At 29.6% G+C, this 60,510-nt stretch overlaps 5 protein-coding genes across 11 annotated transcripts; 3 read left to right on the plus strand and 2 right to left on the minus strand.

Moving 5' to 3' along the window:
* The first annotated feature begins 2,214 nt into the window (after positions 1–2,214).
* LOC132943154 (uncharacterized) lies at positions 2,215–20,552 on the plus strand. The gene is made up of 4 exons (XM_061011999.1): positions 2,215–2,379; positions 14,079–14,279; positions 17,414–17,506; positions 20,176–20,552. Exons 1-4 carry the CDS (start codon positions 2,283–2,285, stop codon positions 20,550–20,552), a joined length of 768 nt encoding a protein of 255 aa, XP_060867982.1. The 5' UTR covers positions 2,215–2,282.
* LOC132943153 (uncharacterized) lies at positions 5,434–6,673 on the minus strand. The gene is made up of 2 exons (XM_061011997.1): positions 5,743–6,673; positions 5,434–5,684 (listed from the first exon to the last, which is right to left on the minus strand). The coding sequence occupies exons 1-2, from the start codon at positions 6,614–6,616 to the stop codon at positions 5,680–5,682; spliced, it is 879 nt and encodes a 292-aa protein (XP_060867980.1). The 5' UTR covers positions 6,617–6,673; the 3' UTR covers positions 5,434–5,679.
* A 42-nt stretch (positions 20,553–20,594) lies between the features above and the next one.
* Positions 20,595–25,230, minus strand: LOC132943152 (PHD finger protein 14-like). 2 transcript variants are annotated; one of them, XM_061011995.1, is made up of 4 exons: positions 25,076–25,230; positions 23,106–23,211; positions 22,854–23,039; positions 20,595–22,143 (listed from the first exon to the last, which is right to left on the minus strand). In XM_061011995.1, exons 2-4 carry the CDS (start codon positions 23,176–23,178, stop codon positions 20,927–20,929), a joined length of 1,476 nt encoding a protein of 491 aa, XP_060867978.1. In that variant the 5' UTR covers positions 23,179–23,211; positions 25,076–25,230; the 3' UTR covers positions 20,595–20,926. The 2 variants fall into 2 exon arrangements, with proteins under 2 accessions (XP_060867978.1, XP_060867979.1); XM_061011996.1 differs by lacking the exon at positions 25,076–25,230 and adding an exon at positions 24,706–24,728.
* Positions 25,231–26,925: 1,695 nt separating this feature from the next.
* On the plus strand, positions 26,926–35,884 carry LOC132943310 (uncharacterized). Its single transcript, XM_061012247.1, has 5 exons — positions 26,926–27,413; positions 27,582–27,749; positions 27,996–28,088; positions 31,953–32,151; positions 35,142–35,884. The coding sequence occupies exons 1-5, from the start codon at positions 27,302–27,304 to the stop codon at positions 35,401–35,403; spliced, it is 834 nt and encodes a 277-aa protein (XP_060868230.1). The 5' UTR covers positions 26,926–27,301; the 3' UTR covers positions 35,404–35,884.
* A 12,688-nt stretch (positions 35,885–48,572) lies between these two features.
* LOC132943496 (CCR4-NOT transcription complex subunit 4) lies at positions 48,573–58,137 on the plus strand. 6 transcript variants are annotated; one of them, XM_061012514.1, is made up of 15 exons: positions 48,573–48,714; positions 49,083–49,462; positions 51,297–51,383; positions 51,493–51,682; positions 51,744–51,840; positions 51,912–52,042; positions 52,131–52,275; positions 52,353–52,516; positions 54,211–54,321; positions 54,393–54,565; positions 55,630–55,751; positions 55,858–55,997; positions 57,272–57,343; positions 57,422–57,625; positions 57,714–58,137. In XM_061012514.1, the coding sequence occupies exons 1-14, from the start codon at positions 48,693–48,695 to the stop codon at positions 57,562–57,564; spliced, it is 1,977 nt and encodes a 658-aa protein (XP_060868497.1). In that variant the 5' UTR covers positions 48,573–48,692; the 3' UTR covers positions 57,565–57,625; positions 57,714–58,137. The 6 variants fall into 6 exon arrangements, with proteins under 6 accessions (XP_060868497.1, XP_060868499.1, XP_060868500.1 ...); XM_061012516.1 differs by having other exon boundaries at positions 48,592–48,840; positions 49,080–49,462; XM_061012517.1 differs by having other exon boundaries at positions 48,592–48,840.
* The last annotated feature ends 2,373 nt before the right edge of the window (positions 58,138–60,510 follow it).

Below are 60,510 nucleotides of genomic sequence, written 5' to 3' on the forward strand. Positions count from 1 at the left end.
ACTAAAAGTTGGGAGTTATAAGAAGGTCGTTGAAATTTATACTTTCTACTCACTCGCACACGAATACACCAAAGGTACTCGACACCTCTTCAAAAGAATGTAATTATTACACCCTATTAATATACGTGAAAACTATATCAATTATTTATATATTTTGTTTGTAGCTTACAAAGCGTCAAAGCCATATGCGTTATGGAATATATTGAAGAAGGTATAACTTGTTTACGTGCTACAGAAATACTTGCAAATGGATTTTGAGTATAGCAAATTGGCAGATGGATCATCGAACCATACTTAAAAAGGCATATACGTATAACAAGTGTCTCGAAACGTCAATTCTTTTATTCCATTCGACATGGTTTTTTTTTTATCATTTGAAAAAGCTTAGTAAAATTAATGCGTTGGGTAATTATTTATATTTTACATATTACCTATTATAATATAATAGTATTTTATAACCGTTATTGACAAGGCTGAGAAACTGAACTAATTTTTACTTGTCAAGATAAGTTGAGACTTGAATTTAAGGTTAAATAGATTAACAAAGGTGTATTAATTTGGTTACATTTTTTTTAACTGAATATTTATAATCCATGCATCCATACCGAAGAAAATAAGCAAATTTGATAAAAGTAAATAGTAAGTTAGTAAATAAGTAAATTATATTAGACACAAAAACAGTAATATATACGCAGTAAAATAATACATAATATTATAAGAGTAACTGATGGAAAAATAACAGAAAGAGAGGACATAGTACAATGGTAGAACCCTACTAACTGAAGATATGAATTATTTAGATTAATCTTTTGCTAGTTTATTTTTAAGATATTATGGCACAAACGTCTCTTTAAACGTTAAAATTGGTTATCTGGTAGCGTTTTATTATTGTGACATTTTTAATTAATACCTACGTTCGGGTAAATTTTAATGTTCTATTGAAATGCGTATATAGTTTTAATTGTGTACGTTATTTTAATTCCTATTGAAATCCAAAAGTAATGCATTCAACACTTCGGCAGTCTAAAATATTAAACTCGTTATGTAACTTGGTTAAACGTAACTAATAACCATTTTATTCATTAATTTTCAGTCTTGCTGTTTTGATATTTTCGTGGGATATATGTATTATCGTTGGTTATTAACTATTTAACACTAACAAACCTATGAAAACAATTCTCTTTCTAAAAAGTTTTTGTATAAATAACTTCTATTCTGAAAAGATTAAAATGTATACACTAAAAAGTATAATAGATCATTAAACATGCGTATACCTACAGTATTTTTATATCAAATATTTGTCAAGCTATTTGAATAAATAAAAGAGCTTGATTCATTTTTAATAATTTACAAATGTTTGTGATTTTGATGAATTTTGTCAACATTTGAACTTTAAACACGTATAAAAGAAAAATTATGAGTGTATTTTTGAAATATTTTGACTGAGGTAAAAGCTACTTTTAAGGAGCCTTATCGTGTTACATTTTTCAACATTTTTCCTCACGAACAAAAATGCATCACATTTTATGGTATCTTATATTCTTATTAGTCATCTAAGTAATAAAATTAGTTGGTTACACTAACATGGCTACCTATTTCTAGTAGATAACCGTGATTGGTTAAAAATAATAATATTGTAGACACAGATATTTTTAAAAATACATCCAGTATTCCAAGAAACTGCATTATTTCAAAAAGTATGGACATTGATCTTCCAATATACTCCATAATAAAGCACTGATTGAACATAATATAAGTGCAAAATATTGATTTTCTCTGTCAACAATAAAACGTTGAATATAGTTTATATCTAAGCCAACGCTTAGACACTGAATATGGTTTGTACATTAAGATTTCATAATCCTAATCAAAAAAGTAATGACGTTTAAATGAGGTAGCCCTGCATAATTAATGCACATAAACAATTTGTCAATGTATATAGAATATGACTTATTACGATGTATTTTATGACCATGTGTAATAAATTATAAAAAATAATAAATAGCAATCAGATGAGACTCTGAGCTACGTGTAACTAACACACGATTCATTGAGCACAGTGTATAATGTAGTGTATAGCATATATTCATAGTTTTAAGGACGTTAAATGTAAATGTAGTGATAAAACCCGCATCTGGACAAACAGGGCCTTAAGAGAGGTATACCTATTCGCATTGTATAATATTATTAAGCGCATTGTTATTGTAGGACATCAGACGGATCGAAAAGAAAAAAAGAAAATTCATCAATACTATTCCTACCTACTGCACAAAACATTTTAAATGGATATTTTACGCGATTTCGTTGTTTTTGCTTTACTTTTGTCGTACATTGTTGTGAAACATAGTTATACGTATACACATACTTGGAATTCGAGAGGTAAGTTTATTTTACCCATTTTATTGAAACTAAAACGTGACTCAAAATCGTAATTAAAATACGAGTTGTATAAAAATCGAGTTACCTATTCCTACGGTTCGGAAGTAGGTCTTCCAATAGGGTTGTTTTGTAGTAGAAATAATTGTGTTGGTTCTTCTAGATTTTTTTATTTAATATGCAAACATTAAGTGCAATATAAATTAGTCAGTACATTTTCATAGTTATTTAATAATACAAAACATTTAATTTTATTGCGTATCTGAATATATTTATGAATCTTATATTTTTCCTAGGATATTGATAAGAAAATGTTCATGTGCACTCTATAATAAAGCTCGCCAAAAAATCGATATTTTATGAAATGTAATATTCACAAAATACAAACTATTTTTTAAAATGTGTATAAAAATTGTTTAAAAATGTTTTAATTGGAAATTATGAGTGGAGCGTAGGAACTATGTATTTGTTTTTCAAATATTAACTATATTTTTTCAACACGTTCTTGACTTTATGCCACATTAAATTTTTGCGGCACTATAAAAAAAACTTTTCAAGTTCCATACGACAACTATCTTAATTGAAAATAAACTGCAAACAATAATTTATTAACATAATATTTAGATTTAAAATTTTCTGAATTATGCAAAATGTAATCACTAGTTTATATACAGTAATTAACTGAACTATGTTTGAAGTGTTATTGTAATTTTTAGTATACATTGATTCATAATTTATTTAAAATTAATCTGTTTTAAAATGTTTGAATCATACAAAGTCAAAAAGAAAAAAATTAATTATATGATAGTTTAAGACATATTTTTAATACTTACTTACTTAGGTAGTACTTAATAATATTATAGAATTTGCTAAATAAAATAAATTCGATAAATACAATTATAAGTGAATAATATGTTATGATCACATAAAGCATCTTGTTAAATTTATAAATAATATATATATATATTATATTAATATGAGTACATTTATACTAAAGAGATACATTTATTGTTATTTTACATTTATAATATTTTAAACTCCAATTCTTCACATATTTTTAAGTAGATTCAACTATAATCCTAGATCCATAATATGTATTCTACTATGTGTAGAGTTAATAAATAATAAAGTTTAACTAACTATCATAAAAAATGTATGGTGAAAAATAGCTAATAGTCGTAAAAGTTTTTAAAATTTTAATTTATAATTATAGAGCATTATGATTAAGCCATTATATCATACATAAACTTAAAATTTATAAAATTCACATTTATTTAGTAATATACATTATACAAAAAACAATCGTGAAAAATACTACTACAAGTTAATAGTATTTATAATGATTATTTACTACACTTCCTACACTTAGTTTTCTTGTAATTTAAAAAACAGATTAAAATCTTCTAATTAATAAGACAGAAAACTATTTAAAATGATTACCACCATTACTTTGTAACTGAATACAGTGAAATGTGTCAGATATATATAAGTGCTATTAAAAATTTAACACATTCATTTGTTACAAACATCAAAGAACATCACATTTTACAGAATTAAAATGGAACTTGGGACTTAGCCAAAAAAAACAAACAGTTTTTTAGTTGTGTGGGATCGAAGCCCCCGCTCACATTGATATTTAAAATGGTAGCCCCCTGAAATTTTTAACGGATTTCAATTATTGACCTGACCTTACCTAATTTATAAGTATCCGAATCAGTCGTATTTTTACTTGTAAGTCTTATCTCGTAATAAATATACATAAAAACATTATATGTACCTGCACTGCAGTCTGCAGCTATCATTTCACACCCATTTCAATGGACTATCGATGTCTATTTGTTTTAGTGCATGATTATAATGTCCACTGTCTATGGCCGGCTCGGGCGAAAATAGTAAATTAGGTAAAATACAATTTCTCTGTACCTAAAATGATAATATTATCACTTTTTTTTAAAATGCTGCCCCTTACTAAATTGACGCTCCTCTAGGCATAGGCAGGTGCCTAGCTCGCCTATATACCTTGAGTCAGCCCTGACAATGTCTACGTTAAACACTGTTATAGGTATTCAAATTAAACAATATCCATGAAGCCCTATAATAGCTAAGATACTAAAACATTAAACAGACAGTACATTTTAAAATGGTTTTCTCATAATAATATAATGACTCTGCACGCGCTACGGAAAAGCGCTCAACCGGCAAAATCACGAAAAATATCTGTGTTTATCTAAGTGCTTGAGTAGTATAATAAATTAATCCAACAGACAACAGCTGTTTATGCTTTGAATTCGGATAATAATATCACGATATGAGGACCTCGTTAAAATCGCGATTAAACGGTACTCTACGAGTCAGTGTAACAAATTAATAAAGGAACCGCACATAGTTGTATAGACTCTTCTGTTCTCTATGACGATACCTATTCATTATAACCGTTATTTACGGTCCGGTTGTAACGAAAATGCATTATTTCTCGTGCGCTATTGTACGGGTCGCGTGAAATACGTTTTCCAATTGGTATGGTTATACACACAGTGCGTATAACGGGTCAGCCGTTAAAATTATTTTCCGTAAGAAATGTTATTTACGCTACAGACGATAATATATAGTAGGTAATCAAATAATATTATGTTAAACGGATTAAAGTAGAGATTAGAAATTCGACCTAATTATATGGTAAATTTTATATATATATAAATTGAGTCTGAGTGTATGCGCAGCGGTAAATTCCTTGATAGGGTGGAGAATTATATAGGTATATTATGCTCTAAAATGTAAAAGCCAACTTAATGTACGGATAATGCTGATATATGTATACCCTACGATTTACCGAAATATGCTTTTAAAAACATTACTTAATTCTCATGTAATATAATAATGTGATTTTAAAGCCAAAGTTTAATGGTCTATTTATACCTAAAATATCCATTAAAAACGTGATCTTCAAAATATAAAATAGTGAAACAAAAATGTTTAATGTACCTATACTACACCTAAACGGCTATACTATATCTAATTATATAGTTATATAATGACTAGGGCAGAGAAGTTATAGGAGGTGAAATTGGAAAAATATGCATGCAAATATGCACATCAAAAATTGAAAATATGCATTCAAATTCATTAAATATGCAACATAATATGCACAAAAAAAATTGAATTATATTATATTAAAATAAAAAAATTAGATATAAAAGAAATATAAAAATCATTGTATTGCACAATTAATTTTGTTTTAAATATTTTCTACGTCGAATAATCGCCGATTGTTAGTATGGTTTTCTTCAATCTCGAATTTTTGATTTATCCTTAAAATAAATATTAAATATATTAATACAAAAATAGTTTTAAGAACATTTTTCTCACCTGATAAATTATTGCATTGCACAACTAATGTTTTTTTAATATTTTCCACGTCGAATGATCGCCGATTGTCGGCCAGTATGGTTTTATACCGAGAAAAACTTCTTTCGACGTCTGTTGATGTTACTGGTGCATATTTATAAAATGTTAAATCATTTCCCGTTAGGTCTTCTGGTAAACCATCCATCGATGAACTTTTTTCTCCATTCAAAATTTTTAAAATTTTTAATATTATTGCAAACCCAGAGTTTTTTTCTAAAACTTGGTTAAATTTTGTTTTTACTTTCATTCCAACGTCACCCGCTACTTCGTCCAATTTATTTTTTGTGAACATTACTGTTGTTACTGAATCAGTTAGTGATACACCTTGTGATTCTAATTTAGTTATGGTTGATGGTAAAAACCCATAATTTGAATCTATAAAAGTCAAATTTGGTTCCATTGAAATTTCATTTAGAAGGGCTTGAGATTCTTTTATAGATACAGCATCGTTAGAATCAAAATGTTGCATAACATCTCGTACTTGCTTAAAATATTGGCAGTAATAAGAAGTAGCTTCAATCCAAGAACCCCAACGTGTAAGTACAGGTTCGGGAGGAAGAGGGACTCCGGGAGCTTCTGTCTTAAAAAATAAAACACGTGAAGGTGCTTTTAAAAATACTTGCTTTCCTTTTGCCACTAATTTATCAACTCTAGGAAAATGACTCCGAATATTTTCTGCCACTCTATGTAATCCGTGTGCTATACAAGTAATATGGATCATCTTGGAGTACAAAGCCTTGATAGTTGTACCTGCTTTCTTCATGTATGGCGCAGCATCGCTTAAAAATAGGAGGACGTCATCATGACGAACACCGTCGGGCCACAGGAGAAACATTGAGCTGTCAAAAAGTTTGGTTATTGTAGAAAAATTGGCTTTTTCTAAAACTTCAGTATTTAGTAAATATATTTTTCCGGGTCTATCCTTCAGTAGAGTTCCGATTATGACGTTTGCAATATATCTCCCTTGCACATCTGTCGTTTCATCTATAGAAACCCATATTTTATTCCCTACAACGTCTTTTCTAATTTGATCAATAGCTTCTAAATAGCAATCGTTTGTATAAGTTTTCCTCAACGTTGATACACTAGGGATGTCATTTAGAGTATATTTTTCAAGAAACGATCGGAATTGAACATTAGAAATTTTATGTAAAGGAATGTTTGCACACATCATAGCCTTGCATAAATCATGTGAAAAAACAGATTTTTTGTTTGGCGGCTGTGATATAAATTGTTGTTTATTTTCTGAAGGTTTATTTCGACGAGCTAATAATCGTTCGTGTTTATTTGTTTTTATATGTTGAGTTACTGTAAATTTTTTCTCAGCACTTACTTTAACTTCGCAAATCTTACAATAAAGCATAGTACCATCGGTAGCAAATGTATCTTCACCAAACTCTTTCACATACTTGTTAAATATATTTGCATTTAATTTTGGCATTGTGCAAAATGTTAGCAGAAATGTTAAAAGAAAAATGTAAGCATGGAAAACACAACAAACGGCACGCACTTTCGTATCGATCGACACTTAACACCATACTAACGTAATATTACTGACGGACACTGGACACATAATAATGTTGATATAAAATTTAATATAGATACTTAAATGCCAATTACTTCGACATGAAACTAATAAAATATAATAATAAAGATAAGTTATCTTCTATACTACATAGTCTACACGGGCATCGGGTGGTGTACAATGTATATACCTACTATATTATAGTACAGAGGTGGGCAACTTGCGGCCCGCATCCGGCCCGAGAACCTTTTTTTATCTTACTATAGAATGACGGTTTAGAATTTTTTTGCTCTCTATGGCCCGCTAGATTTTAATTTTCTAAGTTTTTATGTAGAATATGCATAAAATATGCACAAAATAACGAAATATGCAACTTTCTTTTAAATCTTTAAAATATGCAAAAATATGCAAAAAAAAATTTTAGATTTCAACTGGGGGGCCTATGATTTATATTTATATCTTGGTTTGCTATAAAATAGAGGCCCAGAATAAAACATGCAAATCCTATAACTTCTCTGCCTTAATAATGACTGTTGAAAAAAAGAAAAGTTGTTTAAAATGTTTACTATTGGATAGCGAGTTTTACTTTTCTTCAATCTGAACAACTATATTTCTTCCTTTTTTTTTGTTTATTGATCTCGAAAAAGAAAAAGAAAATAACACGGCATCTAAGGTCATTAGTTACGGTCATTACAATGTTATTCAGGTGTGTTTATAAGGATGATACATTTGAGTTGTAGTTCTAATAATTACAGTATTTACAATATTTACACGTGTACTAGGTACAAGTCTACAAGTTCTTTCACTAACTACCTATCTAATAATAAAACAAAATTCTAAAAACAACGTAGGTACTTACATTAAAAACGGACAAAATCCTAAGGCACGCCATAAAATGCGCTTGATATCATCGTACACGTACGGGATCATTAGACGATTTCGGTGTAGTTAAGCTATAGGTAATTTTTTGACCGACCAATGAAGAGGCGCAAAAGCATATAAATATCTGCCCTAGTTATGTCTAACGGAGTGTGCACGACTTATATACCGTTCCGCGAGAACGTCCCAAATACATAAAATGTTTATTATGAACGGAATGATACAATAATAATAATAATAATAATGCACTCCGACGGTATTCGTACCCGTTGAGATTTGCTCACAGGTTTATATATTTTTTCCTCGAAATTATCGCTAGAATATTATTAGCTATCCCGGACGGTAGATCTAGGTAGGTAGGTAAAAAATACGTGTAACGTGTGTCGCACTTATAACGAAACCGGAACGGTTTGTACGCGGTATAATATTATATACCTACACACCAGGCGCGCATCATTGCAGTTAGACCCACATAATATTTTTATGTTTTACCGTCGTTGGAGAATATGATTTTATACCGTGGTCGTATCGAATCTCTAGACTCCAGTAATGACGGTCATCATGGGTAGGTACTGCTATCGTGCTAGTGAGCAACGCTCCTCGCTAAAATAAGAAACGTGCCCTGTAGTAATGTCTTGTTTTTAAAATCCACCGTTTATTTTATATTTAATTCGTATTTATCGTACAATTATTATTATATTATGTCCATAATTTTGAGATTCCACTTTGATACGCATACCTATTGATGCGTCGTATTATACGTAAATTAATCAATGAAAATACGGATTTCAAATTGTATTATAATTATTAGCTGTTTGACAATAAATAATTAAAATCAATATAATCGTAAAAAAAATATCAATATTGATGTAATTTAATTTCAGGCTTGATTTTCCGAATTCTCGATTAACTTTTCTTTGTTCTAAATTTTAAATTTAATTAAGTTAAGTATGAAAGAGTTCATTATGTTCTAAAAAGCTGTAAGGAAAATCTGCGATGCTTATTAGTTATTATCATCATAACATAAATTACAAAATAGGTTTTACTTTGTAGTTTGTACAATAAAATGTTCATCAATTTAGGTACTTTGTTTGGTGACAGTAACATACGAACAAGTATAATATACTATAGATACAATATAGGTATAATGTGTACATATTAAAATACTGTATATAATTTAATCTTATTCTATACTTCTAAGGGTATTATATATAATTAAGTTCGTTTATTTATCCATCATATTTTTAAAATACATAACTAACGTTAAAACTACGTTTTAATATAGCGATATAGTATATTAGAATCTAATAATTAGATAATAAAATATAACTTGCATTAATAAAATACATATTAAAACAAACAAATAAGAGGTCTGGTATGTTTAATAAATATGTATAGTTTGTTGAGAATTATTTTATTGTAATAGTAGTCAGTACAAGTCATAAATCAATAAAATAAATATTGTGTAAGTGCGTATACTAAATAACCAGTGTACGGTTCCAGTTGACAATTACGTCCTAAACACCAGGTAATTAATTTATAATATTAATTAAATTTTACTTTAATTTATGGCTTTAATCATTGAGAAATTAATTTTTAATTATGTAATCAAATAATTAACAATGCAGTTTGCAATATGTAATACTATGAAACGGCCACCCAATATCAAACCTTATTTGAACAATACTTAGAACAATGTTTATTTAAAATATTAAAAATCAAAAAATCAAATTGCAAAACTAATCATTATAACTATTACTTGAAGATTCATTTATTATTTAAAATTATACTACTTATTATAATGTTATATTAACCAAACCATGAAAATAATAGGTGGGACGAAGTGGTCGAGCGGTTCGATGCCGGCCGCGGGTGGCATTTTTCTTCGGGCAAGTCACGGTGTCCAGAGAGAAGTGCCACCATCCCCCCCCCCCCCCCCCCGGGCATGGCAGATACCTACTAGTGCCCACTAAAAAATCTGCCAAGCCAAAACACACGTGTTTAAACTTACAGTACCCTCCCCCACAGTAAAAACCACCCAATGGCCTAAGTTGCCGCGGGTTAATTAATAAAAAAAAAAAATATATGGCTGTAAGTTTTAAATCTCATTAGTTACTTTACTATTCTTATTTTATTTTTATTTAACTTTTTAGACGATAGATTGATCGTAGATCGTAGGTATTCAATAGATTTTTATTATTTTTAATTATAATTGTTTTCATTTCAATACAACAATATAGTAATATGTATTACTAATTATACATTATCGACATTAGTTAATAAACACAATATTTTTCTGTTGATCTTTGTATAGTTTAGACCCCGGCTGTCTAGAAACAGTTTAAAACCGTTTTTGTGTAACGTTAGGTACCTAATAAATGAATATAATTTATTAGGCACCTACTAACCTATTATTATAATTAATAGTTAATACTTCTTGAATAATAAAACAAATTACGTGAGAAACATTTAAAACAATGCGAACGATTAATATATAAAAAAAAAAATAATGACATTTTATGTGTTTAACTTGCTCTGTAAAAACGATTAAAAAATTAATATTTTAATAAAACAGTCAGATTAGAAAACTTAAAACTTTCTAGAACAAATATCAAATAAGTATGTATTGAATATTATTAGTTATATACCTTTCCAGTTTTAGTTTAACAGGTCAGCAACTTCAGACGTTTGGCTGTACATAAATTATTATTTACTGGCCACGGAAATTATGTGTGACAAGTTCACAAATTACATTTTGATGCCTTAAAGGGGCAATGAGGACGTTTTCAAACGATTATGGTTGTAACTCACTAACGTAAACTGATGTGGCAATGTGGTATATTCCAAATTAAAGGGTTAAACGAGTAAAGCCACGAATTAGTTTAGAGTTCAAGTGTTTCTTGCAAGAAAATGTCATTTTCAGTAATAAGATTAAGAGCGAGTCAATAGGGTGGGGGAGTAATCTCAGTTCTAAACTAAAAGTTATCGCTAGTGGTTGATAAATGGGCTACATTTTATCTACCTGCTTCGAATACAATATTTTTTTAAATCTTATTACCCAGTTTTGGGCCACGAATACCTGTAATTGGAAGTTGGGCAACATCAACGAAATATTATATTATTATAATATTATTATTTTTATATAATTCGAATATAACACAATTTTCTCCAAAAATAAATATCAAAATATATGAAAGTTAATTTATAATATACTATATTATAGTCACATAGTTATTAATTAATAATTATTAGTCAAAAATAACTATTTTTTGATGGAGATTTTTCTCCTTCGTCGTATTTCTTTATTCATATATTATAATAGGATATAAAATGTGATATAATTAAATAGAATATAATTCCTTCAAACTAAAAAAGTGCTGATGTTAGGACACATGTAAGAAATTAAGAATGAGAATGTAAAGACTCAATGACATTTGTAGTTTTAGTTTTAGAATTTAAAACCCGTATAATATTTGGGAGAAACATCATAATAAATACCTATAAGTGTCAAAAATAAAATCGTAAATTTATAATAATATATCAGTGGCCGGTCTGAATACCAGATTCAATAATAAAAATCGTTAAATTCCGGGTCGACCTTTTATAAATGTAAATTTGTAGTTGTTTATTTACCGTATCCTATTTGAAAGTAGCCCTTTTTGAACGGGCGCATGTTATTCTACTTGACAATAAAATGGAAATAAAAAATATTTTCAATAACGAAATATGTGATATAGCCGTATAGGTAGTTATTATAAATTTTAAAAGAAAATTATAGTTCTCACTCCCCACTTGGATCGGATTGTATACACAATATTCATCATAATTCAAAAAAATATGTTGAATATTTTATTTAGACATTTACCTTTTACATATTATAATAATCATAACCCATAGATTGTGTTGGTGAAAGGGAGTGCTCAAAACGTTATTCAAATAACTGAGTGGTCAACAATTTAAGTATTAGCAACGTTTAGAGTGGTTTAAGTGTTTAACAACGACACACCGCGCCGTGTCACTGTGACTCATGGGCCGGATGGACAGGCGCGGGGAACAAGTACACTATACAGTATACATAGTATGAAAGTGGAAATTCGAACTAAAATTAATTAAACAAGATTGCACTAAATTGTAAAGACGTGACATGATTAAATTATACCTAAATATGATTCATCAGTATAAAAAGTTTAATGTTCATTGACAGCAGTCGTTCCGCCCTGCACTATAGAAAGTGTACCAATATTATAACTATTATACCTATACAGTATAAGTTGTATTTACATGACATTATATCGCATTTTATACTTTTTAGTCATTACTGCGATACTCGGCAAATGTTGGAGCCGGATTAATTAATTTTAAAGTTTAGATCTTGTGGGGTTTCTTATATGAATGTAAACTAGATTCCCAGCTATCTATCCGAGCAACATGTTGTAGGTCTTGCTGCACTCTTTCTATCTATAATACCATCACTTACGGGTAAAAACAAATGCATACAGAGGCCCTGTGCCCGAATCTTGGTCAAAATACCCAAGAACAAAATATCCACGGACTAAATAACCAAATTCAAAAGTTTGGAAAATCGCTTTTATAAACAAACACTGACATTTTGAAACAACGTTGCACTTAAACAATATAAAATAAAATATTTAAGCTAAATACTTAAATATAGGTAAAATAGTAAAATTAGCTCAAATATAAAATTATAAAATTGTAAGCATAGAAAATTAATGTTTAGAAAAAAAAAGATATAGGTACATAGATTTTGTATTTCGATTTTGTTTATGTAATACCTATGGAAAAGTAAACTATAATCTTTTAGTCAGTATCGGTCTGATTCATGATTGGGCCCCCGGCGGCCAACATATTAATTTTTTATCTGCCCGACGCTTGATACAAAAATTTGTTAAGTTAATATAATAATAGTACATGTATTTAATTGGTAAATTGGTAAGTGGGCCGTACCAGCCGTTTGTACTTACCGTTTGTATTCTTACGGGCCGAAATTTCTCTCCAATCCGCTCCTGCAAAGTTGAGCTTTTAACTTTTTGTTGAAACCTAATAAAAAAATAGCAATAATTGACAATTATACCTATATTTATAATATTATTATCATAGCTTACGACGCGGTCATAGTCATAGTCGACGTGGTGTATAGTGTATACAAACATGCACCTACGACCTAAATATATTTTTTGAGCATAATGACGTTCCAAAATGTTTATTTTTATATTTTATAAAAACATTTTTCTAAATTTGTAAATTTAGAGCATAAAAATAGAGCCCACCGTACGTAGATTTGGTTATTACGGAGATTATATTGCCCTTGTCAGGATTACTAGAGAACGTTTGACGTTTAATTTGTGAATATTTGAAATCAGTAAGGAAATATAAGAACATAGAAACCAACGTCCAGGGCAGAAGACACTGTACACTATAAACATAATGATCCATTATCCATTATTAGTTATTATTTAGGTATTACTTATTACATATAATCAATTAAAGTTCTTGGAAGTCGTAAATATGTGCACTATAAAAATAACAGTTGAGAATAATTAAAAGGAAAAATATTAATTCACAAAAACAAAACGACCATTATGAACATAACAATTAAAACAATGGCCATATAGTTATGTCTTGTTGTAATAATTGAGATAAATAAATTGCTTCCTCTGAATAGATAGAATAGAAACTTGTTTTTAAAATTGTCCGATTATGCTTACCTAAAAGCTACATTTAAAATGTTAAGAATTTATCAAATATTTTTCGGTAGCTTATGATTAATTACTTAAATTTTTAAGCTTGTTTTATTATACCTCCTCAATGACCATATTATCCTATTGAAATCAAAACAATTAAAACAATTAATTAACTTTCAAACATTTTCTAGTTAAAGGCACAGATCATAAGTGGTACAATATATATTATGATGCGATAACAAGTAAAAAGATACCGATGCTTCAACGGTTTGGGGATCGACAAGATGAACCAAGTACTGCACGATTTGGAATTATACCATGCTCATGTCAAGATTTGACGTGCGGTTGTTGTGCCCAGTTCAACGTACGATTTTTCGATTACAATAAAAAAGGTTAATTTTAATGATTAATTAACACATTTATTTTTATTTTATCTGCAATGAATACGAAGCGAGGTGTGGTAAACCGCCCCGACGAAAATACTTATTATCATAAGAAATAAGAAATTAATTTTCGAGGGCATCATATGGGAATGTTCTGCTTGTTTCCAAATACGATGATGGTATTGTATTATACCATGTACCAGGTACCTGTAGTAGTATATGTACCGTGTTTAAAAGTGAAAACTTTTCTGCATTTTCCAGCTAGGTACTGTAATTCAAAAACTATACAATATGCACCTACTCGTGTACAATCATCAATCAGTGTAATAATATGAAAAATGTAATTAAAATAATTCTAGCTTGTTATAAACGTGTACAAAGCACTAAGCAGGTAGGTTCACGCAGAAAATTATATTTTTATATGTTCTGCGTATTACACTGTTAAATTTTTTTTTTTTTTTATAATGGGCAACACAAGTTATGAAATTAAAACTAAAATAAATAAGTACAAACATTAAACAAGTCATTGCAAAAACACACACTATTGAAGTAGGTACAAATTCATATACAATATAATTTAATATTCTCATATTCATACTGCTGAGGCCTGAGAACTTCCATAAATTGTTCAGAACCATCTGACATTTTAACTGTATGTGTGTTATACTTGCAGCTGTATTTATGACTTATTTAATACGACCAAGTATTTCACTTCACTAAAATATAAATAATGATACTACATTTTATCTTTTATTTCCCATGACAACAAAAAAACATTGAGGCTTTTCATTTTAGTGGTTTTATAATATTATAACCACTATAATTATTATTTATTACCAAACATTTATCATTTAAATTATAATATACTTAGATAGGTATGTCTTATTATTTTATAGTCGGCCAGTCTTATATCATGATATAAAATTATATTAAATTAATACGATTCCTTTTTTTTTTTTGGCTGCACTAATTATGATATAAGTCAACTTTTTAGTTTTACTACCCAATATAAAATATTTACGTACCAGCAAAAAAAAATAATACTTAAATCAAGAATAAATATGTATTCAACCAATAAGTAAATCAAATATGAATAATGTAAAATTGCTATCAACGTTTATAATATGATCAAGCTACGTTCCAAAACAATCAACGATCAAAAGTATTAATGCAATTAAAACCCGATAATATAGCCCCAAATGATTTACGAGTATATACAAACAGTAGTATAGCACTTAGATATTGTATTATGTTGTTCAATAATATGTCCCATAAGACAAATCAAAAATACAAGCAAAACACTGTAATTCATTGTGTGCTGCCAACGCGAAACAATAACATTCAATTTAAAACACAATGCGTAGCTTGAACTTTGAAGTATTGACACCGTTTATAATACACTTTACAGAACAAGTACATTATAAAAGTCGTATTTGAAAATAAATATAATTATTATGACGTCAATATTAATCAGTTCACATCCACAATCAAACCGAATACATTTATTTAATTGAGCGTGGTGGAACGTTTAAAGTGTACGTGACATGATTGTCGATAATTATTGCCGGTCATTGACGGTTGACCAAGTTTGACAACATAGAAGAATGGAGAAAGTTTGGTCAACTGTTTCGAAGAAAATTATATGGCCGACAAGTACACATGGTTTTGTTTTCTTACATTCTGAAGAATTCCATTTTATTTGTATATATTTTTTCTTAAATTTAGTCCCACAGTATAAATTAATCATCTAATAATTTTTATAAACAATATACATCATTTTTTTATATTTTAAATTAATGTTAAATAAATAAGGTACTACAGAATAGTAAATTAGGTAATAATAAAAAAAAAGTTATTTATTTCTATTATATTACAATAACATAATTTATTCAATTTTAACAATATGATCATTATTATAATAATATAATAATATGATAATATTTTTTTTATTAAATTAAAATGTATGACATTAATGCCACAATTGCACAGTAGGTACCTATAATATTACATTGATATACTTCATTTACAATGTACATATACATTATAAGTTGGTGATCAGAGTTATGTTATGTGTAATAGGTTATAACATAAAAATAACTTTGCTAGATATGTGTAGTGTATAGGTATTATAACATTTTTTATTTTATTTTATCATTTAAAACATAAAATATGTTGAATAAATCTAATTTTTTATTCATATCATTATATATGATAATAAATAGATTCTAGACCTAATTTTGTCAATAAAATCAACATAAATTTCTCTCTCTCTTTCTCTCAGATACAAATAATTAAGCATATAATAAGAATTACTCTCGCAAAGAAAACTTAAACTTCAAGACGAGCATAAAATCTTGTTATCAAAAAATAAAAATAAAAATTGTTCTTAAATAAAGGAATATAGCCACAATTAACGTTCATTCATAAATCTAATTTTATATAAGTATCTTTTTCATTTTTTCTTACACTTGGCAAAACTAAAATTTTAAATTTAATTATAGGTTATTAAAAAAAAATATCACATTTTGATATTTGTTAGGTTTTGTATTTTGTACTAACAATATTTTGGTGTTTTTTTGGGTAATAATATAATATTTCAAAAGTCCTAAACTTTTTAAAAAATTTAATTAAAATCGTGTTAAATTTAGAAATGACATTGTAATCTGGTGAAGTCAATGGACAATGAGTAATGACGGGATTTCTCGAAACTCATTACACGTCTCTTGTCGGCAATGGAAGAATAAATGTTAGTTTTTCTTTTACAATGTTATAACTATTATGAGAGTGAAATATGTATATATAATATATCCTGCAGCAGGGTTTTTGGTAAGATCGTAATTTAAAAAAAATAAATAAATAAAGGCCAACCAACTGCCGTAGCTGCTCGCAGGCAAACAAGGATACTAATTGAATGTGACAGCGGGATGAAGAAATATCGTCCTTGTAATCTCAGTTTTATTAACTTCGTACATGGTCCCGTACTTAACGTGTAGTAAACCATGGTAAATTTTATGTTTTGCTCCCCAAGATACACGCAAAGCCTGGAATTAATATAACCTAGCGCCGAGTAAATTAGAGACGCCAAAAATCAGATCAATATCAAATACTGTAATACCAACGCACTGGTTTGTTTTTATGAGCAGGATGTATGAATTTCACTTACGATCCTTATGACTTTGCAATCACGGGAAACATGTTTATGGACGACGAGTCAATGTACGAGTACAAGGTATCCGGTAAGTATTATTTACCAAAATATGTTAATATTGCATACTTTTAATATAGTTATTACTCAAAGACCCGAGTCCCCAATAGTCCGAGAACACCTTAATATAATCAATATAATATGCTCAAAATGCTTTTTGTCATGATTATTGTACCTTTCAACAACGGTTCCAATAACTTGTATTAAAATCCAAAGATTCCGATTGTCAAATTTAATACTGAACACGGACATACAGGAGGAGTGAAAATTAATATAACTTCGACTAGGAACAAACAAACATTCGAGCAGCAGCTTGAAAACTGAATTGACGTACATATTCGTTAAACTTCAACAATATAAACATTCAAACAACTTGAACTCAAACTAAACTGCATTGTACATTTAGAACAAAGTATTCTACCTACACAATCGATTCCATATTGTTTACGTATATTAAAAGGAATAAACCAATAAAATTTGAATATTTTTTACCTACCATAATAATATAACATTATAAATATTTGTATCTTATTTTCTTCTTTTTGGTCTAATATAAGTTAAGTTGCTAAGATGTACCAAACATGAGTGTTAACTGTAGTATGAATACTATTGAATGTGGAGCCGTTTTAATGGTGCCGGCCGCCGGGAGAGAGGGGGTGATCAAAGACCGTGGTTGCCCCAGAGTACCACATTTTTAGGGTAAATTTATTTATTTATACTTCTTCAAGTTTTAATTTGTAATAGCGGTAATAAAGTGACTATTATTAGATGATTTTATTTGAGATAGGCAAGTGACTATAAAAATATAAAGTTATAAAGGTCGACTTTGTAAAATTGTCCCCCAGGGGTCAAATTTTTTAACATGGCACTAACTAGCAATTTAGTGAAAGTCAAAATTAAATTATTGATGGGTATTTGTAGAATAATAATAGTTTTATTAGTTTTCTGAAAATATTCTCAAATATATAATTATATATTGATATCACACAAATCTACATTTATTTACTAATAATTTAAATGAACAAGTCGATAAAAAAATTTCTATTTCTCTTACGACTTAATTTATTAAGGTCATTTATGTATACATATATATGTTTGTTGATCCTAATAATTACGATAATATTTCTGTTTAATATTTTAGTTGCATAAAAACACGTTGTACGGTGTTTACGAAGTAATTTATTGTCCTGATATAAAGCGGTAAGGTATTACAATCTCTACCACACGTCCACTTCTATAACTACAGTGCTCGAATCGGTGGCGATTCAGGGGGACTGGATAGGTACCTCAATTAATTTTACAGATGTTGGCGTACCCCTAATGTATTTTTTTTCAAGTGGAACACAGTACGATTCGTTCTTCTTTTTGAACTTTTTGTCTGTCGTAAAATGCACGAGATACCAAGTATCGCGGTATCTTATGAACTGTTATATTATTATTTCGTTAGTAATTATAGTGATTTATAAAAAAAAACTATGCGCTCGACCAGCCGATATGCCTTAATGAATAATGATACTAATAATTGAGGTTGTGATGTTAGTTCTATAATTTTGGTGGTAGGTGTAATATTAGGTAGGTGACTATTAAGGTAGTAGTAAAATAGTAATATCTCAATTAATTATTTGTGTATAAATAGATAATTATAGTGAAAGTATGTATAGGCACTCCTCGAACTATGTATTCGGGAACTTTATTAAATTTTATATTCAAATTAAATTACATAAATTAAAATCAATAAAGATATAATTTTAAAAATATGTTGAATGTAAAGTTAGGTAGCCCCTGCGGTTCGGCGAGATAAAAAAAAGTGACGGAGATCTTTTTTTTAAGCAAACAGAGTCCCCTACTTTTATTTTCCTATTCTACTAGGCGAAATATGAGTCACGCCTAATGATTCACACGGACACGGTGTATCATACGTATTATTATTATTTATCTATACGTGTGTACAATATACAAGATATTTATAGTAAAAACTTAATAACTTGAATATTTAATAATTCAATAATAAATTGTAACCGTATTAACTGCAGCATTAAAATAAACTTTTATTATCGTTATCGTGAATGGGCCATTATATTATATTATTATAATTACCTACTTAAAATTAATTGTATAATATTTGTGTCGAACGTATTTATACGGTATGTGTTTATACGTCTATATAAATTCGTACAATCCGACATAATTTACCGTTTCACCGTTGATTGTGTATGTATCGAAATTGCATAATACCTATCATAGTATCATTAATAGTTTTGGGTAATTGGTAAAACAATCTATTTAGTAAGTCTATTCCAACTATATTATATTAGAATACAATCATCGCCATCCAACAACATGTACAAATGTTTAATTCCAATTTCGTTGAAACGTGTAGGTATTATAGGTGGGTTAGGTTAACTTCACATAACCTAACCTAAGCGAACCACGGGTCCTGATCTTCACTATAACTGTATATCTGGTCAGGTTCTTTATACTTACACGTCTTCACTAACTCATAATATTCGTTTTCCCTGTATAGGTAAATATCCACCGCCGGCATGTCTACGAGTTTTTTCTTACCGTCGATGGACATGTCGTGCACAATACCTAACCCAACCTATAACTTAACCAACGCGAATGGGCCCTGATCTTCACTATAACTGCAGGTACACTTTACACGTATTCACTAACTCATAACATTCGTTTTCCTTGTAGCTAAAAATCCACCGCCGGCATGTCTACGAGTTCCTGTGCCGTACTTACCCTCGATGGACATGTGCATGAAAATGTTCGACATCTACACGCCCGGCAGAAACTTGCACGCGTGCGTCAATTTCGTCACGCGAATCGAACACGCCGAAGTGCTCGTGTTGGAATTCGATTGTTTCGTGATCGGCCGGGACGGCGTGAACATGCACAAGTACAACACGACCTCGTCCACGACCGCCACTGACGCCGCCACTGCCACCGCTGACGATGAAACTACTACTTCTACTACTACCACTATGTCTTCTGCTGCAACGACAGTGCAGACATACGACACGACGGCACCCGACCTGGACATCACTGTCGCGGAGGTGATCGCGCACTGACCGCGGTTAGCATACAGACGGACAAAAACATCACGACAATAATTATTGTATATTTTTTTGCAATTTATTTGGTTTCATTAGTCATACTCATAACATCGAAAACGCAATGCGATATCACGAGTTACAGGAAATAATAATCCAAAAAAAAAAAAAAAGCACAAATATAATATTATGTATAATACCGACGTACAACACTCGGAACGCAAATAAACATATAAATTATGTTATATATTATATTTTTTTCACGAAATGATTTCATCGAATAATAAATTAATAAATTAAATAATAAGTTATGTAGTATATATTATAATATTATGTACAACTTAACGGGAAATGAAACGTGTGAAATTCACGCCATTCGTGAGCAGCGGTCTCTACACTTTCTTCATGAAATGTATCGTCGACTCGTCGTCGTCCGACGAGGACAGCCTCATCCTCCTATGGGTCCTGCCCCGCCTGTCGTTGGGCACGATGGCCACGGGCATGTGCATGTGCTGCTTGAAACGCCTGCTGTAGCTGTCTTCGTCGTCGTCATCGTCGTCGTCGTCGTCGTAGTCCTTTGCCGCCGGCACGCTGCCGACCGTCGTGGCCGCGGCCGCCGACACTGCAGCCACCTCGGTGGTCGCTAGTCTGTCGGTGGATTTCGTCGTGGCCACCGTCGAGTTCTTGTCGGAATCCGACATGCCCACGGCGCTCGCGGCCGTCTCGATGATGTCCGACACGATGTCACCGTCGTCCTCGTCCTCGTCCTCGTCGTCGTCGTCCTCGTAGTCCTTGTTCTTGTTCGTCACCGGCGAGGGTACGGTCTCTACGCGGTCGGTCGGATTGTCGTCAAGCTGCGTGACGGCAGTCGGTCTCGCTTCAGCGACGACTTCGGAAGACGACGACACCGGTTCTTGGACGACGCTCACCGTGTACGAGGTGGACGTCACCGATTCGGCGCTCGTTTGTTTCTCGCTTGTCACCTGTTGGCTTGTCAGCTGTTGCGGTGTGGTTATTTTTGATTTTACCGCAACCGCGACGGGTTTCGCCGTCGGCTTGACGCTGGTCTCCGCTTCGTCTTCCTCGGCGCCACCGCCACCGAACAGGCTGTCCAGGAAATCGGTGCTCAGCGCACTGAAACCAGTGTAATCGCCGGTCGATTCCACGTCGTTTTCCGCGTCCTCGTCCACCGCGTCGTCGTCTTCCTCTTCCTCGTCATCGCCACCTCCAAGACCGTAATCGTCGTCGTCGTCGTCGTCATCGTCGTCCTCATCGTCTTCGTCCTCCCCTTGTAATGTCTGCGACGCTGGCAGTGGTTGGGCTGGTTCCACTTTCATTCCTTGTGGCCCAAATCGGAAACACGACACCCTCAATGCGGCTTCGACGTCGTCCAGAGCTCTAAGCTCAAGCCCCAAACACGCTTTGAACTGATCCCCGTCCCTCGAGATACCATACACTCGACCGCAGAATTTTGATATACCACCGGGGAGAGACATACACACGGGTTTTGGTTTCTTCCCGGATATGGTCGTGTTGCGTAAGACCTTGTCCCCAAAGCTCATCGTCACCATCATCTGATCACCTTTCAAATATTTCAACGATGCGCAACCTATTACGTAAACATAGAATGACGCATTTAGTTTAGAATACAATACGTATTTTTTCATACAGTATGATATTATGGTTTTCGTAGAGTTTATCTTCAATTTGGATTTATATTGAAATATGAAAGAATAAAATAAACATTTATATGATACATTTTATGTGTGATTAATATAATATTTACTTATCACAATTTCCAAATGTGTGCTCATCATATTTTATTTGTGATTATCCGATTTATAATTTTCTATTAAATATATGAACAGTTTAAAATCATATTTCGTAACATTTTAGTTTTGTTAACATTTGATAACGCGCGTGGGGTAAATATTTACCCCGTGCTATAAACTATTATATGAATTTTCCACGCTCAATTTGGTCATGCTATCTTTTAGTCAATATGATACAATCACAAAAATGTCAAAATATAATATTTTTGTGTTTTATTTGAATTCCAAAACAATAAAAAAGTATTTAACTCGTATGTAAAAATTAATATGTTTTAATAGTGGCGTAAAAAAAAGTTAATTTATAGTATAATAAATAACACTTAGTATTGGTATTAATAAAATGTAATCAAATAAATTATTCTTATTCAAACAAAAAAAAATTAAGACGCGCTCAGGACCGTGTTGTCTGATACTAAGTAACTATTCCATAGTTTTGATATGACACTAAGGTTAACTGTCTGAATTACTTATTTTTAAATCTCTTTACCTGGTCCTTTAATGGGAACTACTGGCAATGAAAAATCTCTGCAACAATTACACATAAGATTGGAACAAGCGCAGTATCGGTTGGGAGGAGCTGCTTGAGGAGTAGCTTGTCTAGCTCGACCCATTGCTCTCAAATGATCTTTAACGTTATTCAGTCCAGTATTCCACACATCTTTATTTTCCGGAACTAAAAAATAAATAAACAAATTCATAATACGTTATAAAGAATAAATTTATGATGTCCGAAACTTACCTACTCTACCGTAGGCCGCGAAAGCTATGATCAAAAAGATCAACAGCAATTCGAATACGACTGATAGTCGCATTTTTATATAAATCGCTGACCAATTTAAAAAAAACTGTAACAAAACAAAAAAGGTTAGTATATCGTGTAACGCATAGGTGTAAAATCCAAATGTCTAACTTTCTTTTGACTAAATAATAACAGTCGGTTAGAAAATGGTGAAAGGTTCACGTGTATCATCAGAATTCCGAACTGACCTTGTCCTTAAAAAGAGAAATTCTCTTTCCGTCACCCAGAACGAGTTTTTCACCTCAGTATTAAACCGTAAAAATACATTTTAATAATAGTCATTATTATCAATAATCATTTAACTATGCGTGTAATTTCAATACCATTGTATATAGATTAGTTTTACACTCAACGGAGAAATTTGCATAGAACAATATTTTAGAAAATATGTATTTTGTAGAGGAAAATTAATTAGTTATGGATTTACATTTTATACTAAATTGAATTTAAAAATATATGTCATTCAAAAAACAGATAACATTTATTCTTATATAAAAAAACGGAAATTGTATAATTTCATAATTAATGATATAATAAAGCATGCATTTTATTGAATTCGATTTTTCCAACTGTACATTAAAATAAGAATCATTTTTCTGTTATTTTATAACTTCTCAGATAACTTTATCATTCGCTGGTAATGATCGAAAAACCCTTTATGATTTTGTTCACGGTCTTAGATTTTGTTAGTGCCATAACTAGTTAATAGGTCTATGATTTGTGACCACCATTTATAAAACAACTTTTTTTTCAATACTATAATGAATATTAAATAATAACCATTTAAGTTTTAAATTATTATCAATAGGTACAAAAAGATACAAAATTATTTTATTTATGTCCGTTTATCCTATAAATTGAATAAAAACAATAAACTATTAATAAGCGAGGCTTACTGTTTGTTTAATAAATACAAATAGATATTAAAATGTCTGTGTTAAATTAAAAAGTTAAAAATACAACCAAACTTTATAGATAATAGTTTTTTAGTTATATAGAATGTAATATTAAAAAATATGGAAATCCTATTTATAGTTCTAAAAGGTATTAATAAGTGTTGATATATTTAAAGCTAAATAGATAAATTAAGTCAAGAATAAAATTGAAACTTAAAACTTTTAAACAAAGCATAATTATTTGCATTCGTCAATATCTATACTAGAGATATATCTTTATTTGTTCTTTATATTGTTAAGTAAGTGTTATCTTTTATAGATTTAAGACAGTAGTAAACAAATATTTTAACTTCAATATTATTGCATAGATACTTACTAAGAATGTATTAGATATTAAGTTAGTTCAGTATCCAATACATTCGAACAGAATCCGCTCTATAAGATTTAAAAATCAAATTAAATACACGATCTGTTACCTATAGCTACTATATATTGGTGCGTTAGAATATGATGCATTATTTCAAAATGTAAAAGTGTTATTTTCTTTTAAACTAACATAGTCGTCCTGTCTTCTTGAAAGCATTGACTGATTACTTTATCTAACGTTATTTTATTTAAAATGTGTATAATGTCAAAAAACTTACAATAACTCTATTCAGTAACTTTACATCGTTCTCTGTCACGTCAATAGACGTTCAGTGTTCACAAACATAAAATATCTAAAATATATCGAGACCCTCGGTTTTCTTTTCAAAAAAAAATAAACACAAAAAAGAAACCCAAGATTATTTAAAAGGCACTCCCGTAAAATTATGAATCACGTTGAACTTTCTAAAGCCCACTCTCGCCGGTGGTCGCTCACTCTCTTTTTGAGAAAACCCGCTGGTTTCCTGGAGGCGTAAAGCCCGAAGTTACTCGCGAAGTCAAAATATAAATAAAAAATAAATAAATATTCTAATAGTAATAATAATAAATAATAATAATAATAAAAAGAATAAAAAAAAAAACACGTACCTTTGGTACTGTATTCCGGCGAAGAAACACGTCTAGTAAGGTACACGCTGGATGAAAAACCGCCTTGAACTCGTCTCTCGTGGTAGGAACTAAACTGTGACGGGTCCGGTGGAATTACCACGGCCGCCGTTCTTGTTCCGGGCTAACAACCGGGTCAGGTATGTGTGTCAGCGCTGAGACGAGATAGTGTTCCCCACTAAAAAACCCACTCTCGTTCCGGGACGATTTTCCTTTCGCGCGCGTATCACACACTGCCTATACAAGCGACCTCAACGGCGGCACCGCGGTGACCGTTTTACGTGACGCCGGCAAGCTCATGGCGGCTCGACCCTTTCGGGATGATGATATAAACGAAAGAAAAAAATTCCGCGATGCCCAAAACACGGCAAATACTGTTTTACGGACAACCGGTAGCCGATATATATTTCTATCTATTTCCTACGCCGACTATTCGTCGCCTCCCGTCCATCTTACCACATGACGACACGCGCGCACGAAATATTATCCATAGAGTAACCGACATACCACATAATATAATAATAAAGGGATAGACGCGGACGCATCGTCTTTATTTGCGATCTAATTAAATAAAAAACTGAGCGACCGAGTTATCACGGCGTGGCAATGAGCCGCTACACAAGCGTTCAAGTCTATACCGTGCCAGTGGTATCGTAATGTGTAAATAACGTTTGTACCGTAGCGTTTAGGTTATCGTGCTACATGGATGGATTTTAGATTGAATTTTAAGAGGGGTGGGGGATAAAATCTTCGTACTCAAAATTACCCAATTAAAAACATAATTATTGTTATTTTAATTTTGAGAACTCTGTATATTTTTGGAGTGCTGAGTCCTCCACCCACCCGCCACACGAGTATTATTACTTATAAACATATTATACGTATAAGCGGTGTAAACGCAATGTCATAAAAATTAATTGATAACTTAGTTGATTACTATTATCATAGTCGTACTATGAGGGCTATGGGTAGACATTTTTTTTAAGATGACATATATGACGAAATTCCCAAAATTAAAACTTTTAGAAAAATAAGAAGTATGTAGGAACGATTGATATTTACGTCTTAATTATGTGACAAAAATCATGAAATTATACATATCCTTTTCAATAAACACGCTTAGTCTTAATAAAATATTGTTTTTATTTCTCAAAATGTTGAAAACCAAATGTTTTCTAATAAGGAACAGTACAATAATAAAAAAAATAATAATTAATAACAATATAACATGGTAATCGTATATATTTTTGAAGCAAATGTGTATGAGAATTTATATTTATGGTAATTTATATTTTTGGGGAATACAATGAGTTATCAGCTGCAGCATAGTATTACCGTAGCTGCTACCAAAGTATGTGCACACGTATGCAGTTCGAACCCCCCCCCTCCCCACCTGGTATTATGATACTATGTGTATATTATAGTCATATAGACTCATAAAAATAAATACAATTTTAAAAATGTTTTGATACATATATACATAATACATATACGTATGATTTTTTTTATATAACCCCTCCCATTGAAATGTGTACCCCACTGCGCCTGTGGCTGTAATATATTATTATAGATACCTAACGTCATTGTAACAGGCGTATACTACAGATCTTGTCATGGCTATATAATATGTAAATATACCTATACATAATACATATATTATAATGTTAATAAACCATTCAAGTACACGGGGAAAGTCGAGGTGGTGTACACTGCGAGTATTATACCTCTGGCCCGGGTACGTAGAAAGCGAGGCGGGCGTAGCCGCGCGGGCGTCCGCGAGAAAGCGAAATTTTTGGTCGATGCACTCGCTCCGGACGAGTGTAATACTGCGTACGTCCATTGTTGTTATCGTCGCCGCCGCCGCTGCAACCGCCGCGTCGCGTGCACGGAAGACCTGTCGCCGCCGTCGCGGTCGTCTCATACCTACCTGAAAAGAAAGTGGTAAACCGGTGGGGGGAAGAAATAGTGGGTGACCCGTTGACCCGCTGCGGGTATAGTATCGTTTAGCGACCGCCGCCGCAGACAGAACGGGATCGACTGCGTGTTGGACGTGTTTTTTTTGTATCGTTGTTGTTGTTATTATTATTGTTGTTGTTGTTGTTATTGTTGTGCTCGTTGTTGGTGTATTCACATCATATAATCGTCACCGTACCGTCGTCGTGTGCATATAACGTAGTCATACCAAACGTCGTATACGCACGAGTCGTGATGGAACACCGTCGTCGTCCAGCTAGTACGTGGTGGTGCGCTTTGGCCGCGATGGCGTGCACCGTCGCAGCGTGTTCGGGCGCCAACGTACCGCCGTCGTCTACCGTTACGGGTGAGTGAGCGCGAGGCGAAAACAAAATGTCGCGCGTTTATGCGACGAGACTTTGTGCAGACAGAGAGAGAGAGAGAGAGAGAGAGAATCGCACCACGAATAATAATATTAAATATGTCGTCTTCGGTGGTTTTTGTTTTCGTTTTGTTTTTGGGCTACCCATTCCAGACCTGCTGTGGACCGGACTGGAAGGCGTCATCCAGCAGAGGAGCGGGCTAAAAGCCGAGGCGAAACAAGTGCCGGAAAAACGGTGCGAGTGCCAAAGCCCGGAGCTCAAGTCGTGCGTGTGCTGCCTGAGGATGAGTCTGCCGTTCCTGGACTTGACCACGTCTCCGGGTGAGTAACAACGATGCAGTTTGCTGATATTTTTATCGCGTCGACAATCATTATAATATTATTATATAGTGCACTGCATAATGTTGTGCACCGTGCATAATGCTATGACTGCATTATATAATTATTATAATATAACGACACTATATCGTCGACGACGTCTTTCACGCGACCACAGTTTATCCGATTTATTATCATTGTTTTTAAGACCACGGTCGTTGTGTGCGTTTCTTTTTTTTCTCTGCACAGGCTGTGTCAAGTTCAAGTACGTGCCGGACATCGAGTCGATAGCCGTGAACGTGACTTACGGAAAAGGCAACGTCCAGAACGGTGTCATCAAGGGTAAGCCTATAATATCATGTCCATCTAATATAATAATATATTATCATAAAATCGTCGATGTACAATCGCATCACGTCCTTCCGTTACGTATTGTTATAATATTATTATAACCTCCTAACCGGTAGCGTGACCCGTCGTACAAAAAAATCGTATATAATCATTATTTCCATCGTTCGATTGTATCCCGACGATTTCCCGGACACGCGCCGCCGCGCGTTGGATTCGGCAACAATCCGACGAGCGACAAAAAATTACTGTGTTTTATGACAATGTTATGCGTATTATTGTGCCTTGTGTTAGGCGTGACGATGACGTACAGTCACTTTTCCCGCGTAGGCTGCATGTCAGAAATCATACGTAGGAGGTGCGTACCGTTTACTATCACAGAAGAGATGTGTAGACTACGACATTATTATAATATACTATAGTTGAAATCCCTATACACACCGTCGTGACATTGACAATGGCATAACGTGAAATCGAAATCGACGACGGTTGTATTTGTACAATGAGAATTACAACGACTACGGTTATTTAAATTACTTTTTAATCCAACGGTAAATAAACAGAAATCGGATTTTTTTCATCTATATTACGTAAGAAACTATTGACTGATAGTAGTATTCATAGATACGTCTTTACGCGGTACATAATCGACATCAAAAACTCCTTAGATTATTAATCTTACCTGTGATTACGTTTTACAATAATTATCATTTATGTTTAGAATAGTTATTAAAAGAGCACAATTTACATTTCATCAATACAATATGATTTTTTTTAAAGAGAGAGAGTTGGAAATGTTCGTGCACCTATAATAATCGAAAAAGTTCATTATTCCTAGTACACTTAGTAAATCGGCTTTTAATAAGCACAAATCACAGTGGGTGGTTAACACCCCCCCCCCCCCCCCCGATACTTGTGGTTAACCCTCTCGGGTTTTTATTGTATCTTTGAGCGGAAAAAATATTTTTAAGACTTGGGTCTACTAAATAAAACAAAAATAATTATGACCAAAAATAAATGTGTTCGATGACCATCAGTGAATATGAAGTAGGTACATCATATTTTATTGACTATTTTAAGGTGATATAATTTTCAATGAAGATGTATGTAATACAATATGCTTGTATAAATAATTCATTTCTTACATAGTCCATGAATTATTATTATTAATAAATGAAAATGCATTGTGCAATAAAATGTTGGCAGTTAAAAATTGTGCACAAGTTATATTTTAAATAGTGAATATCCAAATCGTTATATTTTATTTAAAGTTGCTATAACATTATCACCAATATCCTGCGAAAAAATTTACTCTGTCATGCACAGAAAAAAAAATAGGACGAGTGATTTATAATGAAATTTTATTATTTTAAATACATTTGCAGAAAAAAAAAACATACGGACAAAGTTATTAAGATGTGTTTTTTAAAGTATAAAGAAACAATTTTATTCTGTAAATAATTTATTAGATTACAAGTTCACGCATGCGTTAAGTAAAAATATTTAAGTTGAAGATGAAAATAACAATACATGTTCTTAACAATATTAACTTCTGCAACTAAATATATTTTTAAAATTATTACTAAACATTATTATTTATACTAATGTGGACAAACTAAAATGAATTTACTCTTGTATAAACTTGCAAACCATCGCAATACTCTAGTTAGTTACCTTATATTATAAATTATAATTGATATTTTAAACATTTATATTGTGATATACAAATTTACACAATGTTTTCTAATATTTACGTGCTATAAATCTTACAATATTGTTATTAATAATTAGTATGTTACAAGCTATAACTTAGTTATATCCAACAAACAATTGACATTCTTGCACACATATCGACTAACAAAAAAAAATATAATTTCTCGACTACAGATTTGAAACTAAACTTATTAATTACTTAAGTATCTAAATATTAAGTATTGTATAGGTGTACTACATTATAGGTGCATCGTGTAAAATACTACAATATGATTTTCGTTTCAATCGGATAACAATAATATAGTTTTTAATTTTAATTTTGGAAAATGTTACTTTAATGAAATAGAGGTAATATTAATGCACCATGAAAATAGTTTTTAATAGGTACGTTCTTTACTAGGTATATCTAATAGTTGATTAATATTTATGACTTTTTTTTATTTACGTGTTTTTTAAAATATGTCAATTTTCACGAAATAATATCCGGTTAGATTAGATTTGCAACGATTTATAAGATACTCGTATATAATAAAATCAGGAAATAGCGGTAAGTACTTTAGTAACGGTCCGTTATAATTTAAAGAAAACAGTTTGGTATCAATATTTTTACACTTTCAAATGCAATTTGTATGCATTTAAGCCATTTATTTTGTATTTGTTGGATGGATATTATTGCCAGTTGAACATCTAATAATAATTATAAAATTAATTCATCATTTAAAATACATAAAATAAGGAGTTATGATCCCTTAAAAATTAGAGTTATTCTCCCCCTCACCATACGCAGGTGGTAGTTGTTTAAGTACTTGTACAATTTGCTTAGAAATTTGAAATATATAATTGTAACGAATGAAGTATATTTTATTATTTAATATGATCCTAAGTTGTTTTCCAATCTGCGTTAGGTATCTATAAATAAAATAGATAACCAATTGAATTTGTAGTTTTAACATTTTACTCATAAACTTAACCTAACCACCTCCCCTCCTACCAGCCGAAATAATTATTTTTTCAAACTCTAAACCCTTCCCCACTGCCACCATTTAAGGGACATTAGCTTATATTATATACAAATTAATATTTGCACTAGCATGATGGCACCTATACCAATTATTTTAGTTTACTAGTAAATAGTAGGTACATTTCGAATTCGCGTAATATTCATGATTATATATATAATGCATGCGTTTAAGATTCAATTAATTTTCTTGATGATTTTCTTGTTTAATAAAATATTACCATATAGACATATAGTATAATATAAGTACCTACCTTTACTCTGTATATTATATACATAAATAATTTTAAAACATCAACAACGTTCAAAGCTTACGAGTTACTAATTAAATTTTTAATTAAAAATAAAATCAACCAGCTGTAGGTATTTGTAGTTTGTACAATACTTAAACTGATTTTATCATTTAAAATTTTAATGCAAAATATTAATCTTTGAATTCTTAAGATTAAGTGCTTTATTATAGATATAAAAATTAAATCTTGGTTTATCAATACAATTCAATGGGTTGTTTTAATAATTGTATGATGATTAAATTATTGATGTATGAAAAGTCATAATCATTGATATATAATATGCACAGTAAATGTATTTATTATATTAGAATACAATTTATAACATGAAAAAAGTAGTGCTAGGTATCTAAAGTATTTAAGATATATTTTCTCCAAGACTAATCAACCGTGAAAATGAACATATTTCATGCCAACAATAGAAATGTAATTGACCGAAACCTTATAGGTGCTTCTGAAGAAATTGTTCGATCTAGTTCCTAGTACACTATCAACTTTCATTTTTATTTAAGTTATTTTATACCTTTGTTTTTATTCATCAGTTGCCATTCATTCATTAATTAAAGCCAGTCTTGTTTTTGTATTGTGGTGATGGTAGTTTTTTTAAAATCACGCATTTTCGCGGCATTTTTCGACCATCATAGTACACACAAACTCACAAAAACAATTTTCAAAAAAAGTTATTTTTATAATACGTTTAACATGTTATGATATATAAATATAATACAATTTTTTTCGACATCCGATTATTTCAACAAACATCAATGGCCTATGTACTAATTGATCGCATATGTATACCCACCTTCAGAACGTTACATCTCGATTTGTATGTCACAGGAAATAACCCAGAACCCGTGTGCATGGACGTGCTGGTCGGATTCGGTCAACTGTGCGCTCGATTCGTGGGCAACTCGTCTACACCAAAAGACTTTGACGGTTGTCTAAAGTTAGAAGCTACCTTATTAAATGAAGTGCAGAACTCCATTCCCATGGGATGCTTTAAAATGGACCAAAATCGATTAATCTTCAACTCTACGTAAGTATATATTATATTATGCCAATAAAACTTCAACACGTCATAAGTTCATTTTTTTTTCTCAATTTATAAAAAATGCGAAAGTGAATTAAAATTGTTTGGTCAAAGATATTATATCGATCAAATAAGTTTTGAGTTTAAAAATAGGTATACAATATACATTTTTGATCACGGCTGTTAAAAATCAGTTATAACTTATTATAATTTTTTTTTTAGTACAACTCACATTAAAAATAATTGAGATGCCTACTTATAATTGCATAGTTTTTGAAATTAAATAAATAATATTCGACACAAATACCTAAAATACCTAAAATACCTAAAATACTAAAATACCTACTAATGCAATTATAAGAAATATTAGTATAACTGTATACCTATTACCTAAGTATGAATACTCTCACAATAATTACTTTTGATTTATTTTATGAACCTATAAAATGAGTTCCTTGAATTAATAATAATTACCATAGGTACCCACTTAACATATTTTTCGAATAATTTATTGTAAATAAATAAAAACTTATACATCATATTTACCTTATTCAAAAATTACAACTTTTAACTTATAATATACAGTTTTAAATAAAGTACAATTTAAATACACCTAACTAATATATTTTTCTGTCACAACCGCAGGCTTTTAAATTTTTATTTTCATATGACATATTTAAAGTATATTATGTTAAGAACAATACCTTTATATTATAAAAGTAAAACTTTTTATGGAAGGAGCTACCCATCAGTGATAATATCTACCTATAAATAGTAATACTGTTTTAAAAAAACGTACAAATATATAATTATGTTATAAATTAATATTCCTATACCTACTTAGCTATAAAATAAAAAAAAATATATTTATATTATTTACTATGAATAAGATACTGACGATTAATGCTTAAGAGTTATTTTCAAATAATTAATAAACTGCCCTTTACTCACTGCTACGTGTTTAATATAAATTAATTTTTAATGACAATTCACGACTTTTTGCTGTCGTCGCTCGATGTAACAAACACTTGACACATGGAATATTGTCAGTGACAAAATAAAAAGATTTTTATTCTTTTAAAAAAAAGTAATTATAATTAATATAAAACGTTAATTCTAGTATAATATAACTGGGAATGGACACAGATAAGTGGCGATATGATTGTTGGACCACGAGTAACATAATAATATGCCGAGTGCATATGCGCTCGATCTGGGAGAATAGACATCTAATTCTGTCATACCGTAGGCAAGAACTGGTATTTATATTAAATGTGTCAAACGCCACGTGCCTGCTGAAGATTGAAAGTCTACAGGAACGTGACTAGAAGATGGGTTGTACGAGAAAAGGATGTGTTAATAGAATGATACGAGACATGTAGTTAAATAGGTAGGTAGGTACGTGATTAGTATCGATTCGATGTATCATATCGATATCACTATGACACTATAGAACACTATAGAACAAAGTAATAGTTCCTATTACATATAGCCACCGTAGATTTACTACCATTCAACGAGGTAGGACGTTATTTTTTGGATTCTTTTAATCAAGTGATTGAAATCATACATTGGAATTGTCCTTAAAATGCACTTAAAATACCGTATATTTATTACCATTACAATTTATACATCATATAATAAAGTAACCATAAATCAACTCATATTTTGTTACTGAGGTTTAGGTACTCACTGTTTTGTGCACAGACTTTCTCTGAACAAAATTATCAGTAGGTATAGGTATAAAATATGAAATCATTAGGTATTGTAATTGAAGAGTTGTTCAGTGAATATTTATAATAATTACCTAATACCTATATAATAGGATGTCTCATATTGTTTGTATACTCACACACAACCGACCAGTATATAATTTAATATTTTTAACTAAAATTATTCTTTTATATTTGATTGATTATTAATTATTTATGTAACACGTATACGTATATCCAGTTCAATATTAACAGAATGTTAATCTTTATCATAAAATTGTAATATATGGGAAATGTATTCTCCTAGTTTAAGATTTGATAGCATTTAATTAAAACCGTTATAATATCAAAACAATTTCTACGATAACGATTAGGTTTATGTAGACCTCTTAAAAGGATGACAGCGCACTATTTGTTTTCTCTCTCTGGCCCACGCGCAACATAGACAAAATGCATTTTTGCAGAATCGTTTTTTCTATGTTTTTAAGTAATCTTAGAGTAAAATCACCCATTACAAAAAAGATAGAAAATAATATTTTTGAGGGAATGACATATCAATTTCTCTAAATATTGTTTCAAAACAATTTAAACATCATTTAAATTTACAACATTTTTTGTTTATTTTGAAAGTCAAATAACGATAAAATATCAAATCGATATGTCATTCTCTCTAAAATATTATTCTCTATCTTTTTAGTAATGGGTATTTTACTCTAAAATTACTTAAAAACATAGAAAAAACGATTCTGCGCAAATGCGTTTTGTCTATGTTGCGCGTGGGTCAAAGAGCGAAAACCAATAGTGCGCTGACATCCTCCTCTTAATGAAATATTTTTATACAAATTCGTTGAGTAATATTAGCTTTCAGTTAAACAATTTATTTTTAGTTAATTACCTCTCAGTAATCTTCAAGCCGTTATAATATTAGTATAACCCACGATAATTCCTCAATGACGCTACAACAAATTATAACGTTTTTTAAAATGTAATTCATACCCGTCCAAAAATTAAATTTTAAGTCCACCAGTTATAACAATATTCTCGGGTGCCTAAAACGATTATGGTCGTCTTTTGTTGCCCGAGATTGCAATAACCAGATAGGGTTTTATTTATAAAATACCTTGAAATGCTGCTCGTGAAATAATACTGTGACGTCTCCGTTTCATGGTATTTATTTACTTGAGCCACGTACTTGCAAAGTGTCTGCAAAATTTAACAATCAACGTAGTGTTTGGTTTTTTCCATATTTTTCACGGTTTTTCCCGTTTTGTTTGTACCATATAGAGTAGTCGATGTACCGGAAGAGCAGTCCAGCAACAGTACGGAATCGGGTGAAGAAGAAGAAGAGGGCGAGGAAGAGGGTGAAGAAGGTGTAGACCCCAGCGAAGAGGCGTTCATACAGGCGTTTGGACAGACGGCCGTGCAGGGCGTCACTTGGCTGGTGCACGCCATGGGACTGAACTTGAACCAGTCAACAAACGCTGGAACCACCGCTGCCTCGAACGCACCGACTGGCCAACAACAACCCGCGCCCGCGAACGTTTAATTATAAAATATGACACCAAACTGACATATTATTATTGTTTATCATTTTGCTTTTAGGGGTCGTGCCTACGAGACCTCGTCATCCCAACGCCCACAAACCTATATTTATTTGTATTATTATTATTATTATTATTTTTATTATTACTATATATTTGGTAGTTTTTGCGCGTCCCACATCATTGCTTTCAATCGTATAATAATGGTAATATATGCTATCTCGGGATTATATTATATTAACATAATAATATTATTTGAGTGCATATACAAATGGGGACGAACAAATATCACATTTCGCAACAACGGTTTCCTATAAGCTTTAATTTTACGTTTTTAGCTGTACTATTAAATTATTTGTTTACGGTATATAATATTTATATTATATTATGATGCTAATTTATTACAATATTATGTTTTACTTGAAATGATTATTTTTCAGTAAACGGTATTATAAGGTTATAAATAAACGATTAAAATGTAATCAATATGCGTATCCGGTATCCACAATGTGTTTTTTTACTACCCACTCTTGACCACACTCAACATACTCCATTAATGAATTATACTTGGTATCTATAGAAGTATGAGTATATTACAAAGCTTAACTGTACATATCATACGGTTCTAGGAAATCATAGTGGATCGCATTATAATTAAGGTGAAAGAGGGTTATTTATATTTTGAAATCTGAAGAAAAATATTACTGCTGGTTAAAATCAATACCTACGTGACTACTTAGTATTATTCCTAATAACACAATCCGCACATAATAAAAGGTCCCGTGCATTTTTAGATCCATTATATCTTTCTATACAAAATTTGAATAAGAATAAACACCACGAAAGTCAGATTTTAACATCAGATATTAGAAGTAAATATTTAGTAGGACTGAAAGAAATTCAAAACTAAAAACTAAATAACGAATTAATTTCCAGCAATAAATAACCCAAATCATATAATTTGACTGTATTTGTCAGCGATAGTACTGCAGTAAAAGAAGGCATCCTGTTGTAACGTGAAACTAAAGGAAATTTAGAAATAGTTAGCATATAGACAATATAGTTATAATTTAGAATAGTTTCCATTTTCTACTCCCGCTTCCCCCAAAATGTATCACCTCCAGCACTTCTAAAAAATAGTCTTTGTTTCGTTATAAGGATTAACTATAACTATATAAGTAATTTACTATTTTGATATAAAAAAAACAATGGCCTATAATTTTACCCCACGTATGTGAATGTGGTATCAATAACCACGCGAATGGTGACGAGTTAAAACCCCAAGTACGCACCACATAGGTACAAGGTACCTATACAACAGAACGGGTCTAAGATACGTGATGGTATACGTTTCTAGTCGACTGAAAAATGTTTCAATATTATGTTAATCATGATAAAAAAATGTAAAAGAATAAGATTAACGAGCATTCATATGTTTATTATTATTTTGCGAAGTAGTAAAACTTATCAATATTTTCAGCCATGACAAAAACGAAATTAATAAAAAAAATTACTATCTATATTATTGGTAGGTATAATGTTATCTATATAGGTACTTTTCTAAACTAAACTATTTTTTTCATTCTATACTGAGACTCATATATTTATAAAAAAATTCTTATTTGGTTAGATTTTGAATAGGTACCTATAAAACATATACAAAAAAACACCCATGTAATTTCTGCTGGGTAAACACGATTTAAAAATGTTGAACATATCACTCAAAAGATCCGTTCACATATTCTCCACATACCTACATATACTGATAAACAAACTTCATACTTTTATTTTTTACTCAATATATATTTTGAATACGTCATGACTGTCGCATACTACATTATACATACTTATAGATAAACTCTCAGAAGACCTAGGCACAAAACTTACTACACACGTCATATTGGAATCCTAGTGGAGTTGGGGAGCATTTAACATTTTATCTTTTTAGAAAGTATTTTTGTTTTTATCTTGATATACTTTTACAAAATTTAAATGTACCAAGTACCTATGTTATGAGGATTTAAGACGTTCTTGCTCGTTATTAGTATGTGTTATAAGTTATAACATTATTATAAATTAACACATTTTCAAAATAAACATAAATTCATACAGATAACGAGCTAAATATTCCCGTAAAAATGTTTACGAATATCCCTGGTAAGGGTGAGCAGACAACATTAATGTTATTAATTGGCTTACTATTATCTACATTGTAACACTTTTGAATGTTATAACTTACAATTAATTATAAACTATCATAGTTGCTTATAATAGTCATTCTAAATAATGCACAATCTTTAGGTAAAGTTAAACATTTTTGAAATTCAAAAATATTTTCAAACTTGCATCAATCTTATACAAAATTAACTATTTTTTTCAACCACAATCTGTTTGTTGGGAAAATAAATATTCGAATACTGAAAAAAAAAACAAGTTTACGATCGTTTATTTTTTTATTGACATTCATATTACCAGTTTACCGTTATCTAAAGCCAGTCAGTACTGTTGACTTCAACTACCTTCGTATACTAGGGGTTAATAATATAGTACGCGAAACAGAATTTTAATAACAATGTTATCAACTAACGGAACAGAAACAGCTGACAAACTAGGCAATATTATTATTTTCCAAATAATATATTATAATAATGTATATAAAATATAAATAGACACATCAGTTCTTTTTCTCCTCCTCGATATTGATTCACACAGATATTATATCAGTTGTATTAAGATAATTATTTATTTATATTCAACTATAGAGTATAGGATGTACAATACGTACTAATAATTAAAATAGTGATTGATCTCGATTATATACTAATAAATAGTAATATTAACTAATAATGCACCGATTGGCTGTAATAGAAAACGAGTATGTGACCTTCACGACGAGAATCATTAAAACAGAAACACTAAAACGTAAACTCAACTCAATGATAATATGCATATTATTATTATTCTGAATTCCGTAGTGTATGTTTTACGTCTATACATTAAGGGGCCGCAACGCACCAACATATTATTTTGTTTCCTCTGTCTATCTCGGGCGTAATATTCTAACAAATGTACTATTATTCCGTTAAAATTCCACAATTACGATTCTCTGGCACCGTTTAGGATACAGGAACATATTTTACGAAGAAAAGTATGTTTTCTGTACTTTGGCCGCCAGTTAGTACCTAATATTTTCATTTTTTTTTTATCGAGACAAGCGTGTTTTAGTGCCTACTGAATTTCTCTTATTTTTAACCATTAAAATAACTTCTTTTAAGAGGATATCAGCGTACTATTTGTTTTCTCAGTGGGCTATAGCCCACGCAAGCAACACAAACAAAACGCATTCACGCAAAATCATTTTTTTTTTTTTTTTATTAATTTCAGAGTAAAATTACTCATTACAAAAATTATAGATATACATTTTTTTGATAATATCGATTTTTTTGTAATAGGTAATTTAATTTTAAGACTACTTAAAAATCATAAAAATAATTTTATATTTTTATGTGACCGCATTTTGTCCATGTTGCACATGGGTCTGAGAGAGAAAACAAATATTGGATTAGGTGCACCTTTGTTGCTATATTACGTGTTAGACAGGCAGATAAATCAAATGTTGATGTGGTGGCCACTTAAACTTCATAGTGTGAGTGTACATTTAAGTGGGTATCTACGCATTACGATAAAATAACGTTACATTTAAATTTCAATATTATGTTACACAACAAATCGTTTTCACATCATTGTGTTATACAATATAATACCTAGTATGTAGATTGTAGAGTAGCACTAGGTACTTATAGTTTTTAAGCAAAGAAAATATTGATACTGCTGTGATATATCCGCGATTTGTGTCAGTCGGACAACATGATTTCGTGTATTCGACTATCATGGTATTTGCAGAGAATCATAAATGCACTTTACGCATTAACCATACGTAATTAATAAAACATGCAGCATCGTCTTAACCAATCAATTCATTATCGATAATTACTATTCCGCAAGCGATTAGGAGGTTCCTATTATACTGGCGATATATAGTGTACCCTATACTTAGCGTCTTGACCTCACATACCTACTCGTGAAGTCAAACATGTAAACAATATTATCTGTCGTGTATCATGTTTATGCATAATATGTATTATATACGTACAAAATCATGTAAATTATTATTAACAATAACGAAAAATACATATGTAGGTACCTCCAAATATTATTTTTGTAAAGTTCTGTTCCCTCGTTTTTTATAAAATATTGTACAATGATAAATTCATAGTAAGTATACGATTTTTCACCACTATTACATGTAATATTAATATAATACATTTTTTTTCTCAAATCTAATTGAGTATATAATAAGGACTCGATTGTTTAACATATTATTTTTTTGTAGCATACTAATATATAATAGATAGGTATATACCTAGATATCAATTATTTTGAAAGTAAATAAAAAATAAAAATATTATTTAGATATTTTATGACAATATTTATATAGCCATTGAGCTTACCAATAATTAAGTTGCAGCATGTGTACTAGCAAATTAATCATTATTCGATTATTTTTATTATTGCGTACCATTCATAATATATACACATATTCAACCTCTAAAGATATAAGAAAATATAGAAACAAAATAAGTATTTAAGATTATAATGTAAACGCCAAGTGTAATAACATAAGAGGCAATGAGTCCATTGCTACTATACTTTATAATAATTATAGACTATAGTTTTAGTTAATTATTTCAGATTTCATATTGATTAATAGGCTACCTATACTACCTGATATTACATTGTTCAGCTTTTTAACTAAACGTCTGAATCGACTTATTTTGACTTATTTTATTACTGAATTATTTTGTACTTATACCAAGTTAAAATTTAATGTAAAACAGGGTTATTCATATTGTAACCTAACAATTTTAAAAATACATACATCAACACAATTTTTTTTTTATAAATTTAATTTCAAATTTTGACGAAATTATTTAATTTAATAAAGAATGACGATTTTAGTTTTTTTGTTGTAATTTAAAAATATTATTCGTTGCTAGGTACCTACTTGAAACTTTTAAAGTTAATTATTATATTTTATTCACACAATGACATTTACAAACTAAATGTTTGCGTACCAATTAATTCAACTTACTTTAACACTAATAGTAAAATAAATTACTTTAATAGCAACTATATCATAAAATAAACTTAGTCCATAGTTTAATAATAAACTATATGGACGATCTGTCTTCGTTCAGAATCGTTTTTCGCACCTATAACCTATACAATTATTTTATATCATTGAATTCAAATTTAACACATCCATTACAGTGACGTACTCGACACCTATAATACATCAGAGTAATAGCAATTACCAACCTTTTTTTCGGTGCTATGTACCTAGTTCGTACGATTTACCAATAACTACTCTATTTTATTAGGTAAGTATACTTTTAGTAAGTACGGTACCTATATTGTTACTTAATTGGTCAAACAACTACTAAGTTGATTGTTGATTAATGCTTGTCCTAGATTTTTAATTTAAACAATTAATAGGTAAGTATTTCTATAGGTAGAAAACATACCACTGAACTGAAGGCAAGGAACGCATATTAAACATGAAGATAGTACCGATGAGAAATCTTCCATTTTATTTCATAAATAAATCGTTTTTTTTTTTTTCAAGAGTGGAGACGTGAAGTACTTATCTACTGGAGTGAAGAGGACGTAACACAGACATTTGTTGTCTCCGTCTTACAAGTGCGTAAGATAACAAATTTACGCTCAGCAGAACACGTTTAGCATCGTTAGTTTAAAATTAGAGTGCATCGATCTATTATGATACTCCGTAGTATGTTGACCGTGATTTTGAAGGGCAGTTGCCCGATAATTTTAGAAGGGCGGGTGGGTGCCGAATGAGTGATTACTGGATTTATTGAGAAATTGTAGTACAAGTCTAACTTCATCTGAATATTATGATATTTAATAAGAATAATAACTTTACCTATATTAATAACTAATAAGTATTATAATGTATAATATTAAGTAATCAAGGGGTGATGGGACATTTAAAAAATGAATTACCCAATAAAATATTTTACTTCGCCGTTCGCCAAGCCACTGATGCTTAACATTATCTGTGTTTGGTTTTTTTTTTACAATAGTTCAATTTTTTAGCAAGTTTTACACTTTTGCGTATATAGTAGATATAGCATAAATTAAAAATGCTCATAGCACACTTAAAAATTAAATTGTCGTAAAAACCCACTTACAAAAACAGATAATGTTCTTACCATCAAGTTTCATAATATATTTATTATTATTAACCTAACCTATAGGTTGATTCACTCTAATTTTTAAACTAACAAAGTTAAACATGATCTTCTGATAAATTTCTTATGTTACTCGTAAAACGGAGACAACAAAATATGCCAGTGTTACGTCCTCTTGAGTAGTTTATTTAGATCTTGGAGACTTAGACTAATTATATATTTGAATTATTGTGGTTGTACTGTTGTAGACTTGAAACGCATGGTTAAATAATTGTTAACTTAGTATTAAATTTTCAGGTTTAAGCGATATACTTCTATAAATTTTTAATTCAATCAATTTGGGTCTGCAGAAAAGGAGTTTAGTTACACGGATTCAAGTTTAACATCAGTATGGAGAATATCAATAGACACGCAGTGTCGTAATGAAGAGCATTAGAAATTCAAACGCAAAGCTGTGTTCTGGAAATTTAATTTATTTAGATTTGATTTTATACCACTACCCCGAGTTGGATACGTCATCATAACCTAACCCATGTAAGTATTATTTCATTGGTATCCGATCTAGTATTTTTCACAAAGATAATTCCATATTATATATAGATAATATAAATATGAGTTACCTAAGTAATAAGCATATACAGTTATCGAGTTTTTAAGTCTTAGGTATTTACCACGTACCTATCACATTATCACCTATGTAAAATGTAAATATATAGTTATAATTAAAGCACTAAAAAAATATAGTTTTGATAATGACAGTACCTATGTTTGAAATAATGTTTATTATTATCTTCATGCCAACCTATTGCCAAAAAAATATAACGAGAATATTTTTCTATCGTTTATAGTTATATATATACCTATATAACTTTCTAAGTATAATAATATGTATAAATATGACCTAGTCAAATAAAAATAAATTATATTTATTTACGGTACATATTCACTAACGCTATCTAGTAACAAAATTAGTTACCAATACGCAAAATCCATATTGATGAAAAGTACATAGTACCTACTAAATTTTTATTTTAAATTCATGAGAATTGCACAAGTCGTTTAGATAAGTGCATCATTTATACTCATTTTACGAAATGGGAAATAAAATAAGTTAACATATAAATTGATATTCTATTAGTGAATACCTCATACATTTGTAATAATATTATATTATTTATGTATAGGATTGGTATAGATAAAGATGTATAGTAGATACTAGATACATATAAAATTATAGGTGATTGGTATTCTAACAATGTGTGACCTACCCAGTTACCCATATCCAAAGGAAGCCCATAAGGAAATAAGTGTAACTTACTGGATATTTTGTATAACAATTTACAAGTAAATAGGTATTTCAAAAAATAAATGTTGCATTTTATTTCTTATATCTAGATATATAGATAGGTATATCATATATGTAATGTAAAATTATAAACCATATCCATATGAAACGCATATTAACGTTTTCGGTAATTCACCTTGCACTTCAGAACAAAATTAATTTTTAAAATACATTGTAGACTTGATAATATCAATCTATAAAAATACTATGTACATAAAACTAATAAACACTAATAATTATACAAAAAAAAAAAAAATTAACAATATTATTGCTAATAAAAATAATAATAATATAATTGTTGCTGGGACATATTTTTTGATAAGTACCTACTATAAAATACGTAGACCTTTATTTAATCATAGGTTTTTATAATTGTGTGTGTGTGTTAATTTAGTATGGTAGTGGGTATCATATCGTTGTAGCTGTATTTTATTAAAAAAATTCAAAGAAAATGTTGAGTTTAAACTTTTAAAGATTAATATTATTGAATTTGTTTCGCCTTTCAAAAATATTTTTATCGGTTTTTATTAGCCTATACGATTATGAATACAAACTGTTGAAATAACTAATTAGATGACAACATTGTGCCAAGTTGCACTCAAATTTGTTAAATTTATTGAACCAATAACAAGGTACAGGTACTGAGGTACCTAGTCAGTAGTAACTTATTAATGGTTAGGTACGTACCACTTACGTATACTTAATTATTTGTTATTATAATGAACATTTTTGAAAACCTACAATTTTAATATTAAGAGGATCTACTATACGTACAGTATTATTAATATTGTATGTATTATAATATTATACTATAGTAATTATTGGTAACATTAAATATGTTCCCATTAAATTGTTTCTAGTTAAATGTACGTAAAAATCGATGAATGTTATTGAATAATAAAACGATGCACCTATATGAGCTATGACTGATGTTGTTTGATGTATTTGATATTTTCGTTTATTATATGACATGTGTGGTGTGCACTTTAAAATAATTTATAATGAAAATACATAGGCATAATATCGTATAGTATAATAGTATATTATATCCAAAGGAATTCTCTGCATACGTTTTTCAAACATTCTATAAAAGTATGCAACTTAAGTAAATGAAATGAAAACATTGAATATTTTTTGGCTAAGGAACAGACATAACATTGGCAAAAATATATTTAGGTTAAGGTCAAACCTTTGAATAGTTCTATGGTAAAAAAAAAATTGGTAAACGCGCAAGTTGAACACTTGTCAATTTATTATATTTCCACACTATATATGGTCATATTATCATAGGTAGATGTGTCTTATGAATTAGTAGGTACCTACATCATATTATTATGCATTTAAACTTCTTGAATCTACCCATTGACCATCACGACTTTAGTTACCATAATTACTAATACTATTGTAAGTTTTAATTGTATTATTTGTATTAAATAATAATACCTATGTAATAAGACTTATTGACGGTATAAATAAAACGGTATTTTTGGCCTATGCCCTGTAGTTGTGGTAGTGTCAACTGATAGTAGCTATACACTATAGACACAGAATAGATTAAATCTATTCTGTGCTATAGGTATATAATTAGTAATTTTATTTTGTAAGTATAGCCTTATAGGTTAGGTTAGGTTAGGTTAGGTTAGTTATTATTACTAAGATATTTTAGTCCGTGGTTATCATTACATTATATTTATACACATAATTTGTATTAGGAAATAAAATATTATTAGGTTGGCACATGGCACCTGAAGATATAATTTAATTTTAGGTTCATACATTAGGAAAGGATAACTATAAAGTTAGCATGCCTACGAGTAAAGTATGGTTTTCTGTTTCTACTATTTGCTTACACTCAGATAAATCAGACACATGCAGCAGTGTAAATAATAATATGTGTAGTGAATAAAGTGACGTAGATTAAACTATACGACCTATCTACCTATACAAATATTTTGTAAGGTTGATACATAAATATTCCGTTTGTGTACCTATATTGTTTAGTAGGTACCTACTTAAAATAATTTTAATTTTAATAATTTTGTACTACGTACTTACCTATACCATATTAGTATCTGTTTGGTGTAATATTATAATATTATATATTTAATATTTTTTTATTTAGACTAAGTTTTGTTTTATGTTGGACTCAAATACTCAACACTCAAATAACATCAATGTAAAATTGTATGGCAGATGCGCTTATAATGTGATCGATCAAACATTAATCACTATATTATGTATAACTACTACAGAATAATATCCTGTGTACCTAACTTGTAGTAACTATACTAACCGATATATTAATCGATTATCAGCTGTTATCATTTATTAATTTAATCCATTAGAAGTATCTTAGTAGGTATCTACAACCTACTCTAGTACTCTACCTATCAAATATTGACTCAATATATTTTGGTATGATAATATTTTTCATAAAATTAGACATTTGGCCGATGGCATCGAGTGAAGGATTGTCGATTAGCATTTAGCAGAAACAAAATAGAATAATAAACCACGAAAAGATATAGACACATTAGTATGAACGTTGAACATCGAAAAATGATGATGTATTACAACGTAGTCACGTAAAGCTGGGTGATAGTCAATACTCATTAGTCATTAGTCACTCGTTTCACATTGCAGTTTACTCTGCACTTCTGCAGTTTACACCACGGCCAACCAATTGTATATTTTATCAATATATAGTGTATACGGGCTAACCCCGTTTAATACACGAGTACGATGTAAAATTTAAGTTTACAATATAAATATTACATAATATATAATTTAACTTAAATTAATTAAATTAATTACATTTACAAATTAAAAGTAAGGTCCACATAAGCTTTCAACATCACCCGCTTTAGAGATGCATCACGAATTATCCATATAATTGGTGGTGACTGGTGACACGTGAAACATAAAAATGAGTAGTGTACCGAAATGAATACTGAGGTACCTTAAAATATATTATCAGCAATACAAGGACAGATGACTCAATTTTATCATTCAACATCATGCGTCAAATACCCGCAGTCTGCCTTTGCTCGGCTCGGCCAAAGAAGATAAACCGTCAAGCATACTAGCAATTGGGGCAAAATCATGTGGCGTGCAAGGAATTTCAATTTTGAATAAATAACTGACAAGTCACAAAAACTTTCGCTGAACTCTTTCAAGGTCCAAGCTGCTTCGAATTACTGGAAATATGGGAATATTAATATTATATAGAACAAGAGCACAAAAAACTCTTTAACGAACATATATCTACTTAGCAGCACTGAGGATTAAGGATAAATATCAAGAATTTATTAATACAGAGCATCTTAATAGTATATTGTGTGGCAAGGGTGGGAAGTGAGCTATTTCAGTCGCAAGTGATGTGTGCGGGGGCACGAGCCGCAGGCGAGGGCCGCATTTCGCCCAAGACTGAAATTGCCTTCCCGCACAAGCCACACATACTATTTTTTGTCACGCCTCTGCGTTCATCGAACGCGCCATCACGGCAAAGGTAATTCAGGCTAGGATCTATGCAACAACCAGACTATTCTACGGAAACGATATATCATGAATTAAACGATTTGTTTTTATTTATTTTAAGCGTCGTGGAGGTTATAATATGAATATAAGATGTAACCAAAAGTTTATGTTTTATGAGTATAGATTTTAGTGTCTGTTTGTTCATAGGATACGCGTGATATCTGAGCTCAGTACTCTTGAGGATTTCCACTTTACCACCCGCTGGACGGAAAAACGTCGTTTTCCAACGCTTCAACCGTCATCGAAAACTAAACTTTCGGTGCAGGCGTGACAAAAAATCATTAACGTTCAAACTATGGTCAAAATATGATGTAAACAAAAAGATATTCTCATAATTGGCTTTTCGTAACAAAACGGGAGTGTTTATTACTTAATCCTGATGATATTGGCCAATAGGTAGAACTACCAACTAGACACTAGTTAACGACAATTTTCAACGTATTATTAATTATTATGTTTAATTTTGTCATTTAAAGACAACTCTCTACGCCGATTTGATTTAATATTTATATATACTATACATTTTATAAGACTGTATTTAAAATTAGAGATGGCTATTGTATTAAATTTCCAATAATTGCAAACTAAAATGAAATACCTACCATGTTTAAATAAAAACAAAAACATTTTGTAATTTTCACAAACATAACATAACGTAACAACTAACAAACAACAATATCTAAATAATTGACTAATTATAAATCAATATAAAGTCCGTTACGTAGTATACCTACTAATATAATCACTTATACAATGCCTACGGCCAGTGGCGCCCACAGGTTTTCCATATAAACCAGTGCAGCTATACATTTAGCCCCCCTCCCCCCCAAATTAACCATAGATGTTTGATACTGACAAGTGACAACCATGATCTTTCATCAAATTTTAAATTCTCAATATTAACTTAATCTAAACAATTTAATATAATGATCCTCAGTCCTCACGTTTCTCTTACATAAATTTAAAAATATAGCAAAATAGATGTATAGGGATAATTTTTGTTTTGGTAGGGGTTTGAAGTTCAAACAAAAAAAATATATAGTTACCAACCATCCTTTTTTACTCAGAATTGTTTTGTCGAATATCAATTATGATTTCAAAGTTATTATTTAATGTTAATATCACATATCATAATATTATCTTGTGTCGATGGAAGTTTCGGTAAACTGTCTGATCGTTTTTAAAAATTAATTTTACAATATATCAGGATCTATGTCATTTCAGAATAACAGCAATCGATAATATTTTTAAAAACAAAAACGGATTTCACGGCGAGCGGGTATACTCCATATTCACAGCTCTAGTGTACTAGAGCAACGATAACAATTATTAGTTATTATGAATTATAATTATTATAAATATACATAATTCAATTTTCAGTTGTAATTCTAAATAATATCGGATATCAATATCATAACACATCTATATTTTAACTACAAAAATGCCATAGAAAAGTATGCATGAAAGTACCCAAATAATTAAAATACAATAATGTAATGAGTTGTGCATTTGTAGTGTTTGAAATATAGTGTTTAACGTGTATTACCACTATGCCAATGACCAGACATGCTACATAGTTGCTATAAGTCTTTAAATTAACTCAAAACAAACTTTCGAAAAATGATCTCAGAGGGGTGGGTAGATTTTTTCGTTAGAAACTTTCCGACAAAAATACTTTCTGTGATAAGCCTATTTACTGAACCAATGGGTCTGTGTGACGACGGCCGATGTGGCGATGTGTGATGAGTTGTGCCTTTTTTGTCTCTATTTATTATTATATCTATAATAAATTTTAATTCTTCCCTCCCTCAATTTTCTGAGCTTTTTACTGTGCAGAACGGTAAAAATAATAATATATTATCTTAAAATAGTGTTCATCGCCAATATTTCAAATTTCGCGGGCTCCGACGCCGAACGCATCCAAAGACATTCATGTTTAAATTATCAATAACGTTTACACTGCTCCGCCCCCCGCCCACCGTCCAATAAACAGCTGCCTGCGCAACAATACACAAAAAATTTTCCGAGTGATTGTCGAATGTTGATTTGTGTGCGTAATAGCTTGAAAACCTGTGTCGATTGTCGAAAGTTTCAATAGTTCTACTCTACTTGGGTTGTCAAAATTTTCGGATTACATTGTATGATACCTTTTTATCTATACGGTGAGGATTATCGATAGACTTACGTGTGTTGGGAAAGCGAAACAAATAAATACATATTATTACTCGCACATAATATAATATATTATACAACATATACGTATATAATATAACAATTAAATTTCTGAGGTAAGTACCGCAACAAAAGGTTATCATATTAAATTATTATTTGGAGGACATGAACGCCAGTCCTTCCTGTTCAGAATCCGTTTTATTAAGGTATTCAATTCTTCCGAAAAAACCATAATTTATAATATTACATATTACGTTTTGCATTTTGATAATCTATTTATGTCGATCAGCTTCACTAACCTACTTTAATGCAAAACTCAGTAGACGTTGGGCTTTATCATTTTTTTTTCATCCAGCAGGTTTTGCCATGTCTGTTCTGAATCATATGTGTGATGATCAGCCCGAGTGTCCATTGTGCATGGAAGCGTTTGAGGTGGATGACTTGAACTTCTTTCCGTGTACATGTGGCTACCAGATATGCCGCTTTTGCTGGCATCGTATTCGTACCGATGAGAATGGCTTGTGTCCAGCATGCCGCAAACCTTACCCTGAGGATCCAGCTGATTTCAAACCGCTCAGTCGAGAGGAAGTAGCTAAATTAAAGGCAGAGAAACGACAAAAACATCAACAAAAAAAGAACAAGATCACTGAGGATAGAAAAGTGTTAAATAACATGCGAGTACTGCAAAAAAACTTAGTGTTCGTAGTTGGTCTGCCTAATCGGATATCAGAAGCTGAAGTAAATATCCAAGCATTTATTTGTGCCCTATATGTTCCTACAACTTATTAAAATTACTATTACTTTTAAATATTAATACTTATCATCTTTTATCATAAATATTAAATTAATAAGAATGCATGTATTTAACTATTATTTCTTAAAACACAAAAACAAAAATTAACCTCATTGTGTAACAATAATCTCTGGAATCAAAGTAAATAATAATATAAATCTAAGCATTTAAAATTAACACATACATGTATGATAACATTGTTTTGTTGATTATTATTATCAAGGTCTTGAATTCAAAACCATTTAAACATAATATACATAAATACACATTTAAAAATGTAATATAATATACGTTAAAACCCAAAAACTAAGCAATTCATTTTACTGACATAGATAAGTAACTTAATGTACCTATTACTCATATTAGTGTCTAAAAAAATAATGATAAAAATTAAAAACATTTATGTACAATGTACCTACATTTATGATAATACAAAAATTCATATAAAAAAGTTAGTACAGTACAGTACTGTTGTAGTAATAAACATTTTTTGAGTATCGACGAATAACAATAAAATTAATCAATTTTCTCAATTGTATATGCCAACAATTTTCAATATTTTATTCTGGATTCAAGGTTGCATATTTTAAAAATTACGTGTAACCTTTTTTTCATTGCTTTTTACTTTAAAGTTATAGAGATTTATTTTACACTTCAGATTTTGAAAAATATGTTATAATGATATCAAGTGCAAAAGATGCATGTGCATTTGGCTCCAAACATTTAGGTACCCCACATTTTATATATTTCCTTACAACAAATTAATATTTAGGTATATTAATTGTTTTTTCTAATCAGCTGTGTTGATGTTTATAATCAATGCTTAATAAACCAATAGGTAATTATGGTTATTTTATCACCTATGTTTATACAATCTGTAAATGTACAGCAACAAACCATATATTATACAAAGTAAAGTATTGTTAAACTTATTAAAAATAATTTTTTACATTAGTTTAAATTTAAGAAAATTTGGACGTGCTTTGATAGATATACTAACATTTAGGTATATGAACTAGGGCCACAATTTGGTTCATGCAGTTGGCCCCAATTTATTTTAAACAAGCCCTATATTAGGTAGAAGTTACACATGGTGTAACAGAATTATCCGACAAATTAAATAACTTGTTATAATCAATATTTAAAAAAAATTGTATATATATATAATTGTAATTGAGGCATTTATCAAATATCAAATTAAATATTGGTTTCTCCATTGAAATTAGTAGACAGAAAATTACATTTTATGTTCTATTAAAGTCGACATTATTTCCAATTAACTGGTCTAGTACAAAATGATGCATAATATTTCTTTCAAAACAATAATCATTTACTATACATTTTTTAACATTTTCTTTTTAAATATTGAATTATATTTATATAAAAAGATTAATTATATATTTTAGTAGAACAAAATAATTAAATAAAAGTAACATCATATAATTTTTTATTATTACTTTGTTAAAATGTATTGGTAGTTATTATTTTTAATTATTTATAGAAGTATTTTAAATGTTCAAAAGAATAATTTGTATGCTATTGCAACTAGACATCTTATTATTAAGATATTTAAAAAATTATATTAATAATAAAGATAAAGTTATGTATACAAATCTAATAATGACATTGCATGCATTTTAATTTACGATTCATAATAAAAAATAGTGATTTCTTTTAACAAAATAATAAACATTAAAATACCAAAATAAGTTCAACTTGATCAAAGTGTAGTTTGTGTATACAAATTTGACTATATTTGGAAATATTGTAAATCTTTAGACGCTCAAGAAACATGAATATTTTGGAAAATTTGGGAAAATATTAAAAGTTGTTATAAATCAAAGTACTTCGTATATTGGCACACAGGTAAAATATAATTATAGCTATATCAATTGTCTTAATTTTTTTTCATAATATGAAAAAAAAAAATTATAAATAAATATAATTATGATCTCTCTGTATTTTTAATTCTTAGGGTCCAAGTGCAAGTGCTTATGTAACATACTCAAGATGCGAAGATGCGCTTAGGGCTATACTTGCTGTCAACAATGTCATTATAGATAATAGAGTATTAAAAGCATCTTTGGGTACAACAAAATATTGTTCAAATTTTATGAAAAATCAACCTTGTCCGAAAACTGATTGCATGTATTTACATGAAATGGGTAAATTGGTAATTATTAAATTATTAATTTTATTTATAAATTGGAAAATATATGTTAACAGGAGAACCAGAAGCAAGTTTTACAAAAGATGAAATGCAGCAGGGTAAACACCAAGAATATGAAAAGAAATTGTATGAGCAATACAATGTTGTGCTAAGGTATATCATCATTATTATTATTATTCAAAATTAGTACTTAATTTTTTTATTTTTTTTTTTTTACTTCATAGTAGAAGACCAGAAAATTCTCCTCCAATTCAAATTTCTTCAGGTAATAATGGTGTAATCGAAAATTTGTCACAAAATAATAAGGAATCTTGGCCTTCTCTTAATAATGGTACATCACGCAATGATTCTCCAGGTAAAATATCTATTACCTAACGTTTATTATTATACCACAACTTTAAATACAGCTTGTATACTTATATATCAAATTTAATTGTATTTAGTTGAAGATGATAGATTATATGAAGTTGAATTTAATTTAACAAATCACAATTCACACTCTGATAAAACTATAGAAAAAGGGGAATCTCAAAATGTTAAAATCAATGGTCATAAAAACAAAAAGAAATCTAGTTCACCAGAAAATAGGTTTGTAGTTAATTAACTTTTCTATGATTTTAATATAATATTAACTTTACTAATAAATACAATGATGTATTTTTCAGGAAAGGTAAGGTCAAAACTCCAAGTTCTATACCTTCAGCTGAAGAAGAACAATTAAGTACATTAGATGGTGAATGTACTGAAAATAAAAGAAATTTGATTAAAGAAATTTGGAATAATGAACCATCTCTTAGCAATAACCAATTAGAAAATGATACCCAAAGCGGTATGTACATTTGAATTTATTACACTTGTCTCTTAATATTAAGTTGATATAACTTAGATCAGTTAAAAAAAAATATCTAGAAAACCATTTTATTTATTTTTATTATTATATCATAAGCACTGTGTAGACAGGTACTCGCTCACCCATTGAAATTATTTTGGGGTGCTCAGCATCCCATACAAATTGGGGTCAAGTTTTGTTATTAATTAATGATTTTCTTAAAAAAAAATTTAAATAACGAATAAACTAATAAACTTGTGGATTATATTATGGGTGAAACAACACATAATATTTGCATGTATAGCACAAGTATTATTATGATTTTGTATTGTCAATGATACTTTAGATGTATCCAAACTATTTTTAGGGTTTTTTTGATACAGGATTAACTAATATTATCTGACTTTTTTACCTTGATTACTGATGTTCTAACTTAGTTTAAACTACCAATAATAGATTACTGTGTTAGGTTTTATATTAGTAGTATACAGTAGCGCACACTAGATGATTCAAGGATAGCAGCTGCCACCCCCTGATTTTTTTGTTAGTGGTTGGACCTAGTAGCACCAAAATATTTACATCCTTAAAATTCTTCTACGTTTACAAATATTAAAAAAAAACTATTGAATAATTATAGGCTATAGCCATTACCTTATTAGCCAATAAAGAGGTAACCTATTCAATATACTACCCCTATTTATTTTTGAGTGTTCGCCACTGGTAGTATAGTACTGCAAATGTAAGCAGCCATATTACTATTATTAAAGATGGATGGTTAAAGATATTGCCATTAAATTTATATCGCCCCATTTGACAAAAAATCTTACTTTATTTACACTCCAATCAAAGAAAGGATATAATATTATGATTTTTTTTTTATGATCACTCTTTTAGTAGTTATGCATAGGCAATTTTTTTATTTTTCACTTGTCTTTATAGTATGCACTTACAAAAGATACCAGTTAGAATTATTAATAATGCATAATATAAGTGTAAAGCTAAATGTATGCAATTTTTATCCTTGTCTCATCTTACACTCTACACTCATGAGAAATAGCCAATAGCCAATAGCATAACCATTTTTACCCAATTGTTTTTAACTTGGTGTAATTTGATTTGCTTTTGGATATAAATGGTATGCCCAATACAGTAAAATACAACTAACACATTCGTTATCTTAACCATCAGTTTGAATTTATATTACATCATTCTATGTTATAAGTCTAGCCGTAGAAAGACTAGACTATTTTTACCCAAAAATAAATCTTTTCACCTAGAGCTCTCAATGTGTTTTGAGATCTTGGCGCATATGATTATTTTTACTTACCAAAACCAGAAAAATTGTTTGCCAAATATTTTACCAATTCAGAGCCGTATTTAGACTGTTGACTCCTCAGTGCAACATAATTTTGATGACCCACCGCTCCCTCCCACATCACATTTTAAATTTGTTACTTGAGCAAGAATTTAAATTTGAAATCCTTTCAATATTTATTTACTGAAGTATAACAAACTAATAATTGTACAGATTTATTTTTAAAACACTATTGTTTTAATGTTAACCTAAATTCTAATAATAGGCTATGCCCCCCCCCCCCCTTTAACACTAAATTTAGGTTTTTTTGTATTGTTTTCAACTACTTAAAATTTTACTCTAATAATAATGTTTATTTTTTATGATTATAATTATTTAGAATCATTATTTGAAAATCCACAAAAGCCAGCTTCAATATTCGAACAAGATAACAATAATTCATTTTTCTCTTCAAATTTCTCTAAATTAACAAATGGTAAAACCAGTCCTGGTAAGTTCATATTTTATTATAATTGTTTATTTACCTTAATGATATTCATTTTTTGTATCTATTATGTACAGTATTAAACAGTGAACCCGATTGGAGTCCTCCAGTCAGTGCAATTTTACCTCCAATACCAGATGTCCTACCACAAGTACAAACATCTGAAGATTGGCAAGCAGCATTTGGTTTCTCAAATAATAGTAATAATTCTCGGAATAATTATCCATCTTCGGATTTAAATAGAACAATGGTAAATATCTAATATGTTGATATTATGTATAATTTATATATCTTATTAATAGAGCGCGGATTTATATGCATTTGCATATTTGTTCTGGTTGATTGTATGATATACTAAGTGAGCACAACATTAGTTTCATGGCATAACGATTTAAAAAACTTTTTTAGTGCATATTTTGACATTTACCTATTTTTTTTTCTATTTTAAAGGCTTATTTTATAATTTTAGTTGCATATTTCATCTATTGGTGCATAATTCAATGTTTTATTAGACATATTGTAATATATACTATTATAATATAAGAAAAAAATATTATACTTTTATTGTTTCAATATAAATCAATTGATATATTTGTAGGTATAAACAGTTTTCCCAAAGGTGACCTTAGATCAGTGGTTCCAACCTTTTTGAAACTATGGACCACTTAGAGAACTCTCGATGCATCATGGACCACCTTAATTTTCTTATAAACAAGAATCATTTAATTTCACAAATTTTAGAATTTAGAGTTTATAAATGAACAAAAAACAATGAAATTCCTTATAGCTTATAATTATGTTTATAATTGATCAATTTTAAGTAAAAGTTTAAAACTTGACAATTTAACGCAAATTACTACTATAAATAAATGTACATCATATTATTATATATTTTATTAAAATGTCTCACGGACCACCATCCAATGTCCCGCCGACCTTAGGTTGGAAACCACTGCCTTAGATCAATAATCGGCGAGATAAAAAACGTATACCAAGATACGAAAATATCGATTTCGGCCATTAACCATTGACATTATTTCAGAAAAAAAAATGAAGAAAAGTATTTAAAGTAGGGTTCCATAAATTTAAGTATATTGTTTTAACTAAATGTTAAAAATACAGAATTTTTTGCTAATTTTTTATGTATAATATTAATTTGTATTTTTCATGCATATTTCAACATTTTAGTGCATAAACTTATGCATACTTAAGATTTTTTAGCGCTTATTTGGTTGGTTTTTAATGCATATAAATCCACGCTCTACTAATTAAGTAAATAAAAAAAAATGTTATGACATTTTTTATGTGTTGCAGTTAAATTTACCATCAGACGATGATATATTTGATTCAGTTTCGGTTACACAACGTGCACTTTCAGAATATATGGAACAACAAAATCATATTAATATGTATCAATCTAGACTTCAAAATTCCGGGTATGAAAAAAATTTAATGATTCACTACTAAAAAAAAAACTAACTTTATAACCTAATCTTATAATTTTGTATGTTAACAATGTTATCAATTAAATTTTTTTTCAAGGTTTCCTTATTGCACAAAACTAATGGATAATCTTCATATAAATAATACAGCTCCCACAAGAACATGTTTACCGCCTCCCGGATTTTCATCGGCTCCTAATCAAGTCAATTCCTATGGTATCAGTATTCCTCGTAACACTGGTAATTTTCACATTTTCAAAATTAATTATTTAATAATGATAATATAAAGTTGCATCAACAAAGTACTATGAAAAAATGATATATAGGGTTGGGAATGTATTGTCCTAACAATTGAAAATAATGAATCTATAAAATACACTTCATTAATTTTATTTTAAATAAGTTTTAAATCAAAAAATAAATAAATTATTTATTTATTTAAATTAATAACATTTAATAAAAAGTTTTGCAGGACTGCATCATTTTAAATCTTTTTTATGGACTTTATTTGAAAAAAAAAAATTATTATGATCATTTAATTTTTCATTGCCCTCGTAAACTTGATTTTTACATTGTACGATCCCGTTTGAAAAATTAAAATTAACAATATTCGGTCCTTGTTAGTTAATAGCACGTTAGGTTACTTTTTTAAACAAAACCCTTGAAATACTATTTTATAATTTTTTAAACCAAATGTTAGTGCTGAATATTTTAAAAACCCTAAATTGCTTAAAATATCACCTTAAGGGAATTCTCTCGATTGTGTTCCTTTTTCTAACACACCTGTGGCACATAGAATTTTAGACGTATTCTTTGCTAAACATACTAATTAATCCAATGAACCGATATGAATTTTGTAAACAAATTTGAATTTTTCGTCAAGTTTACTTGAAATTAACTTTCCCACTTTTATGATATTATCCCCCAAATTTCTAAAAATGTTATGCTAAAAAAAAGGAATTAAAAAGTTGTAGTTTTTCAATTTTTAAAGAAATTAAAATCTAAAATGTGGGAAAATTGATTTTAAGTAGACTTGACGACATATTCAAATCTGTTTTCAAAATTCTTATGGCTTAATTAGATCGATTGGTATGTTTGGCAAAGAACATGTCTAAAATCCTATCACACGTGTGTTGGACAAAGACAGAAAATCACTGTATCAAATCCCCTTAAAATTAATAATTGTTAAAAAATGTAAAATAAAAACTTCTTATTCTGATTAAAATAATTCTTAAATGTAGTTTATGTTTTAAAACGAGTGTCGCGTGGATGGGATTGGAAAACAATGCAAAGTGCATCTAAGTCTAAGCCAAAACTATATGTATTTAATATAATAATTTGTCATTTGAGTGTAGCTAGAATTTATGTACTGAGTAGATAATAATAAAATAATTAGTGTTAATGAAAATTAAGAGATTTATAAATAATGTTAAGTTAAAAAAATATGTCAAAAAGAATTAAAAATGATTTTAAATTTCCGCAATTTAATATTTCACTTTGTATCTTATATACAGGTAACACTAATAAATTGCCACAAAATAATCCATTTGCATTACAACAACAATTACGTCAATCATCTTCTCATAGTGAGTGTCAACAAAGTATAAACTAAATGTGTAATATTGTAATATGTGTTTATATTAATATAAATGTATACTATTCAGATTTGGATTGGTCATCAATAGATCCAGCAATAGTTACAGCAACTCCACATTGCAATTTATATACAACACCGCCGCCACCACCCGGGTTTAATATGAGACAAGCGTTTGACTCAAATCTATGGTTGTTTAACAACCTCATATAAATGTGCCTTTACCTCCATGTGATACTTGCGCAAGAAAAAATAGTAATGGCAGACAATTTTGGTGCGTATTGAATTATTATTATTTGTAATAACAAAATATGATAATATTATAATATGATCATTTATAAACTACATTATTTTTTTTTCAGATTATGAAAACCTAACAAAATCCGCGCAATATATTATATTAATTTATTGAATTGTTTACAATTCAAGAAAATAAAAAATTGCCAAACATTTATTATTAATACATTTATTATCTTAATTATTATTCTTATATATTATATAAATTGATTATCATAAAAATATTTAGAGCTGCTTTCAACATCATTTTACTATTATTTCATTTAGTTAATAGTTCTTTAAACAACGCCTAATCAATTATTAACTCTGTTGAATTTCTGGAGGTAAATACGTACTGTGCAAATGGAATATTAAAACAATTTATTAAATTCTTACATTGATTACTGTTTTATTTGCTCAAAACTATGTTATTGAACTGAGTAAATTACAAATAAATGAAATGGGAAAAAGTCTACTCTTGACTTTTAATACATTATTATTTTAGTATAATTTTTGTATTGTTATTTTTTTTATAAATAAGCCAACTGATTAGAACATTATTTTTAATTCTCATTTGATATTTATGGATTTTCTATTTAATTTTAAATAATAACGACTACATGTGACTCATTTGTTTTCAGAATTAATGGGGGTATAAATATGGGAAATAATATTTATTTTACACAATAAAAATTTGAGTTAGATACATTGTTTTTAAAATTCTACCTTGTGAATTTAATCACAAAATCAGATGACCCATATTAAGGTAAAACTGTACACTGGGAGACTGAGTATAAATTTAAAAATAAAAGCTCTCAAACCAAAATAAGATGTACGTTAACCAGTAGTCTTGGCCAAAGCCCAATAGCTTGCATGATATATTATAAAAGTTATCAAAGCTGTCAAGGAATAAAAATAAAAATATAATGATTTCATAAATTTACCTTACTATTATTTGTCTAATTTTTACAATATTAAACAATTGAAAATCAAATTTTGCTTAAGTTCTAACTTATAACTTATGTAGCTATATGTGTAAGCATGAAATATATCCCCAATATTAACATTTTTTTTTAAAACAATTTTTAAGAAAAATCATTAACAGTGCCTACCAAATAACAATTTAAAAAACTAGGGAAACTTGGCTAAGTATTAATTATTGAGGGTACCTCTTCATTGAATAAGTTAGTAATGAATATGTTAAATTATCTATTAATAATTTGCGAATATTTGTGATTTTGTCAAAACATTCTAGCTTAACCCATTAGCGCCGGAGTTTTTTTATTTACAATTTTAACCAAAATTTTGTTGAAAATGTATATATTATACCTCAAAAATGATTGTAATAAATCTATGTTGCCATATGGTTAATGGGTTAAAATGCTTTTAAAAAAAAAATCATGGTACTGTATGTTTGATATTTTTAAAGAACAATTAGAACAACTTTTGAAAACTTAATGCCTATAATAACATCAATTAATCTGAATTGTTCTTATATATTTTTGATATTTTTCAAATGCTGTGAAAAAAACTTACGAGAAACCTTCTACTTTTGAGCTTTTTTACTCACAAACAAACATTTGATCATACATGAAGAAAAAACATTTTAAAATATAAAATTATAAAAATTTCTTTAAGTTCCAAAATTAATTTTGGTATAACAGAATAAAAAAAAAAAAAAAAATGTTTCCTGATTATTTTTTTAAGTACTGGGAATTATCTAATTTATAACCTTACTCCTCCAAAGTCCCGACAAGATTTGATTTACTACCAGAAAGCAGAAACCACTCTAAAAGTAAAAGATAGATTTTTTTCTATTATAAAAAATATAAAAAAGACATTGTAAAACCCCCATGCATTCATGGCTCCCCACAGATTCTATATAATTCAAGCATATAAAACAAATTATAGACCATTCATTTTCCAAGCCAATTTGAAGACAAGAGTTTGTTGTTTAATCTTTAGTAGTTTTGATTTAGCGCGGTTGTAAGTTAAATATTGTTTGTTCTGTAATTATTGGTTTTCAAACTTAATATCAGTGCGTCCAGTAAAGTATGTAGACGTTATAATTAAAAAGGAAGACAAATATTTTCTCCAATAATTGAATAATGTAGAGACCAGCCACCAACATGCGACCCTCCAAGTTTTATTGTGGCTCAAAATCAAAAATTATATTTAATTAAGGTTTGGAATTTATAGAAGTTAAAATCTATGTGATAAAACATGCAAAAAAATGTATCAAATATGAAATGAAAAAATTTTCAAAATCTAAAAACTTATTAACTATCAGTTAATAGTTATCTTATCATAAGTATATAACAATATACTGTATAGTAACCGTACAACCTGTCTTCGTCCGAGGAAAAATGAACAAATATTTTTAGATTAACTCGGTTGTAAGATCTTTAAGGTTCACTGGTAAATCAGCATTGGTTTACCTTGCTTTGTGAATCCGTCTGATAGTTTTTAAAAAATTGTATATAATATCGTAACACACTAACATAAATCTAACTGTAATGCACTGAGCAAAAATGCAAGCCTAGGAAAATCCCACAGATATGTGAGAATATTAACTATAGTAAATTAAATTAAATCTATGTCAAGTTTGATTGCTAATGCTCAGTTGAGCAACTGTTGATACATATATTTAAAAAAAGTTGGAATTTGAAATTTGTACAATACGACTATATTATGTCACGTCTACGAGATGTCAAGTATATTTTTTGTGATGTGTATTTTGAAACATTTATTTTATTTTGAGTCTTAAAAGCTTTATAACACACTTTTTGTTTTTAAATACTCAAATGTTAGATGTTCATTCAATAACATGACCAGGGATGTTATTAATGTCAAAGGATTAAGGAATACAGGGATTCAAAATAG

The sequence above is a fragment of the Metopolophium dirhodum genome, chromosome 4, assembly GCF_019925205.1.
Source record: "Metopolophium dirhodum isolate CAU chromosome 4, ASM1992520v1, whole genome shotgun sequence".
Classification (NCBI taxonomy): Eukaryota; Metazoa; Arthropoda; class Insecta; order Hemiptera; family Aphididae; genus Metopolophium; species Metopolophium dirhodum.

What these genes read in the sequence shown, in the direction of transcription:
- LOC132943152 (XM_061011995.1), bottom strand. Translation starts at nt 23,178, where the DNA reads ATGCGACTATCAGTCGTATTCGAATTGCTGTTGATCTTTTTGATCATA. An exon ending in CGCGGCCTACGGTAGAGTAG is followed by an intron (nt 23,040 to 23,105) that starts GTAAGTTTCGGA and finishes TTTATTTTTTAG; the next exon opens with TTCCGGAAAATAAAGATGTG. An exon ending in AGTTCCCATTAAAGGACCAG is followed by an intron (nt 22,144 to 22,853) that starts GTAAAGAGATTT and finishes TTTACGTAATAG; the next exon opens with GTTGCGCATCGTTGAAATAT.
- LOC132943154 (XM_061011999.1), top strand. Translation starts at nt 2,283, where the DNA reads ATGGATATTTTACGCGATTTCGTTGTTTTTGCTTTACTTTTGTCGTAC. An exon ending in TTTCGATTACAATAAAAAAG is followed by an intron (nt 14,280 to 17,413) that starts GTTAATTTTAAT and finishes TTTTATGAGCAG; the next exon opens with GATGTATGAATTTCACTTAC. An exon ending in GTACGAGTACAAGGTATCCG is followed by an intron (nt 17,507 to 20,175) that starts GTAAGTATTATT and finishes TTTTCCTTGTAG; the next exon opens with CTAAAAATCCACCGCCGGCA.
- LOC132943310 (XM_061012247.1), top strand. Translation starts at nt 27,302, where the DNA reads ATGGAACACCGTCGTCGTCCAGCTAGTACGTGGTGGTGCGCTTTGGCC. An exon ending in GCCGTCGTCTACCGTTACGG is followed by an intron (nt 27,414 to 27,581) that starts GTGAGTGAGCGC and finishes TACCCATTCCAG; the next exon opens with ACCTGCTGTGGACCGGACTG. An exon ending in CCAGAACGGTGTCATCAAGG is followed by an intron (nt 28,089 to 31,952) that starts GTAAGCCTATAA and finishes TGTATGTCACAG; the next exon opens with GAAATAACCCAGAACCCGTG.
- LOC132943496 (XM_061012513.1), top strand. Translation starts at nt 48,693, where the DNA reads ATGATACCTTTTTATCTATACG. An exon ending in CATGTATTTACATGAAATGG is followed by an intron (nt 51,683 to 51,743) that starts GTAAATTGGTAA and finishes ATATGTTAACAG; the next exon opens with GAGAACCAGAAGCAAGTTTT. An exon ending in CGGATTTAAATAGAACAATG is followed by an intron (nt 54,566 to 55,629) that starts GTAAATATCTAA and finishes TATGTGTTGCAG; the next exon opens with TTAAATTTACCATCAGACGA.
- LOC132943153 (XM_061011997.1), bottom strand. Translation starts at nt 6,616, where the DNA reads ATGTTTCTCCTGTGGCCCGACGGTGTTCGTCATGATGACGTCCTCCTA.